The sequence below is a fragment of the Galleria mellonella genome, unplaced genomic scaffold (assembly GCF_026898425.1).
Source record: "Galleria mellonella isolate WM207_F2 unplaced genomic scaffold, CSIRO_AGI_GalMel_v1 utg537, whole genome shotgun sequence".
In the NCBI taxonomy this organism is placed as follows: domain Eukaryota; kingdom Metazoa; phylum Arthropoda; class Insecta; order Lepidoptera; family Pyralidae; genus Galleria; species Galleria mellonella.
The window spans coordinates 2,653,011-2,725,099 of record NW_026442112.1 but is presented as its reverse complement, the minus strand read 5'-3'; the positions used below and the strand labels follow the sequence as shown (position 1 = coordinate 2,725,099).

Sequence of the window (72,089 nt, the reverse complement as noted above, 5' to 3'; positions counted from 1 at the left end):
TAGTAGTAAATATTTTTAGTAACAATGTTCTTAAAACTAATGCTAGTAAATTTACATACACACACATACATAGTAGCCGTGTAGCTAGCCGTGTAGGTCCCGGCATAGAATGGACCACACCTTCCTTTCCTGTGGTATCGTAAGAGGCGTTTTTCAGGGTCGGCAACGCGCACGTAATACCTCTGGCATTGTAGGTGTTCATAGGCTACGGTAACCACTTACCATCAGGTGGGCTGTATGCTTATTTGCCACCTCGGTGGTATAAAAAAAGGCGACTAAAGGAGCTTATGGTGGAAGGATGGGCAGCGACGTCCCTCTTAAAACATCTGTAAAACCCTAACTGCGATTTCCAATCCGCCTGACAAGCGTGGCAACTACTGGCAAAACTCCCCTTATGGGAAAAGCCTAAGTCCAGCAGTAGACAGTTAATCTATCTATCTATCTATCTCTGCACACTAGGTTTTAAAGAATAAATTTATTAATCGTTAATTTAGCACTGCACATACTAGGTTAATGTGTCACACCACCATTTTTGTCTTAATTTCCTATTTATTATAAACTATATATAGTATTTATAAATATATAGTATTTAGTATAAAAGATAATATTTATTTATTGTATAGATAGATATTTTTTTATAGAACTTAGAATGACAAACAAGCTGACGGCCCACCTGATGGAAAGTGATGAGCAGTACCATGGACATAACAGAGTGTACTGTTTCGCCCATGATACCCCTCATGCGTTGCCATTCCTGAGGACTTTTTTTATTCTACTATGGTAACAAATGGTACTATGGTACAAGTATGTGACCTGTCTGATTGTAAACAGGGTTGCCGTTTTCCTCAAAGAAAAAAAAAGCCGCAATTGAAATATTTTTTATGAACCATATCTACAATCATTATATACAACAGTAAAAATCATCGTCATCATCACCATATCAGCTCTTAATTGTCCACTGCTGGACATAAACCTCCTCTATATTTAAGAGTATTTCCAGTATTTGCCACGCTTGGCAGGCGGATTAGCAACCGCAGTTTGGCTTTGGTGATATTTTAAAGAAGACGCTGCTGCCCATCACTCGATCATAAGTTCTCTTAATCGCCTCTTACGACACCTGTTACATATTTTCTTGCGTCCCCAATAGCATTTCAATTTAATATAAAAAAAAACTCAAGTACCTAATCACGATCCTTTATTCAATTAACTCATGTGAAATACTCATACAAAAAGTGTGAGACAAAATAATGATAGGGACAATAACGAACCATTGTCCATTAAACAAACATTTATACACAATAGGAGCCACAGACAGCCCTCTATGTCGAGGCTGTTTCGACACTTAATCCTGAAATGTGAAGCTGTGGCCCATCAACGTTTAGAAATCCTCGGGACGGTGAGGTCCCTCCGTGAGCCCTGTGAAGATCCCAGCGTCTGTGCTTCTGGGCGGAGCTAGGTTGGCTGTACTAGCCAAGACTCATACGCATAACGGCCCAAATATGAGGCTAAGCGTTAAAAATAGAGTCCTATTTACATTACATTATACTACATTACAACTGTGAGACAAGAGATGTCATAAAACAAACATAAAAATTACAATAATAGAGATAGTTTACGAAACGCACGAACGTTCGTAGACGATCATTTCCTAAACTACTTATAATTAACGACAATGCGATATTTGCCGACGCTCGCACAGATAGTTTTGACGCAGTCTGGCGTAAGAAGACAGTTTCGTTTTTACGTCGAATACGCGGGAGTAGCAACAGTATCCTGAACATGTTTGTTAATAAATTAGATAGTCCTCTCGTGACAATGCTCGCCGAGAGGACTAGATCATTATTAGTAATTAAGTATTAACATAGTTTTTAAATACACTTACTAACAAAAATGGAATATAAACAATTCTACGAGTATGCCAGAAAAAAATTATAAAACAAAATATTAATATTATAATAAAAAAATAAAATAAATAAATAATAATATAAACGCATTATCTTTACGTAAGATCTAAACAGAATATGTCCAGCCATGTGTGAACCACTCGAAGATGTTATGAATATAATTATTCTTGTGTATATTAGTTGCAAAACTCAATTTTACGCAAGCGTAGGTAAAGAGAAGAATACCTTTGATCCCTCCTTGAATAATATAAATGACTTAAATAAAATTGAAACAATATTATTTTATATTACATACGCTCACTGGTACATTCGCATTAATTAAATACTCAAAGTAAATTTGATTCACGGTATATAAGTAAGACAGTAACAAATATAATTGGATAAAATAATTATAAGTCTACTATTGTAATCTTTTGGAGGAAACAATAAAGAGTATTTATCTATAATATTTAAAAAATATATAATGTACTCGTATCTATATAATATAATTATATAGATATAATTATATTATATAACTAGCTGACCCGGCAAATATTGTTTTACCATATATATTATTTCTAGAACTATACATGAAAATTCATCGTAGGTACTACAATTATTATTTTCGATTGCCATCTTGCAACCCTATTACGTAATATAAAAATCACGAACATCTGAAGTTGTATGTATTTTTCAATAATAAAGCATAAAAAAATTAAGGGTGGGACACCCTTATCATTGAGGGATATGAAAAATAGATGTTGGCCGATTCTCAGACCTACCATATATACCATACCATACCATATATGCACACAAAATTTCATAAAAATCGGCAAAGCCGTTTCGGAGGAGTTTGGTAACAAACACCGTGACACAAGAATTTTATATATTAGACAATTATATATATAAATTATATACTTGCGACAGTCATCATCATCATATCAGCCGTTAACTGTCAGCTGTTGAACATAAGCCACCTCCATAAGGGGAATTTTGCAGTAGTCGCCACGCTTGGCAGGCGGATTGGCAACCGCAGTTAGAATTTGGTGATGTTTTAAAAAGGACGCTGCTGGTCATTTAGTTCTTTTAGTCGCCTCTTACGACACTCACGGGAAAGGAAGGTGGTCCATTCTATATCAAAACCACACGGCAATAAGTCCACACTATTGCCAAAATGCACGTCAACCATTCAACGCAAATTGTCTTATCTGAGAATATTTTCGAGGAAGAAGCTGGTCCCTTAAAGAAATACATACAAACATGTCTTTGCCTACAGTGGAAAACTCCGCTGGATTTTTTTAACTAGATCGATTATTAAATCAATCAAATAATGTTTCCAAACTTTCAGAATTACAATATTAGTAGCATTTAAAATTTTAAGTAAAAACTATCCATAATATATAATCGAAGAAAAAAATGCATTTATTTAGTCAAGAAAAGACAAAGGCTAAATTTTATTGAAAGATATTTGCGTTTTCAATATAATATTTAAAGTTACCTAATAAACTTGTATTCCATCTTTATTTAAAATAAATTATAAATATATCATCTTTGTATGCAATAAAGTGTAAATAAATAAATAAATTAATCCACAGTAAAAGCATTTCTCTTCAAAAAGGGTACATTAAGGTTTCATCAGGGTTGGCAACGTGCACGTGACACCCCTAGTGTTGCAGGCATCCATATGCTCCGGTGACGGTTTAGCATCAGACGGCTGTATGCTTCATAAATTTTTTTATACCGTTGTGGTATAAAAAATGCATATATGTACATACAAAGGCACTTTCGAATCATTTATACGAAATACATAATTTATTTTACATTAATAGTACATTACTGCAGCGGCCAGCAACTGAGGCATTGATGAACGAACGTGCAAATGTGGGCCGAAACGTAGCCGAGACACACATACGTGAATCCATCAATGCCTAGTTGTGGCCAAGGCTTGTGTAGTACTTTTCTCAAACAATGCGAGGAAATCAAAAACACAATTTTACTTTTTAAGTTCAATGACGAATAACAAACAATAATAATTTTTCACGCGCCATAATGTTCCTTTGTTTTTTTTTTTTTCAATAAACAGCTTTCTATTTGCAAGCCAGTTCGAAATTTAAATAAAACCTTTTATTAGTTACCTCCTTGGTAGCCATGTTTCGAAGTAAAAGGTCATTCCATTTTTTAAATTACAGGACAGATATGAGTTTACATAGTAATTTATCTGGCTGCAAAACACAACAGATATGGATCTTCATACAACTTTTGCCGGCCGCTACCCGCATGTATCTGGCCAGTACGGCAATTTTGATTTATCTCGAAGAAGACTGTCAAAATAATGCTCACATTTCCAAGCATGTTTGAGAAAAAGTATTTAAATACCCATATTTTAGCTACATTCCCAAGGAGTAAAGCCGTTAAAGATTTAACCACCCTATCGATTCCACTTTACAATATTTTATAGCCCACAGTACAAATTCACATCCCCAGATAGGAGTGGTGCCAAGAAATACCGAGATTCTCTCCGTTGCGGCCACTTGCAAGGGATTTGTATCATCCGCTCAGTCCGGTGCAGCGGCGCGAACACAAAAATCTATGCATACAAATTTATTGGCAAGAATTCGCAGAATCTTTTAAAATAAATCTAACTATTCATACTTCAATACGTGTGGTGACATATATATGGCCTTTCTATCTCCAGGTTGTTTTAAAAGACTAAAGGAACGGACTGAAAGCTAACCTTATTCATAAAAATTAATACGTCCTACAAACCTATTTTAGCTATTGAAATATTTTATTTATTTATTTATAATATATATACATATTTTTGGTGAGATTTACAGAATTACCAATGCACTCGCTAAAAACCAATAATGGAAAATGACAATAATAATAAAAAATCTAATTATGCTATAAAAATAAAATATTTTTTATAATTTAATGAAAAGAAATAAATATAAAAAAATAAATTTATTTCATTAAAAAATCTTATGAATGAAGTCTTCTTTTCTGCGAAGCACAATTTATTACACCACACTGAATTCATTTTTATATAATTAATATGATATTTTAAATTGTTGTTTATTTATTTAATGTAAATTGAATTTCTTACAAGACAAATCTATTTAAAATAACTAAATTTATTAGCTACCTATCAATAAAATGTCTTCATAATAACATTCATAATAAATAATAAATAAATATTTGTGTAAATGTATTATCATGATTTGCCACAGAGCGAGTAATTACTGTTATACTGAATTATAATAAACGTTTACAGCGAAAAACCCAAACCTCACCAAAGAAACTAATTCACATGTTCATTAAGAGAATATAATGAGTCTGTAAACAGTGATTTTAAACCGTTTGTAGATAGCTAGTGTACAAGCCATAATTGCGGTCGACTTTATCTCGTTTAGAGATGGCTGCATGGCGTACAATTGTTTTCGTTAATTATTATAAACCACAAATTACCAATACAAAATGGCATATGATTTGCACAGATTTACGCCAGTTTTATAGGGGATAGGCAGAGAGACCCGAGTGTGTACAGGTTCTATCTTTACCATCTTTTATTTCATCCACTTTAAAAACACCTCATGCCAAAGAACTGTAGAAAGATGCATGTTGAGAATAAAAAGAGACTAAGTCTAAAGTGAAGACAAAAGGACCAAAACTGGTCTGACTACGTCCAATGAATGTCATCAGCAGAAATGACGATGGTCAGGTCACATGTCCTGCAACAGTATAGATAAATGGCGCTCACAGATCCCAAGGGATTGCAAAAGGAAAAGAGTCTATTCACAGAGAATTTTTTTACAACACAGGGAGCAAACGAGCATGCGGCTCACCTAGTGGTAAGTGACTACCGCCGCCCATGATTACCCACAACACTAACGGCATTGCAGGTGTGCTGCCGGTCTTTTAAAAAGATGCTTAGAGGATGAGCTAAAGCAAATAGCATGTCCATACTAAAGTAAAGCAGCACGGGATAGAAATTATTGATAGGACTCGGAGAAAGCCTTTGCCATAAGGCCCTCTATGCTATGCGATATAATTAAGAAATTGAGTAAATAATTTTGTAATATAGCATAGAAAAGAGACTTCATTACTCTTTTTAATTACTTGTTTCAAGAACTTACAAGTTTTGGAGAGTTTAATTTCTTCTTAGATACAAAACGATTATAAGACAACAGCCAAGAATTCTAAGAATTCTCCCATATACAAAACATTGTCTACCAGTAGTACCAGTACTACTGCTAACAAGTCAGGTTGACCTCCACATAGTCTCCCCTGGAAACCACCGTGCTGAATCTCTCTCTCTGGTGTATTCATCGCGATGTGCTAACTGACCTGCCTTTTCATTCTCACCTGTCATCCCTCACTGATGCCCTGCCAGTGTATTTACCAGAGGGAGATTTTGTACAAAAGTCAATTGCTTGGGTACCTCTGTCCCATTCGTGTTTTGACCGTGAAGCAGTTGTGTTTGCATGGCTGTGTTTCGGTTTGAAGGGTGGGACATGGTGATTTTACTGGGTACAGAGGAATAACACTTGAGTCCTCAGGAGTGGCAACGCATGGGGGTATCATGGGCGAAACAGTATACTTTGTTATGTCCATGGTACTGCTTATGTCTATAGGCGACGGTTACCACTTTCCATCAGGTGGGCCGTCAGCTTGTTTGCCATTCTAAGTTGTGTAAAAAAAAAAAGTATACGGTTAGCGCGGGCGGGGTTGCCATTCCATTATTATTCATTTAAAAAACCGTGGTATTAACTATAGGTATATATATTTTATACAATACAATAGTCATCTGTTTGGACACATCTGTCCCACTCGTGTTTCCGCCACTAAACAGCTGTGCAGTAAGCAGGTTTGAAGGGTGCGAAACGGCAGAGAAATTACAATTTACAGAAGCATAATATCCGAATACTCAGAAATGGCAGCCATGTGCATCGTACTATATCCCGTGACGTCCACAGTGTCTGCAGGCGACGGTCAGCTTTCCATCAGGTAGGCTGTCAGCTCGTTTGCCATTTTATTCTGTAAGAGAAGCGATTTTATTGGCAGTAATTTTATTTCGTGACGTGTCGCAACAAACGCAGTTGCAATTCAAAAGGAATTTTTACTTTTGTCAGTCATTCTATTAGTACCATTAGTTTTTTTTTTTTTTACAACACTGGGGGCAATCGAGCATGCGGCTCACCTGATGGTGAGTGACTACCGCCGCCCATGGTCACCCACAACACCTACGGCATTGCAGGTGTGCTGCCGGCCTTTTAAAAAGGAATATGCTCTTTTCTTGAAGGTTATATTGACGTATCGGTTCGGAAATACTGCTGCTGGAAGTTGATTCCAAAGAGTGGTTTTACGTGGGAGAAAGTGCCTTGAAAAACGCACGGTGGAAGACTGCCACTCGTCCAGATGGTTGGGAACAAAGTACGATATAATAAAATAGCGACCCGTCTTGGGCTTTGTATGGTTTTTCGAAAATAAAATACGGCCTATGCGAGTTGCTGATAATGGGATTGATTCTGAAAATTCTATTTTTCCAACTATATTTTTAAAATTAAATTTTCAATTTGATATTATAGCGAAATTTTTATTCAAACGACCAATATGACTATTAAATTTCATATAAATTTAACAGTCTTGAGACTTTGTACAGAAGTCGTTTGCTTGGACATCTCTGTCCCATTCGTGTTTCTACCACGAAGCAGCTGTGTTTGCATGGCTGTGTTTCAGTTTGAAGGATGAGATATGGCAGTGAATTTACAGGGTACAAAGGAATAACACTAAAGTCCTCAGGAATGGCAACGCATGGGGGGTATCATGGGCGAAACAGTATACTCTGTTATGTCCATGGTACTGCTCATGTCTACAGGCGACGGTTACCACTTTCCATCAGGTGGGCCGTCAGCTTGTTTGCCATTCTAAGTTGTATAAAAAAATATATAAACTATGTAATATATTCTAAACTAATCTGTAAATAGGAAACATTGTTTTTGTTCGTATTGGATAAATTCAAGAAATACTTATATAATTTTAAACATTCTTACACCCATAGAACGATACATTGGACCGATTCTGAGATGACATTTCCCAAAAAATATTTTTTTACCTAACACAGCCATACAAACACAATTGCTTTACGGTTGAAACACAATTACAGAATATTACTTTAAATAACATATTTCGGGACCTTTCATACCGCTCACTATACCTAATAGAGTTTATCTAGAAAGTACATGGCTCTTTACCTGAATACATTTTAAAGGCTAAATGTTCAACATAATTAACACAAATGAAACTTGTTACATGCCATGTGACGTCATTAGGAATTCAATATGGCCGACGCGGCACACGTATCAACCTGTATCTAGTACCTATGTACATTTGTACACCAAATAATTTGTTTGTGTTTTCTTCCACTCTATTAGTTTGAGTGGTTATTGTGTTTTAATCAACCCACCGCAACAGGATTGCAATTCTAATTGTGGTTTTTGGCATTGTTTGCACATTTCAGTTTACGTGTAATTATATTTCAGTACATATTTAACTAGGTGTCAGTAATTCCTTGCCAATGCATTTGTGAGGTATATCTAATGTGGAATGTGTTCCCTGCCGAGGTTTTAGAGACTACAGTATGAGATTTTTCAAAAAGGGCATACTCGTATTAAGGTTTCTTCAGGGTCGGCAATGTACATGTGACATTCCTAGTACTACAAGCATACATAGGCTCCAGTAACTGTTTACCATCAGACAGGCTGTATGCTTGTTTCTGCCGTCGGAAATGTGGTGAGTGCGAAAGCGAACCCATGTCTCTGACATATGGCACCTCGAGGATATTACGTCTGGTTTTTAGTAGGTACACCCCCGCCTTACGGGGGGATTCCCACAGTACCCGTTCACCTCCTACAAGGTGTATGGGTTTGCATAAAGCATTTTTCAGACGTTAAAAAAAGGCTGTATGCTTGTTTGGCACCTTCGTGGTATAAAAAAATATGCAGCCAGAATATTATAAAATTTATTTCGTAAACGTATAAAAAGAACTAGGCTACCGTCTAACTAGAAACGTTACTTGTGCGTCGCTAGTTCCAGAAACTTTAGCATTAACAGTATTTTTTTTATACAACTTAGAATGGCAAATAAGCTAACGGTCTACCTAATGGAATGTGGTAACCGTCGCCTATAGACATGAGTAGTACCATAGACATAACAGAGTATTCTGTTTCGCCCATGATACTCCCCATGCGTTGCCATTCCTGAGGACTCAGGTGTTATTCCTCTGTACCCAGTAAATTCACGCCATATCCCACCCTTCAAACCGAAACACAGCCATGCAAACACAGCTGCTTCACGGTTGAAACACGAATGGGACAGAGATACCCAAGCAATCGACTTTTGTACAAAGTCTCCCTCTGGTAATAAGAAAATAAATCAGTGTATACCTTTAGCACAAACTAATATAGTAACCCCGTCTGCGCTATCGGTATACACCAGTGCGTATATATATTGCTAGTACTGGGACTGGTGGTCCGCATTACTAACAATCCCTCTCCCCTCTATTATCATCCATTAATTACAAATACCATATACGTATAGAAAGATCTATTTTTATTCACAACTAGTCAAAGCAGTTCTATGACCCCGAATGAAATAAAACCACAAAATTAAACAGAAAGATAGAAATAGGGACATTAGTAGGCATTGTATTCATCACATTTCCTCACAATTGAGCCTCGATGTAACCTCAGCAGTACCAGACTCACACCAAGTCAATTAAGGCGACATCACACGAGCTAGAACATTTTACCGTCTCTGATTATTTAAATCAAGTCGATTTTGTATTCCTTCACGACTGAATAAAGTATGCTATGCAAATAGCTTTGACACTGAGTGTAAGATACAAGAGATGGCGGATTTGAGAGTAGATCCGACGATATATGTACTTTAAACCACTATAAAAATATGGAACATGTTTCGAATAGCAGCATTTCCTAATAAATACGGTATGGGGATCTTCAAGAAAGGAATTTACACCTATTTAAAAGATCAACAACGCATTACCGACTTCCCTGATGTCATTAATGTCCATGAGCTACAGTAATCACTTATCATCAGCTGGAAGGCCATCGTCAACCATCTTCCATTTCTTAAAGTTTTATAGCTGTTTTGATTTATCGAAGCATGGTAATGGCCTTCTATAGGCGCAGTCGCTTGTCATCTACACGCCACGCGCATCTCAGCAAAGGTACAGTGATTTGTGTGGTCTCTACAGAAGGAATGGAATAGAAAATGAGATCATTCAGTCGGCGCAGCGTTTTACAATAGTCCTACTTTTTTTACCAACATCGGCTTTGTCCCCGCTCCGGCCTGTTAGTTTGTTTATTGTGGCCATATTAAATGAAGCGCAGCTTATTTAGAAATGTATAAAAGCTTTCTTGGCTGGAGTTTTATTTAAAAATTTTAAATAAAACTCCAGCGCTGTATCACTTTAAAGCGTATTTGCTGGATTGGATTGAATTACTAGTCGGTTTGCTCGTCTTTTTTTATGGTACACAAAATAGAGCTGTAGCAAAGGGGTAGATATATAAATACTGGTTATATACACAAGTTTGTCCTTTTTTCTGTTACTACAAATATTTGTTTAACTTGTGTGCAATATATGTTAAATATATAACGTATATTAGTTAATTAGTTTGTTTAGTTTAATTCTTGCAAGCTAAATTAAAACCACTTCTTGAAGTCGTTAAGTAAGTCTTAGTTTTGATGTACAATATTCAATATTTTAATATTTTCAAAATGGCGATCGTCACAAGATGGCGGATAACATATTTTTTGTTAATCCTTTTAATAAGGGTATTAAATTAAAAGAATTGAAAAGTAGGTAACAAAAATATTAATGATAACATTTTAAAATGGCCGCAACCACATTATGGCAGATTTTGTTAAGAGTTTATTTTTTTAAATTGTTTTTAATAAACTTATTTTCAGTATATAAAAATCAGAAATTCATTTTCCTCTCCGATATAAACTCCGATATTTTGAGACTATTATTTGTGCAACCATGCTGAGAGTGTACAAAAATAGACTGAATGTCACTTGCATGTCGAATGGATCTCTGACTGCATATCTCCGCGTCAATAGATTGAGAGCTTTTGAAATGCATTTGCCTTTTGACATTTCAATATAAACTATCAACAATCAGAGTGGATGAAACATATTCACTTATAGGTCAGCATTTGATGTGAAGTCGTTGCAGAGTTCTCGTGCACAAATCTATTTATTGAATACTATTCATTGGGATCTATTTATTTATTTATTTACATGTGATATAATGACATAATCTATTTTTAAACTAATATCACAAAGAGAATTTTGATTCTTTTTTATATGTAATGGCTAAACTCAAAAAATACTTAAAGTTGTTGCTAACTAAACAAGACTGAACAATACTAGAACGAAACTGTAATACAAACTTATAGTTTTTGTAGATTATTTTGTAATTAAAATTAATTTGAAATAAAATTTCTAATTTGGCGAGTCCAGTGCCATCTAGTTTTTCGTGTACAATTTTGTTTAGTGACCAACCAACTTGATATATTTTAAAAATTCATTCACCTACAGAAATTTACGTTATCAGCGAGTAACATGGGCTTTATTTTATTTTCAAAAAACCGTGCAATACTGGGTCGGATTACTAGTCTATATGTATTGCTAATGTGATGATGATTTTAGAATACAATGTGTGATACATTGTATTCTAAATATAAGTATATATACTATAAGTATATATATATATATATATATATATACTTATTATAAGGAAGATTCGAAATAAAGTTTTATACTAACCTACTAACCACCTAGCCGCCATAGTAATAGCAGGTTAATATTCTCTACTTTGAGGAAAAACCCATGTTCAGTCATTCGTGAAAAGTTTATGAGAGGTTATGGTACATATGGCATACAGAATGTAATAAAATATTTAAAAAAAGCAATCTGTATGTATCTTATATTACTATTCTCACTATATATATATATATATATATATATATATATATATATATATATATATATATATATATATATATATATATATATATATATATATATATATATATATATATATATATATATAATTAAATAATAAAAAAAATATATAACATAATAAAATCGTAACTAGATAAAATCTGTACACAAGTGATATTTAAATGATAAAAAATTGTATGAAGATACAATTCTATAAGAACAATCAGCATAGAAGCAAAAAAATATATTTTAAAAATTTTGGCCGTCTCTTTTTTATACCACAAAGGTGGCAAACAAGCACACAGCTAATTTGTCAGTTTATCTGTCTGTTTGTATGTTTGTTCCGGCATCACGCAAAAAATACTGTACCGTTTTGAATATATTTTTCACAATTGTATTGCTGAATTAATATACTTGAAATCTAACGTTTTATCTTGATACATAATCTAGACGTGGTGTTTTTCATTTATTTTCCTGCTTTCGAAATCCACGCATACAAAATAGGCGACAAAATGTTAATATTAAATATTTTATTTAAAATACTTTTTTGTTGCGTACTCTAATATATTTTTCATTTACATTCAATTCTTTATGTTGGACTTATTTTATATTAAATTAATGTTAAAAATAGATTATAATATATATAACGGAATATTCTGAGTGTGTTTTAATATAGTTTACTCACAATAGATTTCTTTTTATACAACTTAGAATGGCAAACAAGCTGACGGCCCACCTGATGGAAAGTGGTAACCGTCGCCTATAGACATGAGCAGTAAGTACTATGGACATAACAGAGTATACTGTTTCGCCCATGATACCCCCCATGCGTTGTCATTCCTGAGGACTCGGGTGTTATTCCTCTGTACCCAGTAAATTCACGCCATATCCCACCCTTCAAACCGAAACATAACCATCCAAATACAACTACTTCACGGTTGTAACACGAATGGGACAGAGGTACCCAAGCAAGCGAATATATCAAATTTATCTTCTAAATAAGCCAGGTTAGCGAAATAAACTTTTATTAATTAATTAATAAAACTTTCAGTTTATATCTCCAATTTTTTTTTATTTATATATCTGATAGTATAGGCTTATATCAACTTCTAGATAAATCGTCTCTCTAAAAATACTTTGACAAAAATAGCTGAATTTTTACGGTTTATAAAGGTCTATATATACAGACAAACACTGAAACAATGAATTGAGACCACTATTTAGAACTGAAAATCAGTGGAAATTCGTTCCGAATAATTTCCAACTTTTTCTGTTCTTTTTTTTATTTAAAATCATGTAATCTATGATATTATGCCATAATAAATCATACGCCATAAAAAAATCGTATTAAAATGCTACAGCGACGTGCGAAATCAACTCTATATATTTTTATAAATTTACAAAGTTTGTCACTTCCTATAACTGTCTCGACTTCATCCGGAAATTTACTTCAAAGTGAGTACTATGCTTTACGTTACATCGTCTCGTCTCGCACTGCGGCCTACATCTCGCAAAGCCCTTGAAATGAGCAATAAGTTTTATAAAAATAATACTAAACTTTTTAAATTCCATTAAATTTCTATTCACAGAGGGAGACTGTACAAAAGTCAATTGCTTGGATACCTCTGTCCCATTCGTGTTTCAACCGTGAAGCAGTTGTGTTTGTATGGCTGTGTTTCGGTTTAAAGAGTGGGATATAGTGTGAATTTACTGGGTACACAGGAATAACACCCGAATCTTCAGGAATGGCAACGCATGGGGGTATCATGGGCGAAGCATTATACTCTGTTATGTCCATGGTACTGCTCATGTCTATAGGCGACGGTTACCACTTTCCATCAGGTGGACCGTCAGTTTGTTAGCCATTCTAAGTTGTATAAAAAAAAAACATAAACTTTCTATCTGTTCTCCTTTAACCAAAGGTTGTCTGTAAGAGGTTGCTCTAGCTATAAGACCGCCTTTTGTACTTTTTTTGTGTATATTTCAATCTGTATATATGTTACTGTATTTCACTTGAATTATTCACTTGTCATTGTATATTTTTGTTTATTATGCAATAAAGAATTAAATAAATAAAGAAATAAATAAATAAACTGCAGAGCACTCCCAGTGGAGACGTTAGCTACGATTTACCTTAAAACCTGTACACTGAACACGAACAATGAAATTAATTCAATTACCATTTGAATTGCTAAAATATGAACAATATTATGGTGACACTAATAGTGCGATTTCTTGGCTGTACGCCATAGTGGAGCGGCGGACTTGAGATCCATTATGAAAACAATAAAAATGACAAATCGTTGTAACGCACAGCCTTACGGTTGTGGGAGGGACCATTTTAGTACAATATTACTGATCTGATAAAATATAAGTGATGTATATTTTTTTGTGAGTACAAGTGAAATGGCGAATAAACATACGGTCCGACGGATGGTAATGTAATGATAAACTATTTTCGTATGATCCCGGGATAGAATAGGCCACCCCTTCCTTTACCGTGGGTGTCGTAAATGAAGGTGAGAGATTGGGAACGGCGTCCCTCTTAAAACATCTCCAAAGCCTAATTACGGTTTGCCAATCCGCCTGCCAAGAGAGGCAACTATTGGCAACCCCCCCCCCCAAAGGGGGAGGCTTATGTTCAAAAGAGGACAGATAAAGGCTGATATAATAATGATGAAACTATAATAATAGAATCTTAGATTATATAATATAGAGCCTCAAAAAACGGGTCAAATTTTTATCAATTAGCCGTCTTCTTTCTGTTTGTTTATGTTCTATATACTTATACACACAATGTATCTTGATGAATCTATATTTAATTATTAAATAAATAAAGTGAAGTTATATGTATTAAAAAGTTGAAGAATTTATAAGACAAAATAAATGTAAATCTCACTCAGGGTTTGCTGGAAGAGAATTCTAAGTTAAAAAGAGTTAAGCTCGCTTGTTGTACATCTTCGTTTAATATAGACTTTAACTATGTCATTTTTGTGATTTTAACACAAAATGTTATAAAAAAAAACATTACTTCACTATAGTGTGCAGTCGATTTTTTTCATAAGCTATTGTAAAAAGAACATACATACATATCTATCACGTCTGTCTCCCATTAAGATATGTACCTAACCATACAGGTTAAAAAATTACAAAATCTCTTAAACCATCAAAATATCAACAAAATAATTAAATTGCGTCCCATAACAAAATTTTAAACGGTTATTTTTAATTAAAAACTAAACGATTTTGATAAAATTTCTACAATACCAATCTGCAAGTATATTCTTTCAAATAAAAAAAAGAATATTCCAAATCGGTTTACCACTAAGTTAAGTGTATCAAACCAAAAACAATACAACCGAATTGTATACCTTCTTTTTGAAGTAAGTTGCTAACAAAACCTTAGTGGCAATATTCACTACGCTGATTCATGTCAATGTTTATTCACAGTGATTGACACTTCACTGTGTCCATTATGAACAGACGGCTTAACGTGCCTTTTGTAGTATAGAAGGGATTTTATTTTGCATACTAACGTAGGATATATGAATAGTCGCAAAAAATATGCACCATACAGTAATTGAATTCTGTACCGTGCGGACAGTCTTTTTAATACGGTAAAAATTATATTATAAACTCGTCTATGCTATAAATAAAATATGCCTAGACAGCAGTGCATGGTGACAAATGAGAACGAAGTCAGAATAATTGATCCTTAGTGACCAGGAATCTTCTTCTTCACTACAATTCCTTCTCAATACGTTTATTTTATTTTTTTCTTTTTTTTTTATATTTGTCACGCATAACTCCCAGTTAGGGAGGAAATGGATTGTTAGTAATGAGGTCTAATATCCCTATTGCTAGCAATATACCCTCTCAGGTCGACCTTCACGCGGTTCACCCTGGAAACCATTATGGTTAATTCTTGTCGAATTTATCACTGTGGACCAACTGACCTGCATTCATTTTCACCTATTATCCCTCACTGGTACCTTGCCGGTGTAAAGCGATAGTGCGGGCGGGGTTACCATTCCATTTTCACCTATTAAAAATAAACTAATTTTATCGAAATCGTTACCGTCGTTTAGTTTTTAAAACAAAGTAGCTATTTTTGCCATAATTAAAGTTTGTTTTATTTTTGGTACACAATTTTGTTTTGGTATAAATGGAAAGGGAAGATAAACTCATAGTTATGTAAATTCAATCATTTATGTTTATGCAAACTCAACATGTAAAGAAACTTGCTGACAAAGACTTTGTTTTATAATATGTAGCAACATTTTTTTTTTTTTTTATGCAACTTAGAATGGCAAACAAGCTGACGGCCCACCTGATGGAAAGTGGTAACCGTCGCCTATAGACATGAGCAGTACCATGGACATAACAGAGTATACTGTTTCGCCCATGATACCCCCATGCGCTGCCATTCCTGAGGACTCAGGTGTTATTCCTCTGTACCCAGTAAATTCACGCCATATCCCACTCTTCAAACCGAAACACAGCCATGCAAACACAACTGCTTCACGGTTGAAACACGAATGGGACAGAGGTACCCAAGCAATCGACTTTTGTACAAAGTCTCCCTCTGGTAAACATGAAACATACATATGTACATACATACATATTTGTCATATATTTATATACCTGTCCCTCATTGGAATAGGCAAAAATAATGGAACTCTTTCGCTTCCTCCACATTTATAAATTTTTCATACTTTTAATTTGGCTCTTCCTCAGCACATGTTTTTTTATGCAACTTAGAATGAGCTCCCTGCCGAGGTTTTTCCAAGAGACTACAGCATGGGGTTCTTCAAAAGGGGGGTAAAGAGGTTTCTTCAGTGTCGGCAACGGGAGCGTAATATCCCTGGTATTGCAGGCGTTCATAAGCTATGATAACTGTACACCATCAGGTGCTTATTTACCACCTCAGTGGTATAAAAAAAATTTGGAATGGCAAACAAGCTGACGGTCCACCTAATGGAAAACGATAACCGTCGCCTATAGACATGAGCATTACCATGGACATAACAGAGTATACTGTTATGTCTATCGCTTATTTGATCGACATACGTCCGTCTAGGATGGCCCCTACCGACATCTCCATTCATTTTTACTCATTAAATCACTTTCGTAATACTTCTTTCATCCGTTCTCTCCAAATAACCAAACCAACGCAACATTCTCTTTCCAATTTTTTTGTCACTGCATCGTCTTTCAGTCCCCTAATGTTTTCTCTAATTACACTGTTTCTCACACTATCTTTTAATATAATACCAGACGGGGAAAAGGGATTGTTAGTAATGGAGACTGAGAATCCCATTGCTAGCAATATATCCAACCAGGTCGACCTCCTCGCGGTTCTCCCTGGAAGCTATCATGGTTATTTCCTGATGAATTCATCATAATGGGCTAACTGGCCTGTTTTCATTCTCATCTATCACCCTTTACTGGTGCTCCGCCAGCGTATCCCGTTAGCGCAGGCGGGGTTACCATACCATTTTTACCCATCCAAAAAAAATATAATACCAGACGTACTTCTAGCGATATTGAACCTTAAGAGAAAACCAATGCATTATAGATTAAGTACGTTTATAGCCTGCATCATATTATAATCATCATCGTCTATAAGTACTAAGTCCAATCATTCAGAGATTGATTCACGCTAGTGATACCCGTTATTGCATTCCTGTACACTAAGCTGTTATGCTTCCGTACCCAGTAATTTCAATGTTATTGCGAATAGGATTCAAATTGAAACAGCAATGCCAGTACAGCTACTTGGTCACAGAAACACTTGTGGGATAGAGGTAATCAAATAGACGGATTTTGTACTACGATCAATCGATGATGGTACTTAATGCAATTTATGCAATACAAGTTTATATTTATTATATTTATTTATTTAAACTTTAATACACAGTAAAATTCTATGTACCTACATTTGGCGGACTTAACACTAGAGCGTGTTCTCTATTAGTCAATAAGTTTTTCTAAGAATATGTTCTTCAAAATTGACACAATGTTAACAAACATTAAGATAATTTCATACCTTCAGCATTTCTTAACAACAGACACACATAATTTTTATGTTAGTTAAATAAACTGTAAATTAAAATTATATATATATATATATATCGAATAATTTATATATCGAAAATTATATATATATATATATTTTCACCAGAGGGAGACTTTGTACAAAAGTCGTTTGCTTGGATACCTCTGTCCCATTCGTGTTTCAACCGTGAAGCAGTTGTGTTTGCATGGCTTTGTTTCGGTTTGAAGGATGGAATATGGCGTGAATTTACAGGGTACAGAGGAATAACACCTGAGTCCTCAGGAATGGCAACGCATGGGGGGTATCATGGGCGAAACAGTATACTCTGTTATGTCCATGGTACTGCTCATATCTATGACTGCATTTTTGTGCTATATTACCATTTATATTTTTCCAATAAATATTAATCGATAAAAATGATTATTTTACTTAAATCGCTATATCTATACATATAATAAAATCGTAACTGGTCGCTGTCTGTACATGGAAGATATATAAGAAAAAATATTATAGGGGGACTTTATGAACACAATAGAACCCAAAACAATGATATTTAGAATTTTTGTCTGTTTATATGTACATTTGTGCATTCTAATCAAAGAAACGGCTTAACCGATTTGAACGCGGTTTTCACTAATGCGTTGCGGTTTGTTTCACTTAACATCTAGTTTTTGTTTTGTTTTAACCAATTCATAAATAAAAAAGTTATATCAATCTAAAGAATCACATGAAATGCTATGAAATAACCGATCAGTTGAATTGGCTAAAACTTTATGAAGATATTAAGTACTTATCGTTTAAGTATATAATACAATATGAGACTGGATTCATGAAGAGTTCCAATTGGAATGATATACGAGAACTACATAGAAGCGAGCAACGCCGCAGGAAACGATTAGTTATATACTATATTATTTACTTAAATCACTAAACAGGAAATTATGCTATTTTATGTCTCCATTAATTTTTTAATAATTCTAATAGTGTCAAATCATTAAAAACATATTTATTACAATTTGAGGTAAATGCCTTAAATAACGCAGGCGTAAGAAATCTAAATTATATCTAAATGTAAGTTTAATTGGAGAAATTATATTAATTTATGGCCTCTACAAAGGTAAAGATATTACATTCCATCGTCGAGGTCTAGAAGCCTTTGAGAATTTGCCTCAAATAATTATAAACATTTAGGAAACAAATTATATATAAGGTATTTCTCGATACATTTTCTAAGTAATTGATGTTATTTAAATAAACTGTTAGTAGACGGAAGTTAAAGAAAATTACATACGGAAAATAATTATGGTGTGGTCTACACTATAATTTTCAATGTTTAATTTTCCATGTTATTTAATATTCAACCTCCATTAAAATTTAAAATGTTGGTACTGGCCAACACTAATCTATGTAATTTTAAAAAAAAAATTAAAATTTTCTTTTTAATACAATGTTCCATTTTCAAAAACACTTTTCATTATTTGTTATTATGTTAGGTTTAAAGTAAGGTTACTTCTATATATGGCCAGTAACATATTTAAAAAAAATGCAATAAATTAATATTTACTTAAAATTATATTTTTAATTTTTTATACATAATGAGCCAATGATTTTTTATACATAATGAGCTACCCCGCCTATACTGTTGGAATATTCTGCCAGAGTACCAATGAATAATTATTTGAGGAGGCTATGTTGTATCGGGCAAATCAATATTACATTTTTATTTATAGTATGATAGAAACTGCTGTATGATCCCAGCATAGAATGAGCCACCCCTTCTTTCCCTGTTAGTGTCGTAAGAAAGAAAGAAAGAAATGTTTTTATTCAAGTAAACTTAGATTTAAGCATTTCCGAAGAACGAGCAAGCTGTAGGTACTGGCCAATCCGAGATGTCAGTGCCAATTTGCGTGATTCGTATTTAATTGGAAGGATTTATATTAATGCCGTGTAGTCCCAACATAGAATGGGCAACCGCATTTTCTCAATGAACTCAATGGTCGAGAGATGAGCAGCAGCAACTCCCTTAAAATATCACCAAAGCCTGAATTTGCAAACCTGCCAAGCGTGGCAACTACTGACAAAACCTCTAAAGATGGAAGGCCTATGTTCAGCAGTGGACAGTTAACGGCTGAAATGAGTTTGTACAAAAGTCGTTTGCTTGGGTATTTCTATCCCATTCGTGTTTCAACCGTAAAGCAGTTGTGTTTGCATGGCTGTGTTTCGGTTTGAAGGGTGGGATATGGCGTGAATTTACAGGGTACAGAGGAATAACACCTGAGTCCTCAGGAATGGCAACGCATGGGGGGTATCATGGGCGAAACAGTATACTCTGTTATGTCCATGGTACTGCTCATATCTATAGGCGACAGTTACCACTTTCCATCAGGTGGGCCGTCAGCTTGTTTGCCATTCTAAGTTGTATAAAAAAAATGATGATGATGATAATGATATATTATCTGCAATAATTCATGACTTCAAATCAATAAATGTCATACGAGTGAACCGTTCCATTTAATTAAACGTAATCAATTGAACTGGGACCAGTTATTGATTGAATTGTCCGAACGCGAAGAACGTGACCCTCGCAATTAAGCATCGACCTTACAATAATCAATCACTGTGCAGAAACACCTCGCGCCATTAACCCCCTGATACATCACCGACATATTGGTATAATAACTTTTACATAACAGTCTAAGGTGACCCATTAGCCTGGAGAGTGGTTGGGTTTCATACGAACTAAATATTCTCAATCTCTATTTAGATAGATAGATAGATAATTTATTTGCATTACTTACAGTACACAAACAACAATAAACGTAAATGCACAGTGAAAAAAGATAAAAAAAATAAACAAAGATACAAAAAATTAAAAAAAAATGCATAAAATTAGTAACAAAAATTTTTCCCTTAATGCGTGTGCCACAGTAACACAAAATGGTCACAACTCAGTTTATTGCTTTGCCCTAAAAAGAGCAAAACACTGATATTCTGTTGTGATCAAAAGTGAGCTAATATGAGATATTAATTGATTTTTTTAATTACACTTACAAACACGAATTCAAATAAATAAACATCGTGTTCCAAAAAAAAAACAGTTATTTTGATCTAAAAACTGCGCTACTGAATCGGTTTTGATAAAGTTTCTATGAGACCAATCTGTGAGTAATAAATAATATGCTTTCTGATAAAAAAAAAATTCCAATTCAGTTTAGAACAACGGAGTTATGAGAAAACAAACATAAATAAAAATACATTCGAATTTAGAACACAAATTTAGAACTATTTAGAATTTAAAATACAACCGAATTTAGAACACAAATTTAGAACTATTTAGAATTTAAAATACAACCGAGTTTTCAACTGACTTCGAAAAGAAGGAGTTCTTTTCAAAGTTAGTTGAAATCATTATTAGGTAAATAATAAAAAATATATAGATAATTATATATAGTATTCTTTTTATAATAAATAGTACACATGTTATAACCTTAACTTAACTTTATAGATAGAAATAGAGATACATCGAGCCTCAAAATTTTTATCAGCTAAGTCGCAAATTAGCTGACTCGTTTTTTATCAGTGTTCTATATACTTACGCATATAATACAATGTATCTTGGCGTATTTATATTTAATTATTTAATGAATAAAATAAGTTTTTATGTATTAAAAAAATGCAAAAATTATATAACATAATAAATATAGAAGTCGTAAAGGAAACGCTTATAGCTATTAATAAAGTTGACCCGGTTTTCTGGAAGCATTTCTATGGAAACACTATCTATATAATCTAAGCTTATAACACATACTGAATGATTACAGAAACAATATGGTCCTAATATTATTAATGCATATAGAATGTAGTATTAAGTAAATTAAATATAAATAAAATATATAAAATAAGTAAAAAGTAGTAAATAACTTGAAATTTAATTTCAGGCCTTCCAACTATACATGGGGATATAGTCAGAGGGCCTAACAATTTAAATTACTTTAATTTATATTTTTAATAACTGCTTGCATTGCTGTTTGAAGGGTGGATAGTAGCGTCGAAATTATAAGGTATGGAAGTATAACACCATAGACCTCAGGAATGGCAACGTATGAGGGGATGCTATAGGCATTACAGTGTATTTTATGATGTAGATGGTACTCTCTATATCTGATGATTACCACTCTCCATAAGATGGGATGTCAGCTCGCTTCCCATTTTTAGTACCATAAAAAAAGTTATACCCTTGAATACCTTAAGACACAGTACTAAATACCGTTCATGAACCGTTTTAATTTTTTATTACACCCTACTAATTGCTAAGACCGCACGTTGGCTTGCTGCCAATATAAGTTTTAGGTGTCTAAAATGTACACTTTATCGAAGGTACATAATTGGAACTACTAAGTGTCAGACTGTACTATGGTAAATATTTAATTTAATAATTAATAATAATTGAAAAATTATAACAATTAAAGTTTGTGTCCAAAAAAAGCCTTCAATTGTGACAAAATCAGTTATTTTGATTTATAAACTAAACTACTAAAGCGATTTTAATAAAATTTCTATGAGACCAAACTGTTTATATATCCTTTAAGGTAAACAAGATTTTTCCAAATCAGTTCAGAACTGACGGAATTATGAAGTAACACACATAAAAAAAAATAACAAATTGAGAACTAATCGAGTTAAAAATAATAAATTGAGAACCTTAATATTTGAACCTTATATTTTTCGTTTAAAAAATAATAATAAACTAGTTAACTAGATATTTGTTAGTTCGACATCGATCGTGTAATTTTGATATATAGATAAATTGGAATAAAAAATAACCTATCTCTTCAAATCCCAAATATATGTATATTTTCAAATCCCAAACATTACGTATGATTATGGCAAAATTCATGATAATTGGTTAAGTTATTAAAGCAACAAAAGATAAAAACAAATTAAATTTCACATTTATAGTATTAGCAATTTTATATACAATTTTACACATTTTACTCATAGATATTATTTTTTATTTATTTATTTCGTCTTTATTAATCACAATATAAAAAAAATTTTTGGTACAAAAGATATCAAAATTATTAGGAGAACGGCCTCGCTGAATTGACTCCTATGAAGATATTTTGTACATTTGTGCATGATAAACTGCACCGTGTTGTGAATTGGTAACGGAATGACCAAAGTTGCCATTTTAGACTTACAAAAGTTTGGCATCGAAGGTAAAACCGTGTCTACATGCGACTAAAGATGGCAAACTTCTGCAATGGAGTTGTTGAACATTAAATTACTTATAAATTTTGAACGGAATCAAATCACTCTCACGTATTTTGAGGTAATTCAGCCTTTGATCTATGAAAAGATATGTATATTCACCTTGAATACAGAATACGCAATGAACAGTAAACCAATATTCTAATTCCGTATCTTAACATGAATTACCTCCTGACATTCAACGCTATCAAGCGGGATGAAATCGAGATGAAATCTGAATAAAATTGGGATGAAGTTAAGATTGAAATCGGGGCGAAATCGGGATGAAGTCGAATTTATATCAAACTGACTTTTACCCGCGACTTAGTCCGAGTGATTGAGTGACCAAATCTCCTTCTCCATCTCCAATACTACGTGTATATACATTGTATAACAATTATTTAAACCATTAAAATACCATGAGGCAATAAACAAACTCAAATTTATACATTTAATAAGGATATCGTTTCTATTATAAATTTAACAGTGTAACATACCCCAAACTAGTGATGTTCCGGATATACTTTTTTTTTAATTTATTGTTAAAAAATCGAATTGGTTCAAAAAGCTTTCTCAATCTAATAACACGTGAGTTAAACTGGTAGTTATTACATTAAAATGTTTTTTAACGATTAACAAAACACAACTGTTTTTAACCGACTACAAAAAGAGGTTCACAATTCGGTTGTATTTTTTTATATGTTCGTTACTAGTCAGTTATAAACCGACTTGGAAAATTCTTTTTTCACCTGAAAGTATATACTCTTACTTACTCTAATGAAAAAACTACTGAACGGCTTTTATACTTTTTCTAGATACTTTATATACTTTTTCGAGTGAAGTTGCAGGATACAGCCAATTTTTAAGTAAAATAATCTTTCAGGGAGTCAGTGGATGCAAGTGGCTCAGCTTACCGTTCTTTATAGCAGTCTATGGGAGAGGCTTATGTCCAGCAGTGGACGGATAATGGCTTAAATGATGATGATGATGAATCTTGTAAATAATGGTAAACGTTCGATTTTTTTTTATATTTTTTCCTTTGGTAACTAAGTAAGAAATTAATGAAACGATCTAACAGTACAATAAAAATTTACGATTACTCGACAAGCATTCGAGTATCATATGTATTCGAGTACCCGGGTACTATTCGAATTAAAACTCGACTCAGCCTGACTCGACACAACACTAGCCCAAACACAAAATGTACCTATCATAATTAACAAGGGATTAATTTTCTAATTCCCTTACTTGACATGCCATAACTCTAACTTAAGATTTTGATTCTGTTTTAATATTTAATAATAAGATTAATATAATCTCTGGAATTACTGAGCCTACGTTCTAAAAGGTGTATTTAGACCAAGCTAGTGTGTTTAATGTAACACAATAGAGTTAGGGGGAAAAGGGATTGTTAGCATTGGAGATTGACTGCCCTATTGTTAGCAATATACCCTATTAGGTCGACCTTCACGTGGTTCCCCCTGGAAACCATCGTGAACAATTCTTATTGAATCCGTCACGATGAGCTAACTGACCTGCTTCATCCTCACCTATCATCCTTCACTGGTGCCCCGCCGGTGTATACCGATAGCGCGGGTGGGGTTACCATTCCATTATCACCCATTAAAAAAAAATACAATGCAGTTTCTATTGAAACCCAATTTTTAGTTAAATAAGATGATTTAATTAAGTTTAACAATAATTTTAATCCATAAGCAATAGCAACGTTATCACTAATAAATCGTCTTTCTGAAGTGTGTCAAAAATATACTATAGGTAGTAATGAAAAAAATATTGACAGGTAGATAGATAGGCTTAAACATAGTGAATTCCTGTACTTTGTCTGTTCTCCCAATTTTAGCACATTCTAGAAGAAATAGTGTTTTATCGTCCTTTCTTTGTATCTTCTACGATTGTCTCCAATTCGAAACCGATTTTGATAATTCTTTTACAATTTAAGTTTACTACCACATTGGTTCCTTATTATTTTTTTAATGATTAGAGCTTTGAAGTACAAAACTCTTTTTATGATACTTAGAAAGACAACAAGCTGACGGCCCACCTAATGGAAAGTGACAATCGTCTATAGACATGTACCGCACCATGGACATTACAAAATAGGATATCATGCTCATAGTACACCTCATGCGTTTCCATTCCTTAGGACTATGATGTTTTTTTTTTAATAGGTGATAATGGAATTGTAATCCTGCCTGCGCTATCATTGTACACTGACCAGTGTTTGATGATGTGAATGAAATCAAGTCAGATGGTCCTTCGTGATGTCAACAAGAATTAATCATGACGGTTTTCAGGACGAACGCCAAACTTCGGTTGCCAACCCGCCTGCCAAGCGTGGCAACTACTGGCAAAACCCCCTCTTATGGGGAAGGCCATGTTCAGCAGTGGACAGTTAATGGCTGATACAAAAAACATAGTACACTTTTACGCCGATTAAAAAACATAACAGGGTGTGATTAAAAAAAAACTTTACGTCTCCAAAACGAGCCGTTTCGCTATAAACAGCCAGTTGCGTTTATTAACGCATACATCCAGCTGCTATAAAAAGCGTAATATTATTAAAACTGTGTCGTATTCTTTATGTTCGTACTTGGTAACGATTGTAAAAATAACCGGTATTACTCGGGTGTAAAGTAGCGTCAAGCACGAACACCAGTCGAGGTTTTATTTTTTTAATTGTTGAAGATGAAATGGTAACCCCGCCTGAGCTATCAGTATACGCTGGCGGCGACCAGTGAAGGACAAACTGTGAAGATCAAGATCAGTTAACCAGCAAGATCGTTAAAAAGATGGTTTCTAAGAGAAACTACGTGGAGGTCGACCTAACAGGGTATATTTCTAGCAAAAGAACTGAATACACCCCATTACTAACAACCCCTTCCATCCTGTCGATTGTAAATTTGGAATTGCTAAAACAATTCCAAATTTATATATCTAAGATATTGGTATCTCTTATATATTACAATATGAATAATTGACAAAAAATATTTTTATTATCATTGTACCCACAAAATTTACTCAAAATTTAAAAAATAGTCTACTAGGCGAAGGGAGATATTATTTTGCCTAATAGACAAATCTTGTGGGTCAATCAATCAGAAGAATGGGCTTCATTTGTACATTTAAAATTTTTACGCAATGTAATTTATTTAACGGTCGAAGGATGGGCAGCAGCGTGCCTCTTAAAACATCATCAAAGGCTAACTGCGGTCGCCAACTCGCCTGCCAAGTGTGGCAACCACTGACAAAATCCCCCTTTAGGGAGAGACCTATGTCCAGCAATGGACGGTTAATGGCTGATATGATGATGATAATATTTTTAACCTATAATACTAAATGTGACAAAAATACCATCCTTCCTCCCTTATATATGTGAAATTTTTAAAGGGAGAAACAATTACAGTTTATAAGGTTAAGGTGATATGTTAAACCGTTACGCCAACAAGGTCGTCAAATGTCATTGGCATGGCCTTATTCCACTGTTAAAGTAGAATACATGTCCTTCCGCACATAAATCCGTGGCAAGTTGCTCAAAGAATACCCACGAACAAGTCTCGTCTGCGAAAGGCCTAAAGCGCAAACCACACTGAGAGCTATGCTAAGCTAATGAAACTTATCTACGTAGCTGCGGCGTTTATTCATACTTTAGTACTACAATTACTACTCTATGAACAAAAGATCTTTTTTTATGCAACGTAGAATGGCATACAAGCTGACGTCCCACCTGATGGAAAGTGGTAATCGTCATCTATAGACATGAGCAGTACCGTGGACATAACAGTGTATACTGTTTCGCCCATGATACCCCCATGCGTTGCCATTCCTGAGAACTAAGGTGTTATTCCTCTGTACCCTGTAAATTCACTGCCATATCCCACCCTTCAAACCAAGTCAGGTTTAAACATGGGTAGTACCGATACCGCTCTAATAAATATATATTGTATTCTTATAGACATTTATTATGAAAAAAGATATGTACGTATATTAATTTTCATTATGTTCTTCATTTCTGTATTTCATATTTGATAACCGACATTTAATATATCCATTACTGGGCTGATATTATATCTACGATATATAGATATTGCTACACTAGCTGACACAGCAAGCGTTACGCTGCCATAGTTTTTTTGGATAAGGATACCCTAATTACCTAGCGGTATGAAACATACAACCTGTTCTCTTACCTACCAAGTAAATATATACAGAAAAAATTTCAGTAAAAATCGGTCGAAACGTTTCGGAGGAATTCGACAAAAAAACACCGTAACACGAGATTTTGACATATAAGATATTGTCTACGCCTGTTGAAAACTGTGATAATTGCGATGAAAATGCGGTCAAATTATTATATATTTACAAGGACGACGAGATAAATAAAAAAAGTATTATGTTTTCAACATTTTTTTTTATTGAATAGACAGTTTGCATCATATCTTTCTATAGTAAAAAGTATAAATGGCCAGTACGTGCAATATGAAAAAGATTTCATTCTCACATATTAAATTGTATCCGCAACAATTTAGTTTCGCTTAGCTTAGCTTTCAGTGTAGCTTGTTCTTTACATAAAGAGCAAATCTCTTTTCGAACAAATTACCTACAAGCCAAACAAGCAATAACGTTGAAATACATAACAAGCGGGGCGCGACACATTCACGTTTTCTTTGTTATATGAGCCTCATTATTCACAGTTTGTGAATATTACCCATACATATGTATATACGTTCGCTGTGGCTTCCTGAGTCGTCGCTCATATCGGCAGGAAGCGACAGTTGATCGATCATTCCTCCATTTGCTGGAATGTAAAGGAAAAATATAAGGAAAATAATAGTTGACACATTGACATACATTATTGTGTATTTAGCTATCTATCTAGTTACATATATATATATACATATATATACAGTGAGAATCTATGTCGAGGTATTATAGGTGGTTTCTGTGCAACCTTTCTCTTTAACAAATACTTTTCATGTTTCTCAAAATTTGTATAATGTTTTTGAACAAATTTAACCATTTCGAATAAGTATAGCGATGTTTAACCCTTTATTACACCAAAAACATAACAATATATAATGACAATACATACATAAAGACAATAATATACATAAAGGTATAAAAGGCGGTCTTATCGCTAGGACTAAGCTACTACTAGCTACTAGAGCTTTTTATATTTTTGTAAATAAATAAATGAGTGGACGAATGAATGAATGGGTACATGAATAAATGAATGCATGAATAAATAAATTTGTAATAGTTGATTTGGAATTTATTGTGTTCTATATATATATATATATATATATATATATATATATATATATATATATATATATATATATATAGTGCGTAATTGTTGTTTTAGTTTTCAATTACACTAATATTATAAAGAAAGGAAATTTCATTGTTTTTTCGTGATGAATAAACTCAAAAACGACTCAATCGATTTCAGAAATTCTTTCACCTTTTAAAAGTTACATTATTAGCAACTAACACGAGTAACATGAACTATATTTTATATATAAAAAAAACCTACCTACCTATCTAAGCGAAGTCGAGGCCCTGAGGTCCATTAACTAATTTGGAAATAATTTTCCGTTTTAGGCATCAAGAAAACTGATATCGTATTTCCCAAAAGAAAAAGTTTAAATTCAGTTGTTTAGTTTCCTTAGTCTTGAAATCAGTTAATTGTTAATTTAAGATTATTTTTGATTGACATTAAGATAAACGGCTATTTCAATTATAATGAATTTATTATGGGACCAACACTGAAATAGATTCTATCGATTACAATAAGAAAATCAGATACTAAGTGTACAGAAGTATTCACACAGACAACATTTGCACAAAGTTTCCCTTTGGTATTCTGATATTTGATACTACCTATATAATCTACATAGCTTTATACTGAAATATGGTCCTACACAATTGCCCGTATTCAAAAGCTTCAAATTACTTAGCGAGTTTTGGAGAGGACTATGCTCTGAGTTGCTTTGCGTGACAGAATTCGAAATGAGGATATTTGCAAAAAAACCAAAGTCACTGGCATAGTCCAAAGGATAAGCAAGCTAAAGTGCTAATAGACTGGTCATTTAGTTCGTAGAATCAACAACTGATGGCAAAGAAAGGTTCTTGAGTGGCGACTCAGTACGGGCAAACGAAGTGTATGACGACTTCCCACTTGATGGAGTGACGACCCCTAATGCATTGCAAGGAGTCAGTGTATGCAGGTGGCTCAGGATCGTTCCTTATGGCAGTCTATGGAGGAGGCTAAAGTTCAGCAGTGGACATATAATGACTGAGATGATGATGTAGGTAAATCCACCTCCAGGTAAGTGTTGACAGTTCAGTGTCCAGACAGCGAACTCTGGGAGTCACAATTTGCCTGACAATGCCTTATTTAGTGGTGAAATACGTGTCGCAATATGTGCGTGGACTGGATAGCGGTCGGAGATTGACAAATAACATTGAAGGTCACAGAACTTCTACTAGCAATAATAGTAGGTAATCTTCAAATGTCGCATGCATGCTAATGGTAGTGGAGTTAAATAAAATAATAGAATTATTTTATTTAACTCCATATAATATATATATATATATATATATATATATATATATATATATATATATATATATATATATATATATATATATATAAAAGAAACTGTCTCTTCGTTGATGACAAAATAATTTAAATCTTCATTTGACAAGTTCGTTTGATCAATACTAATAATTAATAATACAGCAATTCAAATATATAATAAATTATCGACTGAATACAGAGATCTGACAGAGAATAAAAATTAAAGAGATACTTTATAATCCATTATTATAAGCCATTATCGAGAAATATTTTTACTCACTTGACAAGTTCCATATTAAATATTTGCACGCCACACAGTACAATGCAATGTCTGTTTTTAACATTAAACACTTCTAACGTTATCCTGTATTCAAGCAAGTAAAGTTATTAATTCATTCATAATAATAATAAATAAATAAAAAAAGCTAGCCTTATCTGTAATCCTTAAACGAATCTATAAATTGCCAGATATTGAGGTTGAGGGCACTAGCCTCGGTTCCTTTAAGAACCACATAGAATCTACTTCAATTCATTTCCTAAAAAGTACTGACATATAAGCGGATAAAGGCCAGATTCTCGACTCAGGACCGATCAATTATCTTGAGTAGCACTTAGACGGCTTCAAACGAACTTGTTCCTTTTATCGTGTGAAGGATCACTAATGTCTTGTTTGACCTACCTTTCGTGATCAGAACTGATAAAGTCTAGAGACTGCATTTATGCGCAAAATCTTACTAATATAATAGGTTATAGCCCACGGCTTCGCCCGTATTCGTATTGTAATATTGAACAATTTGTAAGCTTCCTTGAAAAATTAGCTAACAAATGCAAATAGAATTTTTCAAATCTAGTTGATAGTTTTAAAGGTTAACGCATTCGAACAATCTCTTCCGCTTTTCTATATTATTTTAAATTGTAAGTAAACAATGTCTGTACATAGGAAATATTTAAGAAAAATTGATATGAAAATACTTAACAAAAACAATAGAGGTCAAAACAATAACTTTTAAATATTTTTTTGTTATTTTTAAGAATTATTTCGGCATCGCACAAGAGCTACTTGTACTGCACCAAATTAACAAACTGCGGTTGCCAACCCGCCCGCAAAGCATAGCAACTATTTGCAAAATCTTCCAAAAGGGAGACCTATGTTCAGCAGTGGACCGTTCACGGCTGATATGACGATAATAATGTTGATCCCATCCTTCAAATTCACAGCTACACACTGCGGCAAAAATAAAGAAAGGAAAAATTGTTACTTTTGCCCAGAGTGGAAAATTTTTGCTTTTGCCCAAAGTTTGTTTATTATGGCCAAAAGTAGTTTGTTTATTGTGGCCATATTAAATGAAGCGCAGCTTATTTAGAAATGTATAAAAGCTTTCTTGGCTGGAGTTTTATTTAAAAATTTTAAATAAAACTCCAGCGCTGTATCACTTTAAAGCGTATTTGCTGGATTGGATTGAATTACTAGTCGGTTTGCTCGTCTTTTTTTATGGTACACAAAATAGAGCTGTACCAAAGGGGTAGATATATAAATACTGGTTATATACACAAGTTTGTCCTTTTTTCTGTTACTACAAATATTTGTTTAACTTGTGTGCAATATATGTTAAATATATAACGTATATTAGTTAATTAGTTTGTTTAGTTTAATTCTTGCAAGCTAAATTAAAACCACTTCTTGAAGTCGTTAAGTAAGTCTTAGTTTTGATGTACAATATTCAATATTTTAATATTTTCAAAATGGCGATCGTCACAAGATGGCGGATAACATATTTTTTGTTAATCCTTTTAATAAGGGTATTAAATTAAAAGAATTAAAAAGTAGACAACAAAAATATTAATAAGAACATTTTAAAATGGTCGCAACCACATTATGACAGAGTTTATTAAAAGTTTATATTTTAAAAATTGTTTTTAATAAACTTATTTTTAGTATATAAAAATCAGAAATTCATTTTCCTCTCCGATATAAACTCCGATATTTTGAGACTATTATTTGTGCAACCATGCTGAGAGTGTACAAAAATAGACTGAATGTCACTTGCATGTCGAATGGATCTCTGACTGCATATCTCCGCGTCAATAGATTGAGAGCTTTTGAAATGCATTTGCCTTTTGACATTTCAATATAAACTATCAACAATCAGATTGGATCAAACATATTCACTTATAGGTCAGCATTTGATGTGAAATCGTTGCAGAAACAAAGTACACAAATCTATTTATTGATTATATTATTTATTGTGATCTATTTATTTACTACATGTGATATAATAATATAATTTAAATTAATATTACAAAGAGAATATTGATTCTTTTTTTATATGTAATGGCTAAACTCAAAAAATACTTAAAGTTGTTGCTAACTAAACAAGACTGAACAATACTAGAACGAAACTGTAATACAAACTTATGGTTTTTGTAGATTATTTTGTAATTAAAATTAATTTGATATAAAATTTCTAAATTGACGAGTTTAGCGCCATCTAGTTTTCCGTGTACAATTTTGTTTAGTGACCAACCAACTTAATATATTTTTAAAATTCATTCACCTAATGAAATTTACGTTACCAGCGAGTAACATGGGCTTTATTTTATTTTTAAAAAAACCGTGCAATACTGGGTCGGATTACTAGTCTATATGTATTGCTAATGTGTAAATGATTTTAGAATACATTGTATTCTAAATATAAGTATATATATATATATATATATATATATATATATATATATATAAAGATACACCTTTTCATCTTTTATAGGAAATAATAAACAAAATATCATGTACTAACACAAGTACAGAATGTAGTTGCAAGAGAAGGAAAATTCGAAATAAAGTTTTATACTAACCTACTAACCACCTAGCCGCCATAGTAATAGCAGGTTAATATTCTCTACTTTGAGGAAAAACCCATGTTCAGTCATTCGTGAAAAGTTTATGAGAGGTTATGGTACATATGGTATACAGAATGTAATAAAATATTTAAAAGAAGCAATCTGTAGGTATCTTATATTACTATTCTTACTATATGTAACTAAATAATAAAAAAAAAATATAATAAAATCGTAACTGGACAAAATCTGTACACAAGTGATATTTAAATGATAAAAAAATGTATGAAGATACAATTCTATAAGAGCAGTCAGCATAGAAGCAAAAAAATATATTTAAAAAATTTTGGCCGTCTCTTTTTTATACCACAAAGGTGGCAAACATGCACACAGCTAATTTGTTAGTTTATCTATCTGTTTGTATGTTTGTTCATCACGCAAAAAATACTGTACCGTTTTGAATGTATTTTTCACAATTGTATTTCTGAATTAATATACTTGAAATCTAACGTTTTATCTTGATACATAATCTAGACGTGGTGTTTTTCATTTATTTTCCTGCTTTCGAAATCCACGCATACAAAATAGGCGACAAAAAGTTAATATTAAATATTTTATTTAAAATACTTTTTTGTTGCGTACTCTAATATATTTTTCATTTACATTCAATTCTTTATGTTGGACTTATTTTATATTAAATTAATGTTAAAAATAGATTATAATATATATAACGGAATATTCTGAGTGTGTTTTAATATAGTTTACTCACAATAAATTTCTTTTTATACAACTTAGAATGGCAAACAAGCTGACGGCCCACCTGATGGAAAGTGGTAACCGTCGCCTACAGACATGAGCAGTACTATGGACATAACAGAGTATACTGTTTCGCCCATGATACCCCCCATGCGTTGTCATTCCTGAGGACTCGGGTGTTATTCCTCTGTACCCAGTAAATTCACGCCATATCCCACCCTTCAAACCGAAACATAGCCATGCAAATACAACTACTTCACGGTTGTAACACGAATGGGACAGAAATACCCAAGCAAGCGAATATATCAAATGTATCTTCTAAATAAGCCAGGTTAGCGAAATAAACTTTTATTAATTAATTAATAAAACTTTCAGTTTATATCTCCAATTTTTTTTTATTTATATATCTGATAGTATAGGCTTATATCAACTTCTAGATAAATCGTCTCTTTAAAAATACTTTGACAAAAATAGCTGAATTTTTACGGTTTATAAGGGTCTATATATACAGACAAAAACTGAAACAATGAATTGAGACCACTATTAAGAACTGAAAATCAGTGGAAATTCGTTCCGAATAATTTCCAACTTTTTCTGTTCTTTTTTTTATTTAAAATCATGTAATCTATGATATTATGCCATAATAAATCATATGCCATAAAAAAATCGTATTAAAATGCTACAGCGACGTGCGAAATCAACTCTATATATTTTTATAAATTTACAAAGTTTGTCACTTCCTATAACTGTCTCGACTTCATCCGGAAATTTACTTCAAAGTGAGTACTATGCTTTACGTTACATCGTCTCGTCTCGCACTGCGGCCTACATCTCGCAAAGCCCTTGAAATGAGCAATAAGTTTTATAAAAATAATACTAAACTTTTTAAATTCCATTAAATTTCTATTCACAGAGGGAGACTGTACAAAAGTCAATTGCTTGGATACCTCTGTCCCATTCGTGTTTCAACCGTGAAGCAGTTGTGTTTGTATGGCTGTGTTTCGGTTTAAAGAGTGGGATATAGTGTGAATTTACTGGGTACACAGGAATAACACCCGAATCCTCAGGAATGGCAACGCATGGGGGTATCATGGGCGAAACATTATACTCTGTTATGTCCATGGTACTGCTCATGTCTATAGGCGACGGTTACCACTTTCCATCAGGTGGACCGTCAGTTTGTTAGCCATTCTAAGTTGTATAAAAAAAAAAAACATAAACTTTCTATCTGTTCTCCTTTAACCAAAGGTTGTCTGTAAGAGATTGCTCTAGCTATAAGACCGCCTTTTGTACTTTTTGTTTTGTATACTTCAATCTGTATATATATTAATGTATTTAACTTAAATTATTCACTTGTCATTGTATATTTTTGTTTATTATGCAATAAAGAGTTAAATAAATAAATAAATAAATAACTGCAAAGCAGTACTACTGGAGACGTTAGCTACGATTTACCTTAAAACCTGTACATACAATGAACAATGAAATTAATTCAATTACCATTTGAATTGCTAAAATATGAACAATATTATGGTGACACTAATAGTGCGATTTCTTGGCTGTACGCCATAGTGGAGCGGCGGACTTGAGATCCATTATGAAAACAATAAAAATGACAAATCGTTGTAACGCACAGCCTTACGGTTGTGGGAGGGACCATTTTAGTACAATATTACTGATCTGATAAAATATAAGTGATGTATATTTTTTTGTGAGTACAAGTGAAATGGCGAATAAACATACGGTCAGACGGATGGTAATGTAATGATAAACTATTTTCGTATGATCCCGGGATAGAATAGGCCACCCCTTCCTTTACCGTGGGTGTCGTAAATGAAGGTGAGAGATTGGGAACGGCGTCCCTCTTAAAACATCTCCAAAGCCTAATTACGGTTTGCCAATCCGCCTGCCAAGAGAGGCAACTATTGGCAAACCCCCCCTCCCAAAGGGGGAGGCTTATGTTCAAAAGAGGACAGATAAAGGCTGATATAATAATGATGAAACTATAATAATAGAATCTTAGATTATATAATATAGATCATCGAGCCTCAAAAAACGGGTAAAATTTTTAACAATTAGCCGTCTTCTTTTTGTTTGTTTATGTTCTATGTACACATAATGTATCTTGATATATCTATATTTAATTATTAAATAAATAAAGTGAAGTTATATGTATTAAAAAGTTGAAGAATTTATAAGACAAAATAAATATAAATCTCACTCAGGGTTTGCTGGAAGAAAATTCTAAGTTAAGGAGAATTAAGCTCGCCTGTTGTACATCTTCATTTAATATAGACTTTAACTATGTTATTTTTGTGATTTTAACACTGTGTTATAAAAAAAACATTACTTCACTATAGTATGCAGTCGATTTTTTTCATAAGCTATTGTAAAAAGAACATACATACATATGTGTCACGTCTGTCTCCCATTAAGATAGGCAGAAAAAATGAAACATCAAATCCAAACAAAACTCTGTGATTAAAAAAACTCTTTGAAGTATTTTAAATATATAATTGTTATTTATGTACCTAAACATACAGGTTAAAAAAAATACAAAATCTCTTAAACCATCAAAATATCAACAAAATAATTAAATTGTGTCCCACAACAAAATTTTAAACGGTTATTTTGAATTAAAAACTAAACTATTGTACCGATTTTGATAAAATTTCTACACTACCAATCTGCAAGTATATCCTTTCAAATAAAGAATTTTCGAAATCGGTTTACCAGTGACTAAGTTATGTGTAACAAACCAAAAACAATACAACCGAATTGTATACCTTCTTTTTGAAGTAAGTTGCTAACAAAACCTTAGTAGCAATATTCACTACGCTGATTCATGTCAATGTTTGTTCACAGTGATTGACACTTCACTGTGTCCATTATGAACAGACGGCTTAACGTGCCTTTTGTAGTATAGAAAGGATTTTATTTTGCATACTAACGTAGGATATATGAATATATAAAAAATATGCACCGTACAGTAATTGAATTCTGTACCGTGCGGACAGTCTTTTTAATACGGTAAAAATGATATTATAAAGCCGTCTATGCTATAAATAAAATATGCCTAGACATCAGTGCATGGTGACAAATGAGAACGAAGTCAGAATAATTGATCCTTAGTGACCAGGAATCTTCTTCTTCAATAAAATTCCTTCTCAAGACGTTTATTTTATTTTTTTATTTTTTTTTATATTTGTCACGCATAACTCCCAGTTAGGGAGGAAATGGATTGTTAGTAATGAGGTCTAATATCCCTATTGCTAGCAATATACCCTCTCAGGTCGACCTCCACGCGGTTCTCCCTGGAAACCATTATGGTTAATTCTTGTCGAATTTATCACTGTGGACCAACTGACCTGCATTCATTTTCACCTATTATCCCTCACTGGTACCTTGCTGGTGTAAAGCGATAGTGCGGGCGGGATTACCATTCCATTTTCACCTATTAAAAATAAACTAATTTTATCGAAATCGTTACCGTCGTTTAGTTTTTAAATCAAAGTAGCTATTTTTGCCATAATTAAAGTTTGTTTTATTTTTGGTACACAATTTTGTTTTGGTATAAATGGAAAGGGAAGATAAACTCATAGTTATGTAAACTCAATCATTTATGTTTATGCAAACTCAACATGTAAAGAAACTTGCTGACAAAGACTTTGTTTTATAATATGTAGCAACATGAAACATACATATGTACATACATACATATTTGTCATATATTTATATACCTGTCCCTCATTGGAATAGGCAAAAATAATGGAACTCTTTCGCTTCCTCCACATTTATAAATTTTTCATACTTTTAATTTGGCTCTTCCTCATCACATCTTTTTTTATGCAACTTAGAATGAGCTTCCTGCCGAGGTTTTTCCAAGAGACTACAGCATGGGGTTCTTCAAAAGAGGGGTAAAGAGGTTTCTTCAGAGTTGGCAACGCGAACGTAATATTGCAGGCATTCATAAGCTACGGTAACACCATCAGGTGCTTATTTACCACCTCAGTAGTATAAAAAAAATTTGGAATGGCAAACAAGCTGACGGTCCACCTAATGGAAAGCGATAACCGTCGCCTATAGACACGAGTATTACCATGGACATAACAGAGTATACTGTTATGTCTATCGCTTATTTGATCGACATACGTCCGTCTAGGATGGCCCCTACCGACATCTCCATTCATTTTTACTCATTAAATCACTTTCGTAATACTTCTTTCATCCGTTCTCTCCAAATAACCAAACCAACGCAACATTCTCTTTCCAATTTTTTTGTCACTGCATCGTCTTTCAGTCCCCTAATGTTTTCTCTAATTACACTGTTTCTCACACTATCTTTTAATATAATACCAGACGGGGAAAAGGGATTGTTAGTAATGGAGACTGAGAATCCCATTGCTAGCAATATATCCAACCAGGTCGACCTCCTCGCGGTTCTCCCTGGAAACTATCATGGTTATTTCCTGATGAATTCATCATAATGGGCTAACTGGCCTGTTTTCATTCTCATCTATCACCCTTCACTGGTGCTCCGCCAGCGTATTCCGTTAGCGCAGACGGGGTTACCATACCATTTTTACCCATCCAAAAAAAAATATAATACCAGACGTACTTCTAGCGATATTGAACCTTAAGAGAAAACCAATGCATATTAGATTAAGTACGTTTATAGCCTGCATCATATTATAATCATCATCGTCTATAAGTACTAAGTCCAATCATTCAGAGATTGATTCACGCTAGTGATACCCGTTATTGCATTCCTGTACACTAAGCTGTTATGCTTCCGTACCCAGTAATTTCAATGTTATTGCGAATAGGATTCAAATTGAAACAGCAATGCCAGTACAGCTACTTGGTCACAGAAACACTTGTGGGATAGAGGTAATCAAATAGACGGATTTTGTACTAAGATCAATCGACGATGGTACTTAATGCAATTTATGCAATACAAGTTTATATTTATTATATTTATTATTTATTTAAACTTTAATACACAGTAAAGTTCTATGTACCTACATTTGGCGGACTTAACACTAGAGCGTGTTCTCTATTAGTCAATAAGTTTTTCTAAGAATAAGTTCTTCAAAATTGACACAATGTTAAGAAACGTTAAGATAATTTCATACAGCATTTCTTAACAATAGACACACATATAATTTTCATGTTAGTTAAATAAACTGTAAACTATATAAATATATTTTAATTTATATATCGAAAATTATATATATATATATATATATATATATATATATATATTTTCACCAGAGGGAGACTTTGTACAAAAGTCGTTTGCTTCGGTACCTCTGTCCCATTCGTGTTTCAACCGTGAAGCAGTTGTGTTTGCATGGCTTTGTTTCGGTTTGAAGGGTGGGATATGGCGTGACTTTACAGGGTACAGAGGAATAACACCTGAGTCCTCAGGAATGGCAACGCATGGTGGGTGTCATGGGCGAAACAGTATACTCTGTTATGTCCATGGTACTGCTCATATCTATGACTGCATTTTTGTGCCATATTACCATTTATATTTTTCCAATAAATATTAATCGATAAAAATGATTATTTTACTTAAATCGCTATATCTATACATATAATAAAATCGTAACTGGTCGCTGTCTGTACATGGAAGATATATAAGAAAAAATATTATAGGGGGACTTTATGAACACAATAGAACCCAAAACAATGATATTTAGAATTTTTGTCTATTTATATGTACATTTGTGCATTCTAATCAAAGAAACGGCTTAACCGATTTGAACGCGGTTTTCACTAATGCGTTGCGGTTTGTTTCACTTAACATCTAGTTTTTGTTTTGTTTTAACCAATTCATAAATAAAAAAGTTATATCAATCTAAAGAATCACATGAGATGCTATGAAATAACCGATCAGTTGAATTGGCTGAAACTGTATGAAGATATTAAGTACTTATCGTTTAAGTATATAATACAATATGAGACTGGATTCATGAAGAGTTCCAATTGGAATGATATACGAGAACTACATAGTTAAAAGCGAGCAACGCCGCGGGAAACGATTAGTTATATACTATATTATTTACTTAAATCACTAAACAGGAAATTATGCTATTTTATGTCTCCATTAATTTTTTAATAATTCTAATAGTGTCAAATCATTAAAAACATATTTATTACAATTTGAGGTAAATGCCTTAAATAACGCAGGCGTAAGAAATCTAAATTATATCTAAATGTAAGTTTAATTGGAGAAATTATATTAATTTATGGCCTCTACAAAGGTAAAGATATTACATTCCATCGTCGAGGTCTAGAAGCCTTTGAGAATTTGCCTCAAATATATATAAACATTTAGGAAACAAATTATATATAAGGTATTTCTCGATACATTTTCTAAGTAATTGATGTTATTTAAATAAACTGTTAGTAGACGGAAGTTAAAGAAAATTACATACGAAAAATAATTATGGTGTGATCTACACTATAATTTTCAATGTGTAATTTTACATGTTATTTAATATTCAACCTCCATTAAAATTTAAAATGTTGGTACTGGCCAACACTAATCTATGTAATCTTAAAAAAAAATTAAAAATTTTCTTTTTAATGCAATGTTCCATTTTCAAAATCACTTTTGATTATTTGTTATTATGTTCAAATATAAAGTAAAGTTACTTCTATATATGGCCAGTAACATATTTAAAAAAAAAATGCAATAAATTAATATTTACTTAAAATTATATTTTTATTTTTTATACATAATGAGCTACCCCGCCTATACTGTTGGAATATTCTGCCAGAGTACCAATGAATAATTATTTGAGGAGGCTATGTTGTATCGGGCAAATCAATATTACATTTTTTTTTTATAGTATGATATAGAAACTGCCGTATGATCCCAGCATAGAATGAGCCACCCCTTCTTTCCCTGTTAGTGTCGTAAGAAAGAAAGAAAGAAATGTTTTTATTCAAGTAAACTTAGATTTAAGCATTTCCGAAGAACGAGCAAGCAGTACTGGCCAATCCGAGATGTCAGTGCCAATTTGCGTGATTCGTATTTAATTGGAAGGATTTGTATTAATGCCGTGTAGTCCCAACATAGAATGGGCAACCGCATTTTCTCAATGAACTCAATGGTCGAGAGATGAGCAGCAGCAACTCCCTTAAAATATCACCAAAGCCTGAATTTGCAAACCTGCCAAACGTGGCAACTACTGACAAAACCTCTAAAGATGGAAGGCCTATGTTCAGCAGCGGACAGTTAACGGCTGAAATGAGTTTGTACAAAAGTCGTTTGCTTGGGTATTTCTATCCCATTCGTGTTTCAACCGTAAAGCAGTTGTGTTTGCATGGCTGTGTTTCGGTTTGAAGGGTGGGATATGGCGTGAATTTACAGGGTACAGAGGAATAACACCTGAGTCCTCAGGAATGGCAACGCATGGGGGGTATCATGGTCGAAACAGTATACTCTGTTATGTCCATGGTACTGCTCATATCTATAGGCGACAGTTACCACTTTCCATCAGGTGGGCCGTCAGCTTGTTTGCCATTCTAAGTTGTATAAAAAAAATGATGATGATGATAATGATATATTATCTGCAATAATTCATGACTTCAAATCAATAAATGTCATACGAGTGAACCGTTCCATTTAATTAAACGTAATCAATTGAACTGGGACCAGTTATTGATTGAATTGTCCGAACGCGAAGAACGTGACCCTCGCAATTAAGCATCGACCTTACAATAATCAATCACTGTGCAGAAACACCTCGCGCCATTAACCCCCTGATACATCACCGACATATTGGTATAATAACTTTTACATAACAGTCTAAGGTGACCCATTAGCCTGGAGAGTGGTTGGGTTTCATACGAACTAAATATTCTCAATCTCTATTTAGATAGATAGATAGATAATTTATTTGCATTACTTACAGTACACAAACAACAATAAACGTAAATGCACAGTGAAAAAAGATAAAAAAAATAAACAAAGATACAAAAAATTAAAAAAAATGCATAAAATTAGTAACAAAAATTTTTCCCTTCATGCGTGTGCCACAGTAACACAAAATGGTCACAACTCAGTTTATTGCTTTGCCCTAAAAAGAGCAAAACACTGATATTCTGTTGTGATCAAAAGTGAGCTAATATGAGATATTAATTGATTTTTTTTAATTACACTTACAAACACGAATTCAAATAAATAAACATCGTGTTCCAAAAAAAAAACAGTTATTTTGATCTAAAAACTGCGCTACTGAATCGGTTTTGATAAAGTTTCTATGAGACCAATCTGTGAGTAATAAATAATATGCTTTCTGATAAAAAAAAAAAAATTCCAATTCAGTTTAGAACAACGGAGTTATGAGAAAACAAACATAAATAAAAATACATTCGAATTTAGAACACAAATTTAGAACTATTTAGAATTTAAAATACAACCGAATTTAGAACACAAATTTAGAACTATTTAGAATTTAAAATACAACCGAGTTTTCAACTGACTTCGAAAAGAAGGAGTTCTTTTCAAAGTTAGTTGAAATCATTATTAGGTAAATAATAAAAAATATATAGATAATTATATATAGTATTCTTTTTATAATAAATAGTACACATGTTATAACCTTAACTTAACTTTATAGATAGAAATAGAGATACATCGAGCCTCAAAATTTTTATCAGCTAAGTCGCAAATTAGCTGACTCGTTTTTTATCAGTGTTCTATATACTTACGCATATAATACAATGTATCTTGGCGTATTTATATTTAATTATTTAATGAATAAAATAAGTTTTTATGTATTAAAAAAATGCAAAAATTATATAACATAATAAATATAGAAGTCGTAAAGGAAACGCTTATAGCTATTAATAAAGTTGACCCGGTTTTCTGGAAGCATTTCTATGGAAACACTATCTATATAATCTAAGCTTATAACACATACTGAATGATTACAGAAACAATATGGTCCTAATATTATTAATGCATATAGAATGTAGTATTAAGTAATTTAAATATAAAATATAAATAAAATATATAAAATAAGTAAAAAGTAGTAAATAACTTGAAATTTAATTTCAGGCCTTCCAACTATACATGGGGATATAGTCAGAGGGCCTAACAATTTAAATTACTTTAATTTATATTTTTAATAACTGCTTGCATTGCTGTTTGAAGGGTGGATAGTAGCGTCGAAATTATAAGGTATGGAAGTATAACACCATAGACCTCAGGAATGGCAACGTATGAGGGGATGCTATAGGCATTACAGTGTATTTTATGATGTAGATGGTACTCTCTATATCTGATGATTACCACTCTCCATAAGATGGGATGTCAGCTCGCTTCCCATTTTTAGTACCATAAAAAAAGTTATACCCTTGAATACCTTAAGACACAGTACTAAATACCGTTCATGAACCGTTTTAATTTTTTATTACACCCTACTAATTGCTAAGACCGCACGTTGGCTTGCTGCCAATATAAGTTTTAGGTGTCTAAAATGTACACTTTATCGAAGGTACATAATTGGAACTACTAAGTGTCAGACTGTACTATGGTAAATATTTAATTTAATAATTAATAATAATTGAAAAATTATAACAATTAAAGTTTGTGTCCAAAAAAAGCCTTCAATTGTGACAAAATCAGTTATTTTGATTTATAAACTAAACTACTAAAGCGATTTTAATAAAATTTCTATGAGACCAAACTGTTTATATATCCTTTAAGGTAAACAAGATTTTTCCAAATCAGTTCAGAACTGACGGAATTATGAAGTAACACACATAAAAAAAAATAACAAATTGAGAACTAATCGAGTCAAAAATAATAAATTGAGAACCTTAATATTTGAACCTTATATTTTTCGTTTAAAAAATAATAATAAACTAGTTAACTAGATATTTGTTAGTTCGACATCGATCGTGTAATTTTGATATATAGATAAATTGGAATAAAAAATAACCTATCTCTCCAAATCCCAAATATATGTATATTTTCAAATCATAAACATTACGTATGATTATGGCAAAATTCATGATAATTGGTTAAGTTATTAAAGCAACAAAAGATAAAAACAAATTAAATTTCACATTTATAGTATTAGCAATTTTATATACAATTTTACACATTTTACTCATAGATATATTTTTTTTATTTATTTATTTCTTCTTTATTCATCACAATATAAAAAAAAATGTTTGGTACAAAAGATATCAAAATTATTAGGAGAACGGCCTCGCTGAATTGACTCCTATGAAGATATTTTGTACATTTGTGCATGATAAACTGCACCGTGTTGTGAATTGGTAACGGAATGACCAAAGTTGCCATTTTAGACTAACAAAAGTTTGGCATCGAAGGTAAAACCGTGTCTACATGCGACTAAAGATGGCGAACTTCTGCAATGGAGTTGTTGAACATTAAATTACTTATAAATTTTGAACGGAATCAAATCACTCTCACATATTTTGAGGTAATTCAGCCTTTGATCTATGAAAAGATATGTATATTCACCTTGAATACAGAATACGCAATGAACAGTAAACCAATATCCTAATTCCGTATCTTGACATGAATTATCTCCTGACATTCAACGCTATCAAGCGGGATGAAATCGAGATGAAATCGGAATAAAATTGGGATGAAATTAAGATGAAATCGGGACGAAATCGGGATGAAGTCGAATTTATATTAAACTGACTTTTACCCTCGACTTAGTCCAAGTGATTGAGTGACCAAATCTCCTTCTCCATCTCCAATACTACGTGTATATACATTGTATAACAATTATTTAAGCCATTAAAATGCCACGAGGCAATAAACAAACTCAAATTTATACATTCAATAAGGATTCCGTTTCTATTATAAATTTAACAGTGTAACATACCCCAAATTAGTGATGTTCCCGATATACTTTTTTTAAATTTATTGTTAAAAAATCGAATTGGTTCAAAAAGCTTTCTCAATCTAATAACACGTGAGTTAAACTGGTAGTTATTACATTAAAATGTTTTTTAATGATTAACAAAACACAACTGTTTTTAACCGACTATAAAAAGAGGTTCACAATTCGGTTGTATTTTTTTATATGTTCGTTACTAGTCAGTTATAAACCGACTTGGAAAATTCTTTTTTCATCTGAAAGTATATACTCTTACTTACTCTAATGAAAAAACTACTGAACGGCTTTTATACTTTTTCTAGATACTTTATATACTTTTTCGAGTAAAGTTGCAGGATACAGCCAATTTTTAAGTAAAATAATCTTTTAGGGAGTCAGTGGATGCAGGTGGCTCAGCTTACCGTTCTTTATAGCAGTCTATGGGAGAGGCTTATGTCCAGCAGTGGACGGATAATGGCTTAAATGATGATGATGATGAATCTTGTAAATAATGGTAAACGTTCGATTTTTTTTTATATTTTTTCCTTTGGTAACTAAGTAAGAAATTAATGAAACGATCTAACAGTACAATAAAAATTTACGATTACTCGACAAGCATTCGAGTATCATATGTATTCGAGTACCCGGGTACTATTCGAATTAAAACTCGACTCAGCCTGACTCGACACAACACTAGCCCAAACACAAAATGTACCTATCATAATTAACAAGGGATTAATTTTCTAATTCCCTTACTTGACATGCCATAATTCTAACTTAAGATTTTGATTCTGTTTTAATATTAAATAATAAGATTAATATAATCTCTGGAATTACTGAGCCTACGTTCTAAAAGGTGTATTTAGACCAAGCTAGTGTGTTTAATGTAACACAATGGAGTTAGGGGGAAAAGGGATTGTTAGCATTGGAGATTGACTGCCCTATTGTTAGCAATATACCCTATTAGGTCGACCTTCACGTGGTTCCCCCTGGAAACCATCGTGAACAATTCTTATTGAATCCGTCACGATGAGCTAACTGACCTGCTTCATCCTCACCTATCATCCTTCACTGGTGCCCCGCCGGTGTATACCGATAGCGCGGGTGGGGTTACCATTCCATTATCACCCATTTAAAAAAAATACAATGCAGTTTCTATTGAAACCCAATTTTTAGTTAAATAAGATGATTTAATTAAGTTTAACAATAATTTTAATCCATAAGCAATAGCAACGTTATCACTAATAAATCGTCTTTCTGAAGTGTGTCAAAAATATACTATAGGTAGTAATGAAAAAAATATTGACAGGTAGATAGATAGGCTTAAACATAGTGAATTCCTGTACTTTGTCTGTTCTCCCAATTTTAGCACCTTCTAAAAGAAAGAGTTTTTTATCGTCCTTTCTTTGTATCTTCTACGATTATGTCTCCAATTCTGAACCGATTTTGATAATACTTTTACAATTTAAGTTTACTACCACATTGGTTCCTTATTATTTTTTTAATGATTAGAGCTTTGAAGTACAAAACTCTTTTTATGATACTTAGAAAGACAACAAGCTGACGGCCCACCTGATGGAAAGTGACAATCGTCTATAGACATGTACCGCACCATGGACATTACAAAATAGGATATCATGCTCATAGTACACCTCATGCGTTTCCATTCCTTAGGACTATGATGTTTTTTTTAATAGGTGATAATGGAATTGTAATCCTGCCTGCGCTATCATTGTACACTGACCAGTGTTTGATGATGTGAATGAAATCAAGTCAGATGGTCCTTCGTGATGTCAACAAGAATTAATCACGACGGTTTTCAGGACGAACGCCAAACTTCGGTTGCCAACCCGCCTGCCAAGCGTGGCAACTACTGGCAAAACCCCCTCTTATGGGGAAGGCCATGTTCAGCAGTGGACAGTTAATGGCTGATACAAAAAACATAGTACACTTTTACGCCGATTAAAAAACATAACAGGGTGTGATTAAAAAAAAACTTTACGTCTCCAAAACGAGCCGTTTCGCTATAAACAGCCAGTTGCGTTTATTAACGCATACATCCAGCTGCTATAAAAAGCGTAATATTATTAAAACTGTGTCGTATTCTTTATGTTCGTACTTGGTAACGATTGTAAAAATAACCGGTATTACTCGGGTGTAAAGTAGCGTCAAGCACGAACACCAGTCGAGGTTTTATTTTTTTAATTGTTGAAGATGAAATGGTAACCCCGCCTGAGCTATCAGTATACGCTGGCGGCGACCAGTGAAGGACAAACTGTGAAGATCAAGATCAGTTAACCAGCAAGATCGTTAAAAAGATGGTTTCTAAGAGAAACTACGTGGAGGTCGACCTAACAGGGTATATTTCTAGCAAAAGAACTGAATACACCCCATTACTAACAACCCCTTCCATCCTGTCGATTGTAAATTTGGAATTGCTAAAACAATTCCAAATTTACATATCTATCTCTTATATATTACAATATGAATAATTGACAAAAAATATTTTTATTATCATTGTACCCACAAAATTTACTCAAAATTTAAAAAATAGTCTACTAGGCGAAGGGAGATATTATTTTGCCTAATAGACAAATCTTGTGGGTCAATCAATCAGAAGAATGGGCTTCATTTGTACATTTAAAATTTTTACGCAATATAATTTATCAACGTCGAAGGATGGGCAGCAGCGTGCCTCTTAAAACATCATCAAAGGCTAACTGTGGTCGCCAACTCGCCTGCCAAGTGTGGCAACCACTGACAAAATCCCCCTTTAGGGAGAGACCTATGTCCAGCAATGGACGGTTAATGGCTGATATGATGATGATAATATTTTTAACCTATAATACTAAATGTGACAAAAATACCATCCTTCCTCCCTTATATATGTGAAATTTTTAAAGGGAGAAACAATTACAGTTTATAAGGTTAAGGTGATATGTTAAACCGTTACGCCAACAAGGTCGTCAAATGTCATTGGCATGGTCTTATTCCACTGTTAAAGTAGAATACATGTCCTTCCGCACATAAATCCGTGGCAAGTTGCTCAAAGAATACCCACGAACAAGTCTCGTCTGCGAAAGGCCTAAAGCGCAAACCACACTGAGAGCTATGCTAAGCTAATGAAACTTATGTACGTAGCTGCGGCGTTTATTCATACTTTAGTACTACAATTACTACTCTATGAACAAAAGATCTTTTTTTATGCAACGTAGAACGGCATACAAGCTGACATCCCACCTGATGGAAAGTGGTAATCGTCACCTATAGACATGAGCAGTAACGTGGACATAACAGTGTATACTGCTTCGCCCATGATACTCCTCATGCGTTGCGATTCCTGAGAACTAAGGTGTCTGTACCCTGTAAATTCACTGCCATATCCCACCCTTCAAACCAAGTCAGGTTTAAACATGGGTAGTACCGATACCGCTCTAATAAATATATATTGTATTCTTATAGACATTTATTATGAAAAAAGATATGTACGTATATTAATTTTCATTGTGTTCTTCATTTCTGTATTTCATATTTGATAACCGACATTTAATATATCCATTACTGGGCTGATATTATATCTACGATATATAGATATTGCTACACTAGCTGACACAGCAAGCGTTACGCTGCCATAGTTTTTTTGGATAAGGATACCCTAATTACCTAGCGGTATGAAACATACAACCTGTTCTCTTACCTACCAAGTAAATATACAGAAAAAATTTCAGTAAAAATCGGAGGAATTCGACAAAAAACACCGTAACACGAGATTTTGACATATAAGATATTGTCTACGCCTGTTGAAAACTGTGATAATTGCGATGAAAATGCGGTCAAATTATTATATATTTACAAGGACGACGAGATAAATAAAAAAAGTATTATGTTTTCAACATCTTTTTTTATTGAATAGACAGTTTGCATCATATCTTTCTATAGTAAAAAGTATAAATGGCCAGTACGTGCAATATTAAAAAGATTTCATTCTCACATATTAAATTGTATCTGCAACAATTTAGTTTCGCTTAGCTTAGCTCTCAGTGTAACTTGTTCTTTACATAAAGAGCAAATCTCTTTTCGAACAAATTACCTACAAGCCAAACAAGCAATAACGTTGAAATACATAACAAGCGGGGCGCGACACATTCACGTTTTCTTTGTTATATGAGCCTCATTATTCACAGTTTGTGAATATTACCCATACATATGTATATACGTTCGCTGTGGCTTCCTGAGTCGTCGCTCATATCGGCAGGAAGCGACAGTTGATCGATCATTCCTCCATTTGCTGGAATGTAAAGGAAAAATATAAGGAAAATAATAGTTGACACATTGACATACATTATTGTGTATTTAGCTATCTATCTAGTTACATATATATATACATATATATACAGTGAGAATCTATGTCGAGGTATTATAAGTGGTTTCTGTGCAACCTTTCTTTTTAACAAATACTTTTCATGTTTCTCAAAATTTGTATAATGTTTTTGAACAAATTTAACCATTTCGTATAAGTATAGCGATGTTTAATCCTTTATTACACCAAAAACATAACAATATATAATGACAATACATACATAAAGACAATAATATACATAAAGGTATAAAAGGCGGTCTTATCGCTAGGACTAAGCTACTACTAGCTACTAGAGCTTTTTATATTTTATTAAATAAATAAATGGATGGACGAATGAATGAATGGGTACATGATAAATGAATGCATGAATAAATAAATTTGTAATAGTTGATTTGGAATTTATTGTGTGTATATATATATATATGGTGACCCCGACGTGATTTCAACTTCAATTTGTTTCGATCACCAATCTTTTCCCTTTTTCGAGGCGTGAATAAATTTTTATTCTTGACTTATTATATTTATTAATGAATAGATATACAAATAGTTAGACTGTAAATTTTATATTATATAAAAATAACTTGAAAACTGTTCCGTGTACACACATCTACCTACTCTCTTGAAAGCCATTAGTTTTTTTTTTTTTTATAAAGACTTGACTGTTCCATCTCTCCGGTATTCACGGGGTGAATAGCAACGACTTGTCTGGTGTTGCTATACGGAGAACATTATGTGCTTTGTTTCTCCTTATGTGCGTAGACATCCTCCCCCCGGTCGATGACTGAAGGTTCAGAGGCTCGAAGATCTGTTTTATCATCCTCGTGAAGTAGTGGGCAGGTTTGGTGCAAGCTTCGCCGATAAATTCCTTTTGCAGTTTTAATATCTGCCACTCTAGCAACTCCATCTCGTCCAGGGTACAATTTATGTATACGTCCAACTCTCCATTTTAGTGGTGGAATATTAGGCTCCTTCAAGATAACCATGTCTCCTTCCTTTAGATTGTCTTGATTTATTGAAGTGCCCTGGAGTTAAAGGTTCTAAGTCTGTAGGATCGGATGAGAGAGGGGTCAAAGGTCGGGAATTTAGGATTGCTTCGATTTGTGTGAATAAAGTCGACAATTCCTCGAACGTCAAATGCCTATCACCTAATATTCTGACCGCATGAAATTTGGCCGCCTTTACGCCGGCTTCCCAAAGACCTCCAAAGTGAGGAGAGTATGCAGGTGAGAAATTAAATTTAATGCCCTCATCAGCGCCAAACGTGGAGATGTTTTCATGTTCTGAATTTAGAAAACTATTAATTTCATTATTTGCACCTACGAAATTAGTACCGTTGTCACAATAGATTTGATTCGGTTTTCCTCTGCGTGATATAAACCGACGAAGGCACATAATAAATGCATCCGTTGATAAATCGCTAGCGATTTCTAAATGTATTGCCTTTGTGGCAAAACAAATAAATAAGCATAAATAGCTCTTCGATATTTTACAACCGCGTCCCTTTCTGTCTGTGATCAAGAACGGCCCGGCAAAATCTACACCGCTGACTTCGAATGGATAACTTGGAGTAACTCTTGAAGCTGGTAAGTTTCCCATTAAAGGATTTATAGATTTAGCTTTCATTAATCTGCATACAGAACATTTATTTATTGTACCACGAGCCAAAATTCTACCCTTCAGAGGCCAGTATTCATTTCGTATGTTGGCTAATAATAATTGTGGTCCACTATGTAAATGCTTTTTATGCATATATGCAAAAAGAAGTTTAGTAAAATTGTGACTGCAGTCAAGCAAAATTTGATGCTTTTTTGTATAAATTTCAGAAGAATTTTGGAGATGGCCACCGACACGCAGGAACCCGTTATCGTCTAGAAATGGACTTAGAGAAAGCAGTCGCGATTTAGAAGGTAAGTTTTTGTTTATTTTTAAAATATTTATCTCAGTAGCAAAACATTCTTGTTGATGTAGTTTAATTAACCTTTTCATCGCTAAATTAAGTTCTTCGACAGTTAAGTGTCCCGTATGTTTGTCTATTTTACATTTACTGTTATGTAAATATCTTAGTATATAAGCCATGACTCTCTGTAAAGTTGTAAATTTAGAATACTTGTTGAAATCAATAATTTGCGTGACTTTATTAATATTAATACTTGTATGTGTGTATGTAGTTGTAACAGTGTTTGTTAATGTTTTAGCAGTAGTAGTTAGATTTTTTCTTTCAGGTAAATCACTTAGAAGTGCAATGTTTTGCGGCCATTCCCTTTCATCTTGCCTTAGAAATTCAGGACCATCCCACCATAAATTTACCCTCTGAATTTGTTTGGGATTCAAGCCACGCGATGCTAAGTCAGCTGGATTTAGTTGACTCGGCACATGTCTCCAAGATTGCGCAAGTGTTAGCTGCTGAATTTCCGATACTCGATTGGACACGAATGTTTTCAAGTCGCGAGATTGCGAGTGTAACCACCCAAGAACTATTGATGAATCTGTCCAGAAATATATAGATGTAATTTTACGTCGAATTGAACTCATTACCTTTGCACTTAACCGGGCTGATAATAATGCACCGCAAAGTTCTAATCGAGGTATACTAATAGCTTTAAGTGGAGCGACCTTGGTTTTTGCACATAGTAATCTAACTAAAATATTTCCTGCATCATCAATCGATCTCATGTACATGCATGATGCATATGCTGATTCAGATGCATCTGAAAACGCATGTAGCTCGACATTAATGGGATTAGCTATACAAACACAACGAGGAATACGAACAGATGATAGACTGTTCAAATTTAAAATAAAATCTATCCACAACTGTTCCAGTTCCTTTGGTAAAGGATCATCCCATTCCAATTTGCTCAACCATATTTTTTGTAAAATCATTTTTGGAATGATAGTACAAAGTCCTAATAGACCTAAGGGGTCAAATAATTTAGCTGAGTTGGACAGGATTGATCTTTTAGTAATCCTCTCTTGTGTATTAATATTTAAAGAAAACTCAAGAGTATCACTTCGTGGATCCCACTTAAGACCTAAAGCACTAGTTCGAGCATTCACATCTAAGTCTTTGGGTGTCAAGGTGTCAGGATTATCATCAAATATAGATGGGGCGTTCGTTCGGAATTTACGAAGCGGAAAGCAAGCAGAGGCTAGAATAGTAGTTACAGAGTTAACTATATTTTTTAACTCATATTCAGTCTCAGCACCCGATAAAAAATCATCTACATAAAAATCTTCCTTCAATAACCTTGCTATAATAGGATCAGTGCATTCCAATGACAATTGAATGAGGCACCTGGTACTGAGAAATGGTGCAGAAGCGGTACCATAGGTTACGGTGTTTAATTGAAATGTTTTAATTGGTTGCTGTTCGTTATCACGCCATAAAATTTTTTGCAAACTGCGCTGATTAGGGTCGACAAGAATTTGCCTATACATTTTTTCAATATCTCCTGTGATAACGAATTTGTGTTGTCTATAGCGTATTAAGATAGATAGTAAATCGTTCTGTACTACTGGACCTACATATTGAATATCATTTAAGGATTTTCCAGATGACGTTTTTGACGATGCATCGAAAACCACACGTAATTTTGTGGTACTACTACTCTCTCGGATTACTGCATGATGCGGAAGATAATAGCCTAATTTTTCATGATCGGATATTTCATCAAGATGCCCTAACTCTTTGTACTCATATATAAAATTACTATAATTTCGATGGAAAGAAGAATCGCGTTTAAACTTTCTTTCCATTTGTTTAAACCTTTTAAGTGCAACGTTGTATGAATCACCTAACACTTGTGGTGATTCTTTAAGTGGAATTTGTACACAAAATCTTCCATTGTCATCTCGTTTAGTAGTTTCTCGAAAGAACCTCTCACAATAATTGTCATCAAGAGATTTAGGATTATTAGGTATTTCTTCTAATTCCCAGAACATAGCTAGTTGTTTATATATCTCTTGAGAAAAATGGCATTTGATAACATGACTATTTGAACTACCTCCGCTAATAGGACCGGTTACAATCCAGCCTAATTGAGTTTTTTGAAGGATAGGTAATTTAGGACCTAGTTTTATTTTTGAATTATCTAGCAACTCCCAAAAAACATCAGCTCCCAAAAGAATATCAATTTCTGATGATTGATAAAACTTAGGATCTGCAAGTTGTATATTATTTGGAATACCTAACCCATTAATACATATTGATTTGTGAGGTAAGGAATCTGTGATATGAGGTAAGACATAACATCGTATCGGAATGCTAAAGGTGTTCACTGTAGAATGTATTGTGATATCTATTGTTATAATTTAGTAATGTTTAAAGTTGTGTTTCCTATACCAGAAACACATTGATGAACACTTTGAATATTGTTTAGTCCGATCAACTGTAGTGCCTTTGTAGTTATAAACGTAGACTGGCTACCACTATCTAATAAAGCCCTTAATATGTAGGGTTTGTCATTGTTTGTCACCTTGACCAACGCTGTAGACAAAAGAGCTTGATTGGCGGCGACAGCAGACATAATTATAGAATTCGAGAAATTAGCTGTGGTTTTAGGTTCATTTAGAATGGTAGCATTGTGTGTAGTTGTCAGTACTGTAGATGAATCATGTGTTTGTTGATCACATGGTATGTGTGCTTGAGGTGGAGTGGTTGAATTTACAGGTAATGAAAGTTGTTTGTGTAATAGGGTATTATGTTTTCCTTTGCAGATTCTACAGCCGCTCATTTTGCACTGGAATGATCGATGGCCGCCTCGGAAACAATTCTTACATAGACGACCGGCAGAAACCTTAGCAATACGTTCTTCTATTGGTAACGATTTAAACATACTGCAGTCAAACAACTTGTGTTTTAAACCACAAACTGTGCAAGAAAAATCAGGAGATGTCTTTGAGGAAATAATAAATGATTTAGATTTAACCATATTGTTGCGTTTTTCATTTTTATTTGATCTATTAGCATTGACTGTCTCTAAAACTGTTGCCCTTTGACGTAAAAATGTATAAAAATTTTGTAAAGTAGGTGATTCCTTATTGCTTCTAAATTCTTCCCATTTACCCGCTGTAATACTGTCTAATTTACTAACTGCTATGTATATAATAATCGTGTCCCATGAATCGGTCGGCTCTTCTAAACTATTTAATGCGCTTAAATTTTTAGAAAATGCATCAATTAAACAACGAATACCCTTATCTGATTCCTTAGACAAAGGTTCGATTGAAAATATCGCTTTTAAATGCTCATTAATTAATATACGTTTATTATTGTACCTATCACATAATAAGTTCCAAGCAATTTGATAATTAGCTGCAGAAACAGCGATAGAACTAATAACGTCACTGGCAGCGCCATCTAGATAGGACTTCAAATAGTGAAACTTAGCAACTTCTTGAATACTTCCATTCTCATGAATCAAAGACAGAAAGGTATCCCTGAAGGTTATCCACATGCTGGTCTGTCCGTCGAATCTTAAAATATGTAATGGAGGTAGCTTCAGATTTAAGGCAGACTGAGTGTTGGCAGATGAAGTTTCAGATTGGTTTTCATTATTGTAATATTCTAACAGAGCTTCAGCTTCAGCAATTAAAGAAAAGAATTTATTTTCTGTTTGTTCGCGTTCCTCAATTTGTTTATCTAAATCTTCATCCAATACCCACTTCTCAATGTCTGTCTGCACCTTATCAAAGTTATATGATAGTTCACGAGTTTTTACTAGCCTTAAGTTTAATTCATGAATCCTAACCTTATTTATTTCTCGAGTTTCCAGTAATGGTCGTAAATATTTTTCAAACAATGTTAATTGAGCTCTAATTGTGCTCCGTTGTTTTAATAAATCTTTATAGTCTGCTATTATTAAAGTGCAAACAATGAATCAATAGGTACTGACTTATACTGAAGTAATTCACACATTGAAAACAGCTCCAAGTTAATATGTTATAGAACTTAGTAAATCAAAAGTAGCTACAAATATATTTGTTGAAACCTCTCTAAATACCAGATAAAAAACACCGGCGTGAATTTAAATATGATTTTAGTGATCGTTATATCGTACTAAAAACCTCCACATACAATATAAAATGAAATATTAATAGTTAAACTAAAAATATATCCGTACTTTTAATTGTCAACTTCTACCCACACAAAAAAGGAATGGATAGGAATTTATTACAATGATTGGGCTTACTTCCCTGTGATTATTGTTTCAAATCTTCGAATAACATATAGTGTTGATGATGGAGATTTTTGCCACTTGATAAACTTGTAAATTTGTAAAGTTGAAATCACGTCGGGGTCACCAATTTGTTTCGATCACCAATCTTTTCCCTTTTTCGAGGCGTGAATAAATTTTTATTCTTGACTTATTATATTTATTAATGAATAGATATACAAATAGTTAGACTGTAAATTTTATATTATATAAAAATAACTTGAAAACTGTTCCGTGTACACACATCTACCTACTCTCTTGAAAGCCATTAGTTTTTTTTTTTTTTTTATAAAGACTTGACTGTTCCATCTCTCCGGTATTCACGGGGTGAATAGCAACGACTTGTCTGGTGTTGCTATACGGAGAACATTATGTGCTTTATTTCTCCTTATGTGCGTAGACATATATATATATATATATATATATATATATATATATATATATATATATATATATATATATATATATATATATATATATATATATATATATATATAAAGAAAGAAAATTTCATTATTTGTTTGTGATTATTAAACTTAAAAATGACTCTATCGATTTCAGAAATCCTTTCACCTATAAAAAGTTACATTATTTGAGACTAACGCGAGTAACATGAACTATATTTTATATATATAAAAAAATCTACCTACCTATCTAAGCGAAGTCGAGGCCCTGAGATCCATTAACTAATTTGGAAATAATTTTCCGTTTTAGGCATCAAGAAAACTGATATCGAATTTCCCAAAAGAAAAAGTTTAAATTCAATTGTTTAGTTTCCTTAGTCTTGAAATCAGTTAACAATAATTTAAGATTAATTTTGATTGACATTAAGATAAACGGCTATTTCAATTATAATGAATTTATTATGGGACCAACACTGAAATAGATTCTATCGATTACAATAAGAAAATCAGATACTAATGGTACAGAAGTATTCACACAGACAACATTTGCACAAAGTTTCCCTTTGGTATTCAGATATTCGATACTACCTATATAATCTACATAGCTTTATACTGAAATATGGTCCTACACAATTGCCCGTATTCAAAAGCTTCAAATTACTTAGCGAGTTTTGGAGAGGACTATGCTCTGAGTTGCTTTGCGTGACAGAATTCGAAATGAGGATATTTGCAAAAAAAACAAAGTCACTGGCATAGTCCAAAGGATAAGCAAGCTAAAGTGCTAATAGACTGGTCATTTAGTTCGTAAAATTAACAACTGATGGGGAAGAAAGGTTCTTAAATGGCGACTCAGTACGGGCAAACGAAGTGTAAGACGACTTTCCTTCGTTCCTTATGGCAGTCTATGGAGGAAGCTAAAGTTCAGCAGTGGGCATATAATGACTGAGATGATAATGTAGGTAAATTCATCTCCAGGTAAATTAATAGGTTGTTGCTTGGAGGCTAGTGTTGACAGTTCAGTGTCCAGACAGCGAACTCTGGGAGTCACAATTTGCCTGACAATGCCTTATTTAGTGGTGAAATACGTGTCGCAACATGTGCGTGGACTGGATGGCGGTTGGAGATTGACAAATAATATTGAAAGTCACAGAACTTCTAGCAATAATAGTAGGTAATCTTCAAATGTCGCATTATATATATATATATATATATATATATATATATATATATATGTAAAAGAAACTGTCTCTTCGTTGATGACAAAATAATTTAAATCTTCATTTGACAAGTTCGTTTGATCAATACAGCAATTCAAATATATAATAAATTATCGACTGAATACAGAGATCTGACAGAGAATAAAAATTAAAGAGATACTTTATAATCCATTATTATAAGCCATTATCGAGAAATATTTTTACTCACTTGACAAGTTCCATATTAAATATTTGCACGCCACACAGTACAATGCAATGTCTGTTTTTAACAGTAAACACTTCTAACGTTATCCTGTATTCAAGCAAGTAAAGTTATTAATTCATTCATAATAATAATAAATAAATAAAAAAAGCTAGCCTTATCTGTAATCCTTAAACGAATCTATAAATTGCCAGATATTGAGGTTGAGGGCACTAGCCTCGGTTCCTTTAAGAACCACATAGAATCTACTTCAATTCATTTCCTAAAAAGTACTGACATGTAAGCGGATAAAGGCCAGATTCTCGACTCAGGACCGATCAATTATCTTGAGTAGCACTTAGACGGCTTCAAACGAACTTGTTCCTTTTATCGTGTGAAGGATCACTAATGTCTTGTTTGACCTACCTTTCGTGATCAGAACTGATAAAGTCTAGGGACTGCATACATGCGCAAAATCTTACTAATATAATAGGTTATAGCCCACGGCTTCGCCCGTATTCGTATTGTAATATTAAACAATCTGTAAGCTCCCTTGAAAAATGAGCTAACAAATGCAAATAGAATTTTTCAAATCTAGTTGATAGTTTTAAAGGTTAACGTATTCGAACAATCTCTTCCGCTTTTCTATATTATTTTAAATTGTAAGTAAACAATGTCTGTACATAGGAAATATTTAAGAAAAATTGATATGAAAATACTTAACAAAAACAATAGAGGTCAAAACAATAACTTTTAAATTTTTTTGGATTTTTAAGAATTATTTCGGCATCACACAAGAGCTACTCTTACTGCACCAAATTAACAAACTGCAGTTGCCAACCCGCCCGCAAAGCATGGCAACTATTTGCAAAATCTTCCAAAAGGGAGACCTATGTTCAGCAGTGGACCGTTCACGGCTGATATGACGATAATAATGTTGATCCCATCCTTCAAATTCACAGCTGCACACTGCGGCAAAAATAAAGAAAGGAAAAATTGTTACTTTTGCCCAGAGTGGAAAATTTTTGCTTTTGCTCGAAGCGGCAAAATTTCTTTATTTATATATATTACACTTAATTTACAAGTATCAATAACTTATAACAAATCTCAGCAAATTACCCATCTTTGTAATTACACAGTACATAGAATAAGCTACCCCTTCCTTTCCCGTGGATGCCGTAAGAGGCGAATTAGGAAGCTTAATAGTCGAGCGATGGGCAGTAGTATTCCTCTTTAAACAACTCCCAAGCCTAACTGCGATTGTGAACCTGCCTGCCAATCGTGGCATGTACTTGCAAAACCCCCCTTATGGGGGAGGTTTAACATGTATGTTTGATAGTGAACAGTTAACGGCATTTCAATGATGATGATGATTACAACGAACTGGGCGTTGATGTAAATGTTGGATTCTTTGATGAACACAACATGTACCTATTGTCAAATTCGAAGAGTTTCCGCTTATTTGTAAGTTTTTACGACTACTTTTCGACTCAGATGCGTAACCTGATACGCTTTATGGTGTTGAAAATGAGAAAAGTTTTCCCAAACAAAAAGCAATGAATTTCATTCAGCTTTATGGCTATATAATAATAACTTATCATATTTAATAACATTTAGAAGAGAATCAATAATAAAATTTTATAATTATATTTTATATCTTTCGAGTTTCCACCGTAAAGCAGTTGTGTTTGTATGGCTGTGTTTCGGTTTGAAGGTTGGCAGTGAATTTACAGAGTACAGAGAAACAACACCTGAGTCCTCAGGAATGACAATACATGGGGGGACATCATGAGTGAAACAGTATACTCTGTTACGTCCATGGTACTGTCCATGTCTATAGGCGACGATTACCACTTTCCATCAGGTGGGCCGTCAACTTGTTTGCCATTCTAAGTTGTATAAAAAAAGGAACAGAGATTCCTAAACTGGGTTACGTCAAACCTAGAGGCTTCGTAGAAAAGTTACCACGGTTCCACGAAATCTCACTTTTATAGAGTGAAACAATTTCATTCTTCACATCTTTTAGATCAAAAATACAGTGTTTCACTTTTAAAATATTTCTAATAAAAGTTTTATTCTTATTTCAGTGTATTTGTAATCATTCGATATGGGTTTCCATAAAATATTATAAAAAGTATTTGATGAGTGTTTTTTTTTTTTTTAATAGTCTGGGTCGCGTAAATGCTAAAGCGATTCGAGCTCGCTATTGGATACGGGCAACGGGTCAGCTCGAAATATGGGAGATGAGATACTCAAAAATATATGTACACATAGGATATCCCTATCGCTAGAATCGCCATCGACTGGGAGTTCACCCTCATACCCTACAGCCCAAATAGTGGCGTACAACGCGGTTTCGGAGATGTTTTCTGCCACGAACACTCAGGTTATAGAATAAGCTACCTGCCGAGGTTTTTCCAAGACACGCATGGGGTTTTTCAAAAGGGGGGTTTCTTTAAGATCGGCGACGGGCGCGTAATACCCCTAATATTGCAGGCGTTCATAGTTTACTGTTGTAAATAAATAAATGGATTAATGTATGCATGAATAAATAAATCATCCATAAAATAATGTACCCAAATACAACGAGTGAAGTTTCATAATAAGGATATTATGAATTTAAAACATCAATTATGTTAATAACATACAATACAATACCGGTACCGATGGGACCGATAGCACTGGAGTTTAAAATACAAAACCGTCACCTTGCGTCTAAACGTTTTAGCGAGAAATTGTGTAGAATGTTTTGAAATATGGCCGCGCCGTCGCGGGGTAATTTTTCACGTCCTCTTGGGTGCCTAGCGCTGTACCCTTCGTACCACACTATAAAGGCTTATTACATTCGCGCAGCTGAGTTTAACTACGTATTTATATGGGAGCAGTTAATTTTGTTTTTTTGTTTACCTAGCAACACGAGGCAATATTCGCGGGCGTTGCATTTGGGATCGACTCTGAAGCGCTCTCCCTTTAATTTCTCTCTAATAAAAAAATATAATTTTGATACTTGTAATCGGCTTCGCGCAGGTACTAATGGTACATATATCTTTTATAAAGTATCTTTTATAAATCCAGAGGGAGACAGAGGGAGAGTGCCTTTCGTGTTCCTGCCGTGAAGCAGTTGTTTGCATGGTAGTGTTTCGGTTTGAATGGTTGGATATGACATTAAAATTACAGGGTATAGAGGCTGGGTATTTTAGTCTTCTAGAATGGCAATACATAGACGGTCTCATAGATGACACAGTATACTCTGTTATGTCCCTGGTACTGTTCATGTCTTTAGGCGATGATTGTCACGTTTCATAAACTGACATAACGTTGTCATGTCTTTTACGTGTATTAAAATTTTTTATTAAAAGTTAAGATATTTTAAAATTACAACAAAATAATTATATTGAGGAACAGTAAGAAACAAATTTACATTTATTTACAAAATATAGACATACGTATTTTTTTAATACACAGAGCAAACGATCATGCTACTCGGTTTTTTTTTAATGAGTGATAATGAAATGGTAATATCACACGCGCTATTGGTATACACCGGCGGGGCACCAGTGAAGGATGATAGGTGAAGATGAAGCGGGTCAGTTAACCCATCGTGACGAATTCAACAAGAATTATTCACGATGGTTTCCAGGGGGAACCGCGTGGAGGTCGACCTAATAGGGCATATTGCCAGCAATGAGGCTATCAAACTGCATTACTAACAATCCCTTTCCCCCCCATGCTGCTCGGTTTATGGTATGTGACTACCGTCGCCAACAAATATAGATATAGTATAATTTTGCTAGTCATAAGGTATAAGATTTTTAGAAGTAGGTTAGTGGAACGTAACTCATAAATATGAATAGAGGCTATTTTGTCCATATGTCTATTGCTCTTCGAGATATATATATATATATATATATATATATATATATATATATATATATATATATATATATATATATATATATATATATATATATATATATATATATATATATATATATATTATATATATATATATATATATATATATATATATATATATATATATATATATATATATATATATATATATATATATATATATATATATATATATATATATATATATATATATATATATATATATATATATATATATATATATATATATATATATATATATATATATATATATATATTATAGTATATAGTAAACTAGCTATGAATTCTCTTAATATATGCAAAAAGAAAACACTAACTCATGTTGTATAGAGATCAAGGATATGACCTGGGATAGAGCTGGCTCTTGAATAAGAGACGTCTAAGGTAAATGAAAAGAAGAAGAAGATATATATATATATATAAGATTTTGTTCTGCAAATAACAGCGCTTGTAGAATTATCTAAGTTTTTGGTAAAAAATGGCTATGAATTCACTTAATATATATGTATATGCAAAAATCGTAACTTCATTTAGAGTCCTTTCTTGTAGGGGTAGGACGACTAAGTTCAGCAATGGAGGGAAGTTAACGTCTCTCTTATATAAAACAAAAATGGCCAACTCGCCTACCAAACGTGGCAACTACTGGCAAAACCCTCCTTATGGGGTAGGCTATGTTCAGCAATGGAAAGTTAACGGTTGATATACCAACAAAAATATCTTTATATATATATAGCTCACCTATCCAAACCAAATGTTTAGGCTTTGTTCGGACTATTTAGTAGATGGTTTATGTGAAGTTTGCACAAAATCGGTCGAGCGGTTCTTCATTTATCACATTTTTTGTAACAAATGAATTCAATAAATGCCGGATCAATTTGGTAATGGGGATTTTTGTGTCAAATTCAAACTTTTTTTAAGATGGGGATTGTGGTGTCAAATTGAAACTTTTTTCAATGTTGACAGTAGAAGCATGTTGTTATGTCATTCATGCGGTCATTTGGACGTGCTTCGATTAAAGCAAATTGTCAGCGATATTAATGTTTTTTTTTATTATTATTATTATTTCACTTTATACGTAGCGAAGCACGTACCGGGCCGCTAGTAACTTATAATAATAAAAAACAGTAAATGACGAAAAAAGCATAACAGTCCTCACCATTTTCCATCCTAATAGAAACTGGTAATTGTTGCCGTCAACTTCTTTGCCAGTTCGCAGTACAATAAAAAATATTCATAACCTCCGTAATAGGTGTTCGAATCGAGCGATATTATTTCCCGTCCTCACAAGTCGACGGTAAGTTTAAACGACAAGAGAGGACACCGGTACGTCCACAGAATCGTAAGTAGCGGCATAGTCCTTCGCAACTGTGGCACGTATTATTCGAGAGTTTGTCGCGAACCAACTTTGGTGGCATAGGCCGAGAGCTGGGTAACTATTTTTCTATTCGAAAAAAATTTTTAAATTTCTTTTTAACATCTTGGAGTCATCTATTGAAGTGTTTATTTTTCTCTTTTGGATATCTCTATATATATATATATATACATAGTAGCGAAGGACTATCCCGTCTACTTGAATTTTTTTGGACGTCTTAGTGTCCTCTTGTGACCAAATAGCCATATATATATATATATATATATATATATATATATATATATATATATATATATATATATATATATATATATATATATATATATATATATATATATATATATATATATATATATATGTATATATATATATAGGTTATATTAGAATAAAAAAATAGATGACAATAGGGGTCATGTCATATAGGGAGGTCAAAGATATAGCCAGGAATAGAGCTGGCTAGAAGAAAATACATTATTTAGTTGCCCTGAGAAGAGGAAACTATAAAAACTAAATAAAAAGAAGAAGATAATTCGAAGTTAGGAGAGGATACTGAGAAGTACACAAAATCGCAAGTAGCACAGGCATATTATTGGAGAGTTTATCGCGTACCAATTTTAGTAGCATAGGCCGAGAGCTGAGCAAATATTTGTTTTTTTTCCGAACAAATAAATCAAACGTGTGTTCTTATTTATAAAAATGAAACAAGTTGGTACATTTTACTCCACAATTTAAAAAATACTACTACCCTGCTAAAATTCGAGCTATTCTCAAAAAACCGTAGCGATTGCCATTAGGAATAATTTAAGGATTTTAACGATGCCCTATACGCTCCAATGCTGCTCCAAATCTGTCCAGGCATTTCAAAATCATGATCGAAAAAAAAAGCTTACATCCACACATGAACCCTGAAAACTTTGACGTTCCTTTCTTGGGCAGTCGTGTACAAAAACAATAATCGAGCTCTCGAACTACATGTAGCGTGTAACGGCACGACAAAGCGCTACGTGGTGCGATTTTACAGAAGAATGAGGAAATTGTTCATAAACACGTTCCCGGCTAAGACTGTTTACGTTGCGGATGGTCGTTGCTTTCTCTTTGAATTTCATTACCGTTCGTAATAAGAAACAAACAGTGCGTTTTTGTTCTTTTAGACTTTAAAAAAAAAACATAAAGGAACATACAAAAACAGAATAGAAAAGCAATTAGTTTGTTTTAATTGTATTCCGTAGCTTTGTCCACGTGCGTCATACATAAAATAATGTATATGGCATGTCCTCTTAAATGTTGGATCGTGAGCACACGTGGTTTTGATGGCTTGGTAAATGAAACTCAAAATTACTGAATGCACCTTTTGATTTATTTCTTGTAAACACACTGATAAGTGTTTTGAATAATATTTTATTTTTATTTGTTTATACTTTAATGTATAGTGAAATTATGTACATTTGGCGGACTTAACACCGGACGGTGTTCTCTACCAGTCAACCATTGGGCAAATGGAGAAATAATAATTAATATATACTCAATATCTGAAGTATGATATGTATCACATCTCCCATATTTAGAACTAACAGAATTTTCCATCGTGCCTCCCACTAAATTGTTTATACTCCTCTCCATCCAAAGGTTGCCTGGAAGAGTTCACTCTTAGCGATAAAGTCGCCCATTGTTTTCTCATTGTGATTATTTCCTGTAATTATTTATATTTATAATAAGTTTATTATTGTAATCTTTTCGAGGAAACAATAAAGAGTATCTATCTATATATAAACGCAGAGACACGCTTGCTTGTCAAAGCGTCGAACGGAAGAGAGCGAGAATCAATGGCAATTCTAGTTACATTTTTTATTAGATCATAGACTATAAGAAACTAATTTCGATTAGGAATAATTTATTATTTATTTTTTATGCAACTTAGATTGACAAACAAGCCGACGGCCCACCTGATGGAAAGTGATAACCGTCGCCTATAGACATGAGCAGTACCATGGACATAACAGAATATACTGTTTCGCCCATGATACCCCTCATGCACTGCCATTCCTGAGGACTCAGATGTGATTCCTCTGTACCCCGTAAATTCACTGCTATATCCCACCCTTCAAACCGAAACACAGCCATGCAAACACAGCTGCTTCACGGTAGAAACACGAAAGGGACAGAGGTGCCCAAGCAAACAACTTTTGTACAAAGTCTCCCTCTGGTAAAATTTAATTTTATCAATTGAACTAAATATAAAAATGAGATTTAGAAATGTTGAAGCGTATAATATTACGTAAATATGTTAAGTTAAGGTATAATCCACCCATATAGGGGGGAAAGGGATTGTTAGTAATGGAGACTGAGAACTTATTGCTAGCAATATACCAACCAGGTCGACCTCCTCGCGGTTCTCCCTGGAAACTATCATGGTTAATTCCTGATGAATTCATCATGATGGCTAACTGGCCTGTTTTCATTCTCATCTATCACCCTTCACTGGTGCTCCGCCAGCGTATCCCGTTAGCGCAGGCGGGGTTACCATACCATTTTCACCCATCAAAAAAAAAACCACCCATATACCAAATTTCATTAAAGTCTGTTTAACCGTTTAAGTGTAAGCAGATAACAAATATAATGTCTTTACATATTTTTACATTTAAATTAATATATATTTTATTCAACTTATTTCTTTTAAGTCCCTTTTTATTATTCTACTGTCCAATTTAAAATGCAATTTCTTGTCTTGATGTCGCCATATTTTGCGGCAATAGCTAGCATGATATGAATAGATAAATAAATTGTATTTCCATGTTTTATGTTTACATGTTTTTAATCGTTTATATATATATATATATATATATATGCTATCTTTTATTTCGTACTATCTAAACTATATATTAATCATATATATATATATACTTTTTTTTAAAAATGATAATGGAATGGTAGCCCCGCCTGCGCTATGGGTATACACTGGCGGGGCACCAGTGAGAGATGAGAGATGAGGATGAAGACAGGTCAGTTTGCCCTTCGTGACGAATTCAACGATAAATTAGTCACGATGGTTTCCAGGGGGAACCGCGTGGAGGTCGACCTGATAGTGTATTGATAGCAATGGGGATTAACCTCTCCATTACTAACAGTGCCTTCCCTCTTATATATATGTACTATAAGCAACTAAGTAAAGCGCATAGATACCTTCAATAACATTACAAAATTTCATTAGATATTTCCAAACACAAAGCACTATTACAATCAGAGGTATGTAAAACATTTTACAACTCCGATAAAGAAGTTTACTGTTTTATTTTACTTGCTTTGACGATGTAAGGTTTGTTCTGCTTACTTAGAATAAGGGGATACTAAGTTAACTTACTCATAACTTACTTTCACTTAGACAATGTATAAAATCCGATAGTAATAATTATTTTAAAAGCTATAGTAATTCATATTACATAGTAAGATCCTACTTAGGTTTAAGGAAAAAAAAAATTATAAAAACTATTGAGGTCAGAATGGAGAAAATGTTGGAACACTTAATACGACATGACATGAAAATTATAATAGAAGGTAAGATAGAAGAAAGGAGAAGAAAAGGATAACGAAGGTATAGTTACATCAGACAGATCAAGGAAAAAGTTGGTGTCGTGTCTAGATCAAGAGGTGAAGAGACTCGTTGAAAATCATAGTGAGCGGCAAGAGCTCCACCGACAAGAGCGCAGCTCTTAAATAAGAAATGGAAAGTAGAATATTGCTATAAAAAAAATTTAACACTTGTTTATAATTACTGTAGTAGTATCCGAGGTAGATATAAAATCCAAAATGCCGACTATTCAATATAATTTCCAATATATTTTTACGCCATATTTGAAAAGACAATATTTTATATTTTTACATTACAGCAAAGATAGATGGATACATACACAGATACTGCCTTAACAATTAATCCTCTCCATTCCAAAAGTTACTTGGAAGGTATCGCTTTTAACGATAAGGCTGATACTCGTATTGTTTTCTTAGTGTGATTATTTCTTGTAACTGTTTGTATCTATAGTAAGTATCTACTTATCTAACTGTCTATCTACTTGGAAATGGACATCACATAAAACACTATAATGCCAATAGTGTTATACCTCTGTACCCTATAATTATTGCCATATCCCACCCTTCAAACCATAACACAGCCATAAAATCACAGTTGCTTCACAAAAAATATATTTCAAACATCTTTATTTTATTTTAAAAAGAATTACATAACAATTTTATCTTCAAAAAGAAAGTAAATTTTAAAATTTACATTAAATATAAAGTATTGAAGTGAGGCTTTTTAATTACACGAGATTTTAAATCCCATAATATTTTGTTAAGTAAAATTTTGATTTAAATATACTTTGCCGATTTTCGAGTCCGTAAAAGAAATTTTGTGGCGACGTCGAAAATTAAGTATTGCAAGTACACTACAATATTTTTCTCAATTATAATATTTTACTAGCTTCTACCCGCGTCTTCGTTCGCTGGATCAGGATATGTTTATTCACCACGATAACAATAGCTTAGTTCTCCATACAATATAATACATGTATACCAAATGTCATAATTCACTTGATTCAGCCATTAAAGCGGTAAGAGGTAACAACCAAACTCACTTTCACATTTATAATATTAGTAAGGATTCACGTCAAAGAAACTAATTAATACGAAGTTACTAACTCACTGTAAAATTAAACCGCAATTGCTTATTTCCTTCATATCATTTTCTATTCCCTAAATTCTAATTACAGTACTGAAATATAATTATAACTTTTAAACTACTGAAATGATGTAGTAGATTTATAAAATCCCACTAGACTTATTATAATTATATCTTGAAACAGTTTCTCTATATTCTCAAATAGAATTCTGAAAATAAACGAAGCAAAACTAGCAATCCGCCCCGTGAGCTATCCGCTTCATTAGTAAGCGATATTGTTTTATGCCATAATTAAATTCGCTGATTTTTCATTGACCTATTAACATTATTACCAGGCCTATAATAACAAAATAAATATATTTGTATCTGTTGAAGACAATGGCTGATTTAAATAGCAATTATACTATATAATATATATGTAATGTAACGAAAATGTAATGTAATGTAAATTGGACTCTCTTTTCCGCGCTTAGACTCGTATTTAGGCCGTTGTGCGTATGAGTCGTGGGTAGTACAGCCAACCTAGGGGGGAAAGGGAATAATAGCAATGGAGATTGACAGCCCCATTGCTAGCAATATGCCTTATTAGGTCGACCTCCACGTGGTTCCACCTGGAAACCATAGTGAACAATTCTTGTTGAATTCGTCACGATTAGCTAATTGACCTACTTCATCCTCACCTATTATCCTTCACTGGTGCCCATTAAAAAAAAAGTACAGTCAACCTAGCTCCGCCCAGAAGCACAGAAGCTTCCTGGGATCTTACTTCATCCACGACAGGAATATGTTCACTACCCAGAATAAAAAGTAGACTATATACGCTTCTCCAACATATATAATACATGTATGACAAATTTCATAGTGATCGGTAAAGCTGTTAAAGCCATTAAGAAAATTTGTATGCCTTAGCGGTAAACAAACTTTCTTTCACATTAACAATTTAGTAAAGACTAGCGGCCCGTCCCGGCGTCACACGGGTGGACATTTTTACATTTTAAAAAGTGGCCATTAAGGCTGCACACGCGACGGAAGCTTAAAAATGGAGTAACTTCTCCCGTTTTCCCAACATTTCCCTTCACTGCTCTGCTCCTATTGATCGTAGCGTGATGAAAAGTATACTATAACCTGCCCAGGAGTATGAAGAATAATAGTATCAAGTTTCGTTAAAATCCGTCGAGTAGTTTTTGTTTCTATAACGAACATACAGATAGAAAGACAGACAAAAATTTTACTGATTGTATTTTTGGCATCAGTATCGATCACTAATCACCTCCTGATAGTTATTTTGGAAATATATTTCATGTACAGAATTGACCTCTCTACAGATTTATTATAAGTATAGAAGATTTGCAAAATCATAACACAAATTTCCCTTAGCATCTTATAAATTGATAAAAGCATAGGAAATTAAATAATTCGTCGTGAAGTACTTGAACGGAAACTTCTGAAAATTAATAAGTGATTTGGTTCATTATTAGGCAATCAAGGATATTACATCGGGAACTAATTACACTCTATGTCTAATGCTCAGTGTTGCCAGATTGGGTGTTTCACAATTCTGAGTAATTAATTTCTCGTCACAAAAAATATTTTAGAGAATTTTGGGTAACTTAATGAATTGATTTTTATTTTCATTCAGTTTTCAGTTAATTTTGAAAATATAGAATATGTTATACTTTGTTAATTTCATTAAATACGGATAATTTGATAAAAGCATAGGAAATAAAATAATTTGTCCTTAAGCACTTGAACAGAAACTTCTGAAAATTAATAAGTAATTACGTTAGTTAATAGGCAATCAATTAAAATTACATCGTGTACTAATTAGAATCTTTGTCTAATGCTCAGTGTTGCCAGAATAAGAAATTAATTTCTCGTCATGAAAAAATGTAGAGAATTTTGGGAAATTTAATTTTTATATTTTTATTTAGTTTTTAATTAATTTTGGAAATATAAAATATACTATGTTTTTTGTTCGTTTAATTAAATACGAATAAGTTACAAAATTAAATTTCGCTGAAGTAAGTATGAAGTATATGTTAAGTTAGTAGCTTTTTTGGCAAAATACTTATTTTCATTGATTACTTGTTCGGTGATACAAATAAAAATCTCTTAGGTAAAACAATAATTTCTAATTAAGGAAAAAATAAAAAATGAATCTGGCAACACTGCAGTTACTGTCAGTCTCGAATACCAAAGAATATTTTAAGCGAGTCAATTTAGATTATTATTGTTGTATATTCCATTAATATAATAAATTTATTATCTATATTATTTTACCAGAGGGTGACTTCGTACAAAAGTCGTCTGCTTGGGTACTTCTATCCTATTAGTGACAATGTCGTGAAGCAATTGTGCTTGCATGACTGTGTTTCTGTTTGAAGTGTGAGATATGGCAGTGAAATTACAGGATGCAGAGGCGTAACACCAGTCTTCAGGAATAGCAACACATGAAGAGTATCATGGGCAACACATACATACGTTTGTTACGTACATAGTACTGTTGATTGATATGTATCATATGGATACTGTTGAGTCGTTATAGTACATGTATGCCAAAATTCATAGTAATCGGTGAAGTCGTTAAGACACTATGAGGTAATAAACAAACTAACTAACTTTTATATTTATAATATTAATAAAGATTGCAAGGGCAGATTCTTAGTTCTATATACGACTAACAACCTCCCTTTCAGCCTGTATAAGAGAATTAAGTCGCCGTGTAATTCCGGCATAGAATAGGCCAGCCCTTCTTTCCCGTGGATGTCGACTAAGAGACGGCGAGGGATGGGCAGCAGCGTCCCTCTTAAGACATCTCTAAAAGCCTAACTGCGGTTGCCAACCCGCCTGCCAAGCGTGCTAATTACTGGCAAAACTCCTACTGTAATAAAAATAATAAAATAGAATTGGGAGCCTTTTACAAACCGCTTAAAAACTGTAAACAAGAATAGAACAACTTTGTTATTGTCCAAACGGTACAACAATACGCAACCTAAAATCATTATATCCCGACCCGGAATATGAGGACTTAAGTATTATCTTCATAATTTATATACCGCTACGTATTAATGTTTACCTGTGCTTTATTAAGGGCTGCCAGGATTAACCGGGTGACGTGTACACGGGTGAGAATGACCGGGTCACGGCTGGGAAATCGCGGATATTAAAATTTCTAAAAATATATGCAAGTGTAACTCAGGGTCCATTCTAAGCTGTTTTTGGCTTTATTCAATCTTTTGTATGATACACTAGCCTTAACCCACGACTTTGACAATAATACGAAGTGATTTCTCCATACCAACAAGTATGTGTTTACAAAATTTCATGACTACTGGTTGAAGCGGGGGGAAAGGGATTGTTAGTAATGGGAACTAGTGGCCCCATTGCTAGCAAGCCCTATCAGGATGACCTCCATGCAGTTTCCTCTGGAAACCATTCTGATTAATACTTGTTGCATTCTTCACGATGGGCTAACTGACCTGCTTTCATTCTCACCCATAATCTCTCACTAAAGTCCCACCAGCGTATACCGTTAGCACAAACGGGGTTACCATTCCATTATACATTTCCATCTTAATACATTTTACGCCCTTTTTTTTTACAACACAGGGGGTAAACGAGCATGCGGCTCACCTGGTGGTAAGTGACTACCGCCGCCCATAATCACCCACAACACTAACGGCATTGCAGGTGTGCTGCCGCCCTTTTAAAAAGGAATATGCTCTTTTCTTCAAGGTTATGTTGCTTTGTTGCTATATTTTGCTTCCTTTCCCGTGTTTGTTGTAAGAAGCAACTAAGAGAACTTGATGGTCGAAGGATCTTAAAACACCACCAAAGTCTAACTGCGGTTGCCAATCTGCCTGCTGAGCATGGCAACTATTAGCGAACTGTCCTAACAGGGGAAGACCTATATTCAGCAATGGACAGGTAACAGCTGATATGATAATGATGGTGTTTCAAAGCATGGATAGATTATTAATTTAACATACCGCTATTTCGATTTCACCTGTATTTAATCAAGCAAACATCCTGTAACATATGTTACAGACTGGTGTAACTTACACCCCATTACCTGTCTGTGGTCACGTAACGGGTTGAATGCGGTCTACTAGACCGAGGCCGGGTAATGAGGAATATTATCACCTCCGGGGCACGTGCCCACAACGCGCGACTCGTCCTTAATTAACGGATTTTTTCGTAAATCATCCGCGCACGGAATTCGATGCTAATGTGATTAATAAGAAATCTGAACACACAATTCCATAAGAGCGGAATTGTTATAAATATATATTATATAGGTATTAATATACCTATATAATATATATTATATATTATATATTATATATTATATATTATATATTATATATTATATATTATATATAGCTATATTTTACTTTTTTTTATACAACTTAGAATGGCAAACAAGCTGACGGCCCACCTGATGGAAAGTGGTAACCGTCGCCTATAGACATGAGCAGTACCATGGACATAACAGAGTATACTGTTTCGCCCATGATACCCCCCATGCGTTGCCATTCCTGAGGACTCAGATGTTATTCCTCTGTACCCTGCAAATTCACGCCATATCCCACCCTTCAAACCGAAACACAGCCATGCAAACACAAATGCTTCACGGTAAAAACACGAATGGGACAGAGGTACCCAAGCAATCGACTTTTGTACAAAGTCTCCCTCTGGTATCAATCCTACTACCAATACCTTTAGGTAATTATAGGCTACTGCATAGAAACATAAACTTGAGATATCTGTATAGAGCTAAGAACAAGGAATTACATAGAAGCAATGATAAAATAAAAACTGTAAATCATGTGGTTGTCTCCTTTTTTCTTATGCAAATATAATTAGTAAAAAGAGGACGAAAGATACACCATCAGCTGCTATTTTTCTCAATTCATAGCAGGTTAGTGTATAGAAAATGTATATGTAAAATTTTTGTTCATATTTATATGTTAGTTGTCAATATCAAATTTTACATTATTAGATTATATATTCGACACAGTTTATGTAGAAAGTATGCAAGCAGGTTGCATCTGAATTTAATAGGGTTATACGGCCGATATAACCAAGTGACATATCTTAACGAATTTCACTTCTACGAACTAGTCAAAAGCCAGATACGTTTTTATATATCTATCCCTCTCTAACGCATTGGCAATATCATAAATAGAACGAGCAACACACTATGTGAATTATGCATTTCATCTATTCTATTCTGAAATTATTGGTAAAGAGTATATTGTAAATGGAAGAATATACTAAATTAAAAAATAATAATTGTTTATTTATAATTGTTTTTAGGATGTAGGGATCTACCTACGTATGTAAATATTGTACCTATTTTTTGTATTCAATTATCTTTTGTAATACTTAGGCTAGATGACTTTCTAAGTAAAGATTTAATAAATGAAAAAAAAATAGTTAATAGTTTTTACTTTCCTTT

General features: G+C 33.3%; 1 protein-coding gene across 1 annotated transcript; it reads right to left on the bottom strand.

Moving 5' to 3' along the window:
• Window positions 1–49,612: 49,612 nt before the first annotated feature.
• LOC128201521 (uncharacterized) lies at window positions 49,613–70,127 on the bottom strand. The gene is made up of 4 exons (XM_052898732.1): window positions 70,108–70,127; window positions 69,705–69,774; window positions 52,995–54,336; window positions 49,613–52,839 (listed from the first exon to the last, which is right to left on the bottom strand). The coding sequence occupies exons 1-4, from the start codon at window positions 70,125–70,127 to the stop codon at window positions 49,613–49,615; spliced, it is 4,659 nt and encodes a 1,552-aa protein (XP_052754692.1).
• Between the last annotated feature and the right edge of the window lie 1,962 nt (window positions 70,128–72,089).

Coding starts and splice junctions, on each gene's coding strand:
- LOC128201521 (XM_052898732.1), bottom strand. CDS start 70,127: ATGGGTGAGAATGAAAGCAG. Junction 54,337..69,704: donor CAGCCCTTAATAAAGCACAG/GTAAACATTAAT, acceptor AACTTTGATAAG/GTGCAGACAGACATTGAGAA. Junction 52,840..52,994: donor TGTTCATCAATGTGTTTCTG/GTATAGGAAACA, acceptor TTAATGGGTTAG/GTATTCCAAATAATATACAA.